We start from the raw sequence: 72,089 nt of genomic DNA on the forward strand, positions 1-72,089 counted from the left end.
GCGGACAAGATGGCGGACAAGATGGCGGACAAGATGGCGGACACAAGATGGCGGACAAGATGGCGGACGAGATGGCGGACAAGATTGCGGCCAAGATGGCGGCCGAGATGGCGGACAAAATGGCGGACAAGATGGTGGACAAGATGGCGGACAAGATGGCGGACGAGATGGCGGACAAGATTGCGGACAAGATGGCGGACAAGATGGTGGACAAGATGGCGGACAAGATTGCGGCCAAGATGGCGGCCGAGATGGCGGACAAGATGGCGGCCAAGATGGCGGCCAAGATGGCGGACAAAATGGTGGACAAGATGGTGGACAAGATGGCGGACACAAGATGGCGGACATGATGGCGGACAAGATGGCGGCCAAGATGGCGGACAAGATGGCGGACAAGATGGCGGACAAGATGGCGGACAAGATGGCGGACAAGATGGCGGACACAAGATGGCGGCCAAGATGGCGGACAAGATGGCGGCCAAGATGGCGGACAAGATGGCGGACTCAAGATGGCGGACAAGATGGCGGCCAAGATGGCGGACAAGATGGCGGACAAGATGGCGGACAAGATGGCGGACAAGATGGCGGACAAGATGGCGGACAAGATGGCGGACAAGATGGCGGACAAGATGGCGGCCAAGATGGCGGACAAGATGGCGTACAAGATGGCGGCCAAGATGGCGTACAAGATGGCGGCCAAGATGGCGGCCAAGATGGCGGACAAGATGGCGGACAAGATGGCGAACAAGATGGCGGACAAGATGGCGGACACAAGATGGCGGCCAAGATGGCGGACAAGATGGCGGACAAGATGGCGGACAAGATGGCGAACAAGATGGCGGACAAGATGGCGGACGAGATGGTGGACAAGATGGCGGACAAGATGGCGGACAAGATGGCGGACAAGATGGCGGACAAGATGGCGACCAAGATGGTGGACAAGATGGCGGACAAGATGGCGGCCAAGATGGCGGCCGAGATGGCGGACAAGATGGCGGACATGATGGCGGACATGATGGCGGACAAGATGGCGGCCAAGATGGCGGACAAGATGGCGGACAAGATGGCGGACAAGATGGCGGACAAGATGGTGGACAAGATGGCGGACAAGATGGCGGCCAAGATGGCGGACAAGATGGCGTACAAGATGGCGGCCAAGATGGCGGACAAGATGGCGGACAAGATGGCGGACAAGATGGCGGACAAGATGGCGGACAAGATGGCGGACAAGATGGCGGACAAGATGGCGGACAAGATGGCGGACAAGATGGCGGACACAAGATGGCGGACAAGATGGCGGACACAAGATGGCGGACAAGATGGCGGCCAAGATGGCGGACAAGATGGCGGACAAGATGGCGGGCACAAGATGGCGGACAAGATGGCGGACAAGATGGCGGACAAGATGGCGGACAAGATGGCGGACAAGATGGCGGACAAGATGGCGGACAAGATGGCGACCAAGATGGCGGACAAGATGGCGGACAAGATGGCGGACACAAGATGGCGGACAAGATGGCGGACACAAGATGGCGGACAAGATGGCGGACGAGATGGCGGACAAGATGGCGGACAAGATGGCGGACAAGATGGCGGACAAGATGGCGGACAAGATGGCGGACAAGATGGCGGACAAGATGGCGGACATGATGGCGGCCAAGATGGCGGACAAGATGGCGGACAAGATGGCGGCCAAGATGGCGGACAAGATGGCGGCCAAGATGGCGGACAAGATGGCGGACAAGATGGCGGCCAAGATGGCGGACAAGATGGCGGACAAGATGGCGGACAAGATGGCGGACAAGATGGCGGACAAGATGGCGGACAAGATGGCGGACAAAATGGTGGACAAGATGGCGGACATGATGGCGGACACAAGATGGCGGACAAGATGGCGGACAAGATGGCGGCAAAGATGGCGGACAAGATGGCGGCCAAGATGGCGGACAAGATGGCGGGCAAGATGGTGGACAAGATGGCGGACACAAGATGGCGGACAAGATGGCGGACAAAATGGCGGACAAGATGGCGTACAAGATGGCGGACAAGATGGCGGACAAGATGGTGGACAAGATGGCGGACAAGATGGCGGCCAAGATGGCGGACAAGATGGCGGACCAGATGGCGGCCAAGATGGCGGACAAGATGGCGGACAAGATGGCGGACAAGATGGCGGACAAGATGGCGGACACAAGATGGCGGACAAGATGGCGGACACAAGATGGCGGACAAGATGGCGGACGAGATGGCGGACAAGATTGCGGCCAAGATGGCGGCCGAGATGGCGGACAAGATGGCGGACATGATGGCGGACATGATGGCGGACAAGATGGCGGCCAAGATGGCGGACAAGATGGCGGACAAGATGGCGGACAAGATGGCGGCCAAGATGGCGGACAAGATGGCGGACAAGATGGCGGACAAGATGGCGGACAAGATGGCGGCCAAGATGGCGGACAAGATGGCGTACAAGATGGCGGCCAAGATGGCGTACAAGATGGCGGCCAAGATGGCGGCCAAGATGGCGGACAAGATGGCGGACAAGATGGCGAACAAGATGGCGGACAAGATGGCGGACACAAGATGGCGGACAAGATGGCGTACAAGATGGCGGACAAGATGGCGGACAAGATGGCGGACAAGATGGCGGACAAGATGGCGAACAAGATGGCGGACAAGATGGCGGACGAGATGGCGGACAAGATTGCGGCCAAGATGGCGGCCAAGATGGCGGACAAGATGACGGACATGATGGCGGATACAAGATGGCGGACAAGATGGTGGACAAGATGGCGGACACGATGGCGGCAAACATGGCGGACAAGATGGCGGCCAAGATGGCGGCCAAGATGGCGGCCACGATGGCGGACAAAATGGTGGACAAGATGGTGGACAAGATGGCGGACACAAGATGGCGGACAAGATGGCGGACAAAATGGCGGCCAAGATGGCGGACAAGATGGCGGACAAGATGGCGGACAAGATGGTGGACAAGATGGCGGACAAGATGGCGGACAAGATGGCGGACAAGATGGCGTACAAGATGGCGGCCAAGATGGCGGACAAGATGGCGGACAAGATGGCGGACAAGATGGCGGACAAGATGGCGGACAAGATGGCGGACAAGATGGCGTACAAGATGGCGGCCAAGATGGCGGACAAGATGGCGGACAAAATGGTGTACAAGATGGTGGACAAGATGGCGGACACAAGATGGCGGACAAGATGGCGGACAAAATGGCGGACATGATGGCGGCCAAGATGGCGGACAAGATGGCGGACAAGATGGCGGCCAAGATGGCGGACAAGATGGCGGCCAAGATGGCGGACAAGATGGCGGACAAGATTGCGGACATGATGGCGGACAAGATGGCGGCCAAGATGGCGGACATGATGGCGGACACAAGATGGCGGACAAGATGGCGGACACAAGATGGCGGACAAGATGGCGGACAAGATGGCGGCAAAGATGGCGGACAAGATGGCGGCCAAGATGGCGGCCAAGATGGCGGACAAAATGGTGTACAAGATGGTGGACAAGATGGCGGACACAAGATGGCGGACAAGATGGCGGACAAAATGGCGGACAAGATGGCGGACAAGATGGCGGACAAGATGGTGGACAAGATGGCGGACAAGATGGCGGACAAGATGGCGGCCAAGATGGCGGACAAGATGGCGGACAAGATGGCGGCCAAGATGGCGGACAAGATGGCGGCCAAGATGGCGGACAAGATGGCGGACAAGATGGCGGCCAAGATGGCGGACAAGATGGCGGCCAAGATGGCGGACAAGATGGCGGACAAGATGGCGGGCACAAGATGGCGGACAAGATGGCGGACGAGATGGCGGACAAGATTGCGGCCAAGATGGCGGCCGAGATGGCGGACAAGATGGCGGACATGATGGCGGACATGATGGCGGACATGATGGCGGACAAGATGGCGGCCAAGATGGCGGACAAGATGGCGGACACGATGGCGGCAAACATGGCGGACAAGATGGCGGACAAGATGGCGGCAAAGATGGCGGACAAGATGGCGGCCAAGATGGCGGCCAAGATGGCGGACAAAATGGTGGACAAGATGGTGGACAAGATGGCGGACACAAGATGGCGGACAAGATGGCGGACAAGATGGCGGACAAGATGGCGGACACAAGATGGCGGACAAGATGGCGGACGAGATGGCGGCCAAGATGGCGGACAAGATGGCGGACAAGATGGCGGACTCAAGATGGCGGACAAGATGGCGGCCAAGATGGCGGACAAGATGGCAGACTCAAGATGGCGGACAAGATGGCGGACAAGATGGCGGACAAGATGGCGGACAAGATGGCGGACTCAAGATGGCGGACAAGATGGCGTACAAGATGGCGGCCAAGATGGCGGACAAGATGGCGGACAAGATGGCGGACAAGATGGCGGACAAGATGGCGGACAAGATGGCGGACAAGATGGCGGCCAAGATGGCGGACAAGATGGCGGACAAGATGGCGGACAAGATGGCGGACACAAGATGGCGGCCAAGATGGCGGACGAGATGGCGGACAAGATTGCGGAGAGGATGGCGGCCGAGATGGCGGACAAGATGGCGGACAAGATGGCGGACAAGATGGCGGACAAGATGGCGGACAAGATGGCGGACGAGATGGCGGACAAGATTGCGGCCAAGATGGCGGCCGAGATGGCGGACAAGATGGCGGACAAGATGGCGGACAAGATGGCGGACTCAAGATGGCGGACAAGATGGCGGACAAGATGGCGTACAAGATGGCGGCCAAGATGGCGGACAAGATGGCGGACAAGATGGCGGACACAAGATGGCGGACAAGATGGCGGACGAGATGGCGGACAAGATGGCGGACACAAGATGGCGGACAAGATGGCGGACAAGATGGCGTACAAGATGGCGGCCAAGATGGCGGACAAGATGGCGGACAAGATGGCGGACACAAGATGGCGGACAAGATGGCGGACGAGATGGCGGACAAGATGGCGGACAAGATGGCGGACACAAGATGGCGGGCAAGATGGCGGACAAGATGGCGGACAAGATGGCGGACAAGATGGCGGACTCAAGATGGCGGACAAGATGGCGGCCAAGATGGCGGACAAGATGGCGGACGAGATGGCGGACAAGATTGCGGCCAAGATGGCGGCCGAGATGGCGGACAAGATGGCGGACAAGATGGCGGACAAGATGGCGTACAAGATGGCGGCCAAGATGGCGGACAAGATGGCGGACACAAGATGGCGGACAAGATGGCGGACGAGATGGCGGACAAGATGGCGGACAAGATGGCGGCCAAGATGGCGGACAAGATGGCGGACAAGATGGCGGACAAGATGGCGGCCAAGATGGCGGACAAGATGGCAGACTCAAGATGGCGGACAAGATGGCGGACAAGATGGCGGACAAGATGGCGGACAAGATGGCGGACAAGATGGCGGACACAAGATGGCGGCCAAGATGGCGGACAAGATGGCGGACAAGATGGCGGACAAGATGGCGGACAAGATGGCGGACTCAAGATGGCGGACAAGATGGCGGACAAGATGGCGGACAAGATGGCGGACACAAGATGGCGGACAAGATGGCGGACGAGATGGCGGACAAGATGGCGGACAAGATGGCGGCCAAGATGGCGGACAAGATGGCGGACAAGATGGCGGACAAGATGGCGGACACAAGATGGCGGCCAAGATGGCGGCCAAGATGGCGGCCAAGATGGCGGACAAGATGGCGGACAAGATGGCGGACAAGATGGCGGACACAAGATGGCGGCCAAGATGGCGGACAAGATGGCGGACAAGATGGCGGACAAGATGGCGGACTCAAAATGGCGGACAAGATGGCGGCCAAGATGGCGGACAAGATGGGAGACTCAAGATGGCGGCCAAGATGGCGGACAAGATGGCGGCCAAGATGGCGGACAAGATGGCGGACAAGATGGCGGACAAGATGGCGGACAAGATGGCGGACACAAGATGGCGGCCAAGATGGCGGACAAGATGGCGGACAAGATGGCGGACTCAAGATGGCGGCCAAGATGGCGGACAAGATGGCGGACGAGATGGCGGACAAGATTGCGGCCAAGATGGCGGCCGAGATGGCGGACAAGATGGCGGACAAGATGGCGGACTCAAGATGGCGGACAAGATGGCGGAAGAGATGGCGTACAAGATGGCGGCCAAGATGGCGGACAAGATGGCGGACAAGATGGCGGACACAAGATGGCGGCCAAGATGGCGGACAAGATGGCGGACAAAATGGCGGACAAGATGGCGGACAAGATGGCGGACAAGATGGCGGACTCAAGATGGCGGACAAGATGGCGGCCAAGATGGCGGACAAGATGGCGGACGAGATGGCGGACAAGATTGCGGCCAAGATGGCGGCCGAGATGGCGGACAAGATGGCGGACAAGATGGCGGACTCAAGATGGCGGACAAGATGGCGGACAAGATGGCGTACAAGATGGCGGCCAAGATGGCGGACAAGATGGCGGACAAGATGGCGGACACAAGATGGCGGACAAGATGGCGGACGAGATGGCGGACAAGATGGCGGACAAGATGGCGGCCAAGATGGCGGACAAGATGGCGGACAAGATGGCGGACAAGATGGCGGACACAAGATGGCGGCCAAGATGGCGGCCAAGATGGCGGCCAAGATGGCGGACAAGATGGCGGACAAGATGGCGGACAAGATGGCGGATACAAGATGGCGGCCAAGATGGCGTACAAGATGGCGGACAAGATGGCGGACGAGATGGCGGACTCAAGATGGCGGACAAGATGGCGGCCAAGATGGCGGACACAAGATGGCGGCCAAGATGGCGGACAAGATGGCGGACAAGATGGCGGACTCAAGATGGCGGCCAAGATGGCGGACAAGATGGCGGACAAGATGGCGGACAAGATGGCGGACAAGATGGCGGACAAGATGGCGGACACAAGATGGCGGCCAAGATGGCGGACAAGATGGCGGACAAGATGGCGGACAAGATGGCGGACTCAAAATGGCGGACAAGATGGCGGCCAAGATGGCGGACAAGATGGCAGACTCAAGATGGCGGCCAAGATGGCGGACAAGATGGCGGCCAAGATGGCGGACAAGATGGCGGACAAGATGGCGGACAAGATGGCGGACAAGATGGCGGACACAAGATGGCGGCCAAGATGGCGGACAAGATGGCGGACAAGATGGCGGACTCAAGATGGCGGCCAAGATGGCGGACAAGATGGCGGACGAGATGGCGGACAAGATTGCGGCCAAGATGGCGGCCGAGATGGCGGACAAGATGGCGGACAAGATGGCGGACTCAAGATGGCGGACAAGATGGCGGACAAGATGGCGTACAAGATGGCGGCCAAGATGGCGGACAAGATGGCGGACAAGATGGCGGACACAAGATGGCGGCCAAGATGGCGGACAAGATGGCGGACAAAATGGCGGACAAGATGGCGGACAAGATGGCGGACAAGATGGCGGACTCAAGATGGCGGACAAGATGGCGGCCAAGATGGCGGACAAGATGGCGGACGAGATGGCGGACAAGATTGCGGCCAAGATGGCGGCCGAGATGGCGGACAAGATGGCGGACAAGATGGCGGACTCAAGATGGCGGACAAGATGGCGGACAAGATGGCGTACAAGATGGCGGCCAAGATGGCGGACAAGATGGCGGACAAGATGGCGGACACAAGATGGCGGACAAGATGGCGGACGAGATGGCGGACAAGATGGCGGACAAGATGGCGGCCAAGATGGCGGACAAGATGGCGGACAAGATGGCGGACAAGATGGCGGACACAAGATGGCGGCCAAGATGGCGGCCAAGATGGCGGCCAAGATGGCGGACAAGATGGCGGACAAGATGGCGGACAAGATGGCGGACACAAGATGGCGGCCAAGATGGCGGACAAGATGGCGGACAAGATGGCGGACAAGATGGCGGACTCAAGATGGCGGACAAGATGGCGGCCAAGATGGCGGACAAGATGGCAGACTCAAGATGGCGGACAAGATGGCGGACAAGATGGCGGACAAGATGGCGGACAAGATGGCGGACAAGATGGCGGACTCAAGATGGCGGACAAGATGGCGTACAAGATGGCGGCCAAGATGGCGGACAAGATGGCGGACAAGATGGCGGACAAGATGGCGGACAAGATGGCGGACTCAAGATGGCGGACAAGATGGCGGCCAAGATGGCGGACAAGATGGCGGACAAGATGGCGGACAAGATGGCGGACACAAGATGGCGGCCAAGATGGCGGACGAGATGGCGGACAAGATTGCGGAGAGGATGGCGGCCGAGATGGCGGACAAGATGGCGGACAAGATGGCGGACAAGATGGCGGACACAAGATGGCGGACAAGATGGCGGACAAGATGGCGGACAAGATTGCGGCCAAGATGGCGGCCGAGATGGCGGACAAGATGGCGGACAAGATGGCGGACACAAGATGGCGGACAAGATGGCGGACAAGATGGCGGACAAGATGGCGGACAAGATGGCGGACAAGATGGCGGACAAGATGGCGGCCAAGATGGCGGACAAGATGGCGGACAAGATGGCGGACAAGATGGCGGACACAAGATGGCGGCCAAGATGGCGGCCAAGATGGCGGCCAAGATGGCGGACAAGATGGCGGACAAGATGGCGGACAAGATGGCGGACACAAGATGGCGGCCAAGATGGCGGACAAGATGGCGGACAAGATGGCGGACAAGATGGCGGACTCAAAATGGCGGACAAGATGGCGGCCAAGATGGCGGACAAGATGGGAGACTCAAGATGGCGGCCAAGATGGCGGACAAGATGGCGGCCAAGATGGCGGACAAGATGGCGGACAAGATGGCGGACAAGATGGCGGACAAGATGGCGGACACAAGATGGCGGCCAAGATGGCGGACAAGATGGCGGACAAGATGGCGGACTCAAGATGGCGGCCAAGATGGCGGACAAGATGGCGGACGAGATGGCGGACAAGATTGCGGCCAAGATGGCGGCCGAGATGGCGGACAAGATGGCGGACTCAAGATGGCGGACAAGATGGCGGACAAGATGGCGTACAAGATGGCGGCCAAGATGGCGGACAAGATGGCGGACAAGATGGCGGACACAAGATGGCGGCCAAGATGGCGGACAAGATGGCGGACAAAATGGCGGACAAGATGGCGGACAAGATGGCGGACAAGATGGCGGACTCAAGATGGCGGACAAGATGGCGGCCAAGATGGCGGACAAGATGGCGGACGAGATGGCGGACAAGATTGCGGCCAAGATGGCGGCCGAGATGGCGGACAAGATGGCGGCCAAGATGGCGGACAAGATGGCGGACAAGATGGCGGACACAAGATGGCGGACAAGATGGCGGACGAGATGGCGGACAAGATGGCGGACAAGATGGCGGACACAAGATGGCGGCCAAGATGGCGGACAAGATGGCGGACAAGATGGCGGACAAGATGGCGGACTCAAGATGGCGGACAAGATGGCGGCCAAGATGGCGGACAAGATGGCGGACGAGATGGCGGACAAGATTGCGGCCAAGATGGCGGCCGAGATGGCGGACAAGATGGCGGACAAGATGGCGGACTCAAGATGGCGGACAAGATGGCGGACAAGATGGCGTACAAGATGGCGGACAAGATGGCGGACAAGATGGCGGACACAAGATGGCGGACAAGATGGCGGACGAGATGGCGGACAAGATGGCGGACAAGATGGCGGCCAAGATGGCGGACAAGATGGCGGACAAGATGGCGGACAAGATGGCGGACACAAGATGGCGGCCAAGATGGCGGCCAAGATGGCGGCCAAGATGGCGGACAAGATGGCGGACAAGATGGCGGACAAGATGGCGGACACAAGATGGCGGCCAAGATGGCGGACAAGATGGCGGACAAGATGGCGGACAAGATGGCGGACTCAAGATGGCGGACAAGATGGCGGCCAAGATGGCGGACAAGATGGCAGACTCAAGATGGCGGACAAGATGGCGGACAAGATGGCGGACAAGATGGCGGACAAGATGGCGGACAAGATGGCGGACTCAAGATGGCGTACAAGATGGCGGCCAAGATGGCGGACAAGATGGCGGACAAGATGGCGGACAAGATGGCGGACAAGATGGCGGACAAGATGGCGGACAAGATGGCGGACAAGATGGCGGCCAAGATGGCGGACAAGATGGCGGACAAGATGGCGGACAAGATGGCGGACACAAGATGGCGGACAAGATGGCGGACAAGATGGCGGACACAAGATGGCGGCCAAGATGGCGGACAAGATGGTGGACAAGATGGCGGACAAGATGGCGGACGAGATGGCGGACAAGATGGCGGACACAAGATGGCGGCCGAGATGGCGGACGAGATGGCGGACAAGATGGCGGACAAGATGGCGGCCAAGATGGCGGACAAGATGGCGGACAAGATGGCGGACAAGATGGCGGACACAAGATGGCGGCCAAGATGGCGGCCAAGATGGCGGCCAAGATGGCGGACAAGATGGCGGACACAAGATGGCGGCCAAGATGGCGGACAAGATGGCGGACAAGATGGCGGACAAGATGGCGCACTCAAGATGGCGGACAAGATGGCGGACAAGATGGCAGACTCAAGATGGCGGACAAGATGGCGGACAAGATGGCGGACACAAGATGGCGGCCAAGATGGCGGACAAGATGGCGGACAAGATGGCGGACAAGATGGCGGACAAGATGGCGGACACAAGATGGCGGCCAAGATGGCGGACAAGATGGTGGACAAGATGGCGGCCAAGATGGCGGACAAGATGGCGGACAAGATGGCGGCCAAGATGGCGGACGAGATGGCGGACAAGATGGCGGACAAGATGGCGGCCAAGATGGCGGACAAGATGGCGGACAAGATGGCGGACAAGATGGCGGCCAAGATGGCGGACAAGATGGCAGACTCAAGATGGCGGACAAGATGGCGGACAAGATGGCGGACAAGATGGCGGACAAGATGGCGGACAAGATGGCGGACACAAGATGGCGGCCAAGATGGCGGACAAGATGGCGGACAAGATGGCGGACAAGATGGCGGACAAGATGGCGGACTCAAGATGGCGGACAAGATGGCGGACAAGATGGCGGACAAGATGGCGGACAAGATGGCGGACACAAGATGGCGGACAAGATGGCGGACGAGATGGCGGACTAGATGGCGGACAAGATGGCGGCCAAGATGGCGGACAAGATGGCGGACAAGATGGCGGACAAGATGGCGGACACAAGATGGCGGCCAAGATGGCGGCCAAGATGGCGGCCAAGATGGCGGACAAGATGGCGGACAAGATGGCGGACACAAGATGGCGGCCAAGATGGCGGACAAGATGGCGGACAAGATGGCGGACAAGATGGCGGACTCAAAATGGCGGACAAGATGGCGGCCAAGATGGCGGACAAGATGGCAGACTCAAGATGGCGGCCAAGATGGCGGACAAGATGGCGGCCAAGATGGCGGACAAGATGGCGGACAAGATGGCGGACAAGATGGCGGACAAGATGGTGGACAAGATGGCGGACAAGATGGCGGACAAGATGGCGGACTCAAGATGGCGGCCAAGATGGCGGACAAGATGGCGGACGAGATGGCGGACAAGATTGCGGCCAAGATGGCGGCCAAGATGGCGGCCGAGATGGCGGACAAGATGGCGGACAAGATGGCGGACTCAAGATGGCGGACAAGATGGCGGACAAGATGGCGTACAAGATGGCGGCCAAGATGGCGGCCAAGATGGCGGACAAGATGTTGGACACAAGATGGCGGCCAAGATGGCGGACAAGATGGCGGACAAAATGGCGGACAAGATGGCGGACGAGATGGCGGACAAGATTGCGGCCAAGATGGCGGCCGAGATGGCGGACAAGATGGCGGACAAGATGGCGGACTCAAGATGGCGGACAAGATGGCGGACAAGATGGCGTACAAGATGGCGGCCAAGATGGCGGACAAGATGGCGGACAAGATGGCGGACACAAGATGGCGGACAAGATGGCGGACGAGATGGCGGACAAGATGGCGGACAAGATGGCGGCCAAGATGGCGGACAAGATGGCGGACAAGATGGCGGACAAGATGGCGGACACAAGATGGCGGCCAAGATGGCGGCCAAGATGGCGGCCAAGATGGCGGACAAGATGGCGGACAAGATGGCGGACACAAGATGGCGGCCAAGATGGCGGACAAGATGGCGGACAAGATGGCGGACAAGATGGCGGACTCAAGATGGCGGACAAGATGGCGGCCAAGATGGCGGACAAGATGGCAGACTCAAGATGGCGGACAAGATGGCGGACAAGATGGCGGCCAAGATGGCGGACAAGATGGCGGACAAGATGGCGGACTCAAGATGGCGGACAAGATGGCGTACAAGATGGCGGCCAAGATGGCGGACAAGATGGCGGACAAGATGGCGGACAAGATGGCGGACAAGATGGCGGACTCAAGATGGCGGACAAGATGGCGGCCAAGATGGCGGACAAGATGGCGGACAAGATGGCGGACAAGATGGCGGACACAAGATGGCGGCCAAGATGGCGGACGAGATGGCGGACAAGATTGCGGAGAGGATGGCGGCCGAGATGGCGGACAAGATGGCGGACAAGATGGCGGACAAGATGGCGGACACAAGATGGCGGACAAGATGGCGGACGAGATGGCGGACAAGATTGCGGCCAAGATGGCGGCCGAGATGGCGGACAAGATGGCGGACAAGATGGCGGACTCAAGATGGCGGACTCAAGATGGCGGACAAGATGGCGGACAAGATGGCGTACAAGATGGCGGACAAGATGGCGGACAAGATGGCGGACAAGATGGCGGACACAAGATGGCGGACAAGATGGCGGACGAGATGGCGGACAAGATGGCGGACAAGATGGCGGACAAGATGGCGGCCAAGATGGCGGACAAGATGGCGGACAAGATGGCGGACACAAGATGGCGGACAAGATGGCGGACGAGATGGCGGACAAGATGGCGGACAAGATGGCGGACACAAGATGGCGGCCAAGATGGCGGACAAGATGGCGGACAAGATGGCGGACAAGATGGCGGACTCAAGATGGCGGACAAGATGGCGGCCAAGATGGCGGACAAGATGGCGGACGAGATGGCGGACAAGATTGCGGCCAAGATGGCGGCCGAGATGGCGGACAAGATGGCGGACAAGATGGCGGACTCAAGATGGCGGACAAGATGGCGGACAAGATGGCGTACAAGATGGCGGACAAGATGGCGGACAAGATGGCGGACACAAGATGGCGGACAAGATGGCGGACGAGATGGCGGACAAGATGGCGGACAAGATGGCGGCCAAGATGGCGGACAAGATGGCGGACAAGATGGCGGACAAGATGGCGGACACAAGATGGCGGACAAGATGGCGGACAAGATGGCGGACACAAGATGGCGGCCAAGATGGCGGACAAGATGGCGGACAAGATGGCGGACAAGATGGCGGACTCAAGATGGCGGACAAGATGGCGGCCAAGATGGCGGACAAGATGGCAGACTCAAGATGGCGGACAAGATGGCGGACAAGATGGCGGCCAAGATGGCGGACAAGATGGCGGACAAGATGGCGGACTCAAGATGGCGGACAAGATGGCGTACAAGATGGCGGCCAAGATGGCGGACAAGATGGCGGACAAGATGGCGGACAAGATGGCGGACAAGATGGCGGACTCAAGATGGCGGACAAGACGACGGCCAAGATGGCGGACAAGATGGCGGACAAGATGGCGGACACAAGATGGCGGCCAAGATGGCGGACGAGATGGCGGACAAGATTGCGGAGAGGATGGCGGCCGAGATGGCGGACAAGATGGCGGACAAGATGGCGGACAAGATGGCGGACACAAGATGGCGGACAAGATGGCGGACGAGATGGCGGACAAGATTGCGGCCAAGATGGCGGCCGAGATGGCGGACAAGATGGCGGACAAGATGGCGGACAAGATGGCGGACACAAGATGGCGGCCAAGATGGCGGACAAGATGGTGGACAAGATGGCGGACAAGATGGCGGACTCAAAAAGGCGGACAAGATGGCGGCCAAGATGGCGGACAAGATGGCAGACTCAAGATGGCGGACAAGATGGCGGACAAGATGGCGGCCAAGATGGCGGACAAGATGGCGGACAAGATGGCGGACAAGATGGCGGACAAGATGGCGTACAAGATGGCGGAGAAGATGGCGGACAAGATGGCGGACAAGATGGCGGAAACAAGATGGCGGACAAGATGGCGGACGAGATGGCGGACAAGATGGCGGACAAGATGGCGGCCAAGATGGCGGACAAGATGGCGGACAAGATGGCGGACAAGATGGCGGACACAAGATGGCGGACAAGATGGCGGACGAGATGGCGGACAAGATTGCGGCCAAGATGGCGGCCGAGATGGCGGACAAGATGGCGGACAAGATGGCGGACAAGATGGCGGACACAAGATGGCGGCCAAGATGGCGGACTCAAGATGGCGGACAAGATGGCGGCCAAGATGGCGGACAAGATGGCAGACACAAGATGGCGGCCAAGATGGCGGACAAGATGGCGGACTCAAGATGGCGTACAAGATGGCGGCCAAGATGGCGGACAAGATGGCAGACTCAAGATGGCGGACAAGATGGCGGACAAGATGGCGGACAAGATGGCGGACAAGATGGCGGACTCAAGATGGCGGACAAGATGGCGTACAAGATGGCGGCCAAGATGGCGGACAAGATGGCGGACAAGATGGCGGACAAGATGGCGGACAAGATGGCGGACAAGATGGCGGACTCAAGATGGCGGACAAGATGGCGGCCAAGATGGCGGCCAAGATGGCGGACAAGATGGCGGACAAGATGGCGGACACAAGATGGCGGACAAGATGGCGGACGAGATGGCGGACAAGATTGCGGCCAAGATGGCGGCCGAGATGGCGGACAAGATGGCGGACAAGATGGCGGCCAAGATGGCGGACAAGATGGCGGACAAGATGGCGGACAAGATGGCGGACAAGATGGCGGACTCAAGATGGCGGACAAGATGGCGGACAAGATGGCGGACAAGATGGCGGACACAAGATGGCGGACAAGATGGCGGACAAGATGGCGGACAAGATGGCGGACAAGATGGCGTACAAGATGGCGGCCAAGATGGCGGACAAGATGGCGGACAAGATGGCGGACACAAGATGGCGGACAAGATGGCGGACGAGATGGCGGACAAGGTTGCGGCCAAGATGGCGGCCGAGATGGCGGACAAGATGGCGGACAAGATGGCGGACAAGATGGCGGACAAGATGGCGGCCAAGATGGCGGCCAAGATGGCGGCCAAGATGGCGGACAAGATGGCGGACAAGATGGCGGACAAGATGGCGGACGAGATGGCGGACAAGATTGCGGCCAAGACGGCGGACAAGATGGCGGACAAGATGGCGGACACAAGATGGCGGACAAGATGGCGGACGAGATGGCGGACAAGATGGCGGACACAAGATGGCGGCCAAGATGGCGGACAAGATGGCGTACAAGATGGCGGTCAAGATGGCGGACTCAAGATGGCGGACAAGATGGCGGCCAAGATGGCGGACAAGATGGCAGACTCAAGATGGCGGACAAGATGGCGGACAAGATGGCGGACAAGATGGCGGACTCAAGATGGCGGACAAGATGGCGGACAAGATGGCGTACAAGATGGCGGCCAAGATGGCGGACAAGATGGCGGACAAGATGGCGGACACAAGATGGCGGACAAGATGGCGGACGAGATGGCGGACAAGATGACGGACACAAGATGGCGGCCAAGATGGCGGACAAGATGGCGTACAAGATGGCGGCCAAGATGGCGGACAAGATGGCGGACAAGATGGCGGACACAAGATGGCGGACAAGATGGCGAACGAGATGGCGGACAAGATGGCGGACACAAGATGGCGGCCAAGATGGCGGACAAGATGGCGGACAAGATGGCGGACAAGATGGCGGACAAGATGGCGGACAAGATGGCGGACAAGATGGCGGACTCAAGATGGCGGACAAGATGGCGGCCAAGATGGCGGACAAGATGGCAGACTCAAGATGGCGGACAAGATGGCGGACAAGATGGCGGACAAGATGGCGGACAAGATGGCGGACAAGATGGCGGACGAGATGGCGGACAAGGTTGCGGCCAAGATGGCGGCCGAGATGGCGGACAAGATGGCGGACAAGATGGCGGACACAAGATGGCGGCCAAGATGGCGGACAAGATGGCGGACAAGATTGCGGCCAAGATGGCGGCCGAGATGGCGGACAAGATGGCGGACAAGATGGCGGACAAGATGGCGGACACAAGATGGCGGACAAGATGGCGGACGAGATGGCGGACAAGATTGCGGCCAAGATGGCGGCCGAGATGGCGGACAAGATGGCGGACAAGATGGCGGACAAGATGGCGGACACAAGATGGCGGACAAGATGGCGGACGAGATGGCGGACAAGATTGCGGCCAAGATGGCGGCCGAGATGGCGGACAAGATGGCGGACAAGATGGCGGACAAGATGGCGGACAAGATGGCGGACAAGATGGCGGACAAGATGGCGGACAAGATGGCGGACGAGATGGCGGACAAGATGGCGGACTCAAGATGGCGGACAAGATGGCGGCCAAGATGGCAAACAAGATGGCGGACAAGATGGCGGACAAGATGGTGGACAAGATGGCGGACAAGATGGTGGACAAGATGGCGGACAAGATGGCGGACAAGATGGCGGACAAGATGGCGTACAAGATGGCGGACAAGATGGCGGACAAGATGGCGGACAAGATGGCGGACACAAGATGGCGGACAAGATGGCGGACGAGATGGCGGACAAGATTGCGGCCAAGATGGCGGACAAGATGGCGGACTCAAGATGGCGGACAAGATGGCGGACAAGATGGCGGACTCAAGATGGCGGACAAGATGGCGGACAAGATGGCGTACAAGATGGCGGCCAAGATGGCGGCCAAGATGGCGGACAAGATGGCGTACAAGATGGCGGCCAAGATGGCGGACAAGATGGCGGACAAGATGGCGGACACAAGATGGCGGACAAGATGGCGGACGAGATGGCGGACAAGATGGCGGACAAGATGGCGGACAAGATGGCGGACAAGATGGCGGACACAAGATGGCGGACAAGATGGCGGACGAGATGGCGGACAAGATTGCGGCCAAGATGGCGGCCGAGATGGCGGACAAGATGGCGGACAAGATGGCGGACACAAGATGGCGGCCAAGATGGCGGACAAGATGGCGGACAAGATGGCGGACAAGATGGCGGACTCAAGATGGCGGACAAGATGGCGGCCAAGATGGCGGACAAGATGGCAGACTCAAGATGGCGGACAAGATGGCGGACAAGATGGCGGACTCAAGATGGCGGACAAGATGGCGGACTCAAGATGGCGGCCAAGATGGTGGACACAAGCTGGCGGACAAGATGGCGGACAAGATGGCGGCCAAGATGGCGGACAAAATGGCGGACAAAATGGTGGACGAAATGGCGGCCAAGATGGCGGACAAGATGGCGGATAAGATGGCGGTCAAGATGGCGGACAAGATGGCGAACCCAAGATGGCGGACAAGATGGCGGACACAAGATGGCGTACAAGATGGCGGACAAGATGGTGGACAAAATGGCGGACAAGATGGCGGCCAAGATGGCGGACAAGATGGCGGACAAGATGGCGGACAAGATGGCGGACAAGATGGCGGACAAGATGGTGGACACAAGCTGGCGGACAAGATGGCGGACAAGATGGCGGACAAGATGGCGGACAAGATGGCGGACAAGATGGCGTACAAGATGGCGGACAAGATGGTGGACAAAATGGCGGACAAGATGGCGGCCAAGATGGCGGACAAGATGGCGGACAAGATGGCGGACAAGATGGCGGACATGATGGCGGACAAGATGGTGGACACAAGCTGGCGGACAAGATGGCGGACAAGATGGCGGACAAGATGGCGGACAAGATGGCGGACAAGATGGCGGACAAGATGGCGGACAAGATGGCGGACATGATGGCGGACAAGATGGTGGACACAAGCTGGCGGACAAGATGGCGGACGAGATGGCGGACAAGATGGCGGACAAGATGGCGGACAAGATGGCGGACAAGATGGCGGACCCAAGATGGCGGACAAGATGGCGGACAAGATGGCGTACAAGATGGCGGTCAAGATGGCGGACAAGATGGCGGACGAGATGGCGGACAAGATTGCGGCCAAGATGGCGGCCGAGATGGCGGACAAGATGGCGGACAAGATGGCGGACAAGATGGCGGACACAAGATGGCGGCCAAGATGGCGGACAAGATGGCGGACAAGATGGCGGACAAGATGGCGGACAAGATGGCGGACGAGATGGCGGACAAGATGGCGGACAAGATGGCGGACAAGATGGCGGACAAGATGGCGGACACAAGATGGCGGACGAGATGGCGGACAAGATTGCGGCCAAGATGGCGGCCGAGATGGCGGACAAGATGGCGGACAAGATGGCGGACACAAGATGGCGGCCAAGATGGCGGCCAAGATGGCGGCCAAGATGGCGGCCAAGATGGCGGACAAGATGGCGGACAAGATGGCGGACTCAAGATGGCGGACAAGATGGCGGACAAGATGGCGGACAAGATGGCGGACAAGATGGCGGACAAGATGGCGGACAAGATGGTGGACAAGATGGCGGACAAGATGGCGGCCAAGATGGCGGACAAGATGGCGTACAAGATGGCGGCCAAGATGGCGGACAAGATGGCGGACAAGATGGCGGACAAGATGGCGGACACAAGATGGCGGACAAGGTGGCGGACGAGATGGCGGACAAGATTGCGGCCAAGATGGCGGCCAAAATGGCGGACAAGATGGCGGACAAGATGGCGGACAAGATGGCGGACACAAGATGGCGGCCAAGATGGCGGACAAGATGGCGGACAAGATGGCGGACAAGATGGCGGACTCAAGATGGCGGACAAGATGGCGGCCAAGATGGCGGACAAGATGGCGGACAAGATGGCGGACAAGATGGCGGACACAAGATGGCGGACAAGATGGCGGACGAGATGGCGTACAAGATTGCGGCCAAGATGGCGGCCGAGATGGCGGACAAGATGGCGGACAAGATGGCGGACAAGATGGCGGACACAAAATGGCGGCCAAGATGGCGGCCAAGATGGCGGCCAAGATGGCGGACAAGATGGCGGACAAGATGGCGGACAAGATGGCGGACACAAGATGGCGGCCAAGATGGCGGCCAAGATGGCGTACAAGATGGCGGCCAAGATGGCGGACTCAAGATGGCGGACAAGATGGCGGCCAAGATGGCGGACAAGATGGCAGACTCAAGATGGCGGACAAGATGGCGGACAAGATGGCGGACAAGTTGGCGGACTCAAGATGGCGGACAAGATGGCGGACAAGATGGCGTACAAGATGGCGGCCAAGATGGCGGACAAGATGGCGGACAAGATGGCGGACACAAGATGGCGGACAAGATGGCGGACGAGATGGCGGACAAGATGGCGGACACAAGATGGCGGCCAAGATGGCGGACAAGATGGCGTACAAGATGGCGGCCAAGATGGCGGACAAGATGGCGGACAAGATGGCGGACACAAGATGGCGGACAAGATGGCGGACGAGATGGCGGACAAGATGGCGGACACAAGATGGCGGCCAAGATGGCGGACAAGATGGCGGACAAGATGGCGGACAAGATGGCGGACAAGATGGCGGACTCAAGATGGCGGACAAGATGGCGGCCAAGATGGCGGACAAGATGGCAGACTCAAGATGGCGGACAAGATGGCGGACAAGATGGCGGACAAGATGGCGGACAAGATGGCGGACAAGAAGGCGGACAAGATGGCGGACAAGATGGCGGACTCAAGATGGCGGACAAGATGGCGGACAAGATGGCGTACAAGATGGCGGCCAAGATGGCGGACAAGATTGCGGCCAAGATGGCGGCCGAGATGGCGGACAAGATGGCGGACAAGATGGCGGACAAGATGGCGGACACAAGATGGCGGCCAATATGGCGGACAAGATGGCGGACAAGATGGCGGATAAGATGGCGGACAAGATGGCGGACAAGATGGCGGACAAGATGGCGGACAAGATGGCGGACTCAAGATGGCGGACAAGATGGCGGCCAAGATGGCGGACAAGATGGCAGACTCAAGATGGCGGACAAGATGGCGGACAAGATGGCGGACAAGATGGCGGACAAGATGGCGGACAAGATGGCGGACACAAGATGGCGGCCAAGATGGCGGACAAGATGGCGGACAAGATTGCGGCCAAGATGGCGGACAAGATGGCGGACTAGATGGCGGACAAGATGGCGGACACAAGATGGCGGACAAGATGGCGGACGAGATGGCGGACAAGATGGCGGCCAAGATGGCGGACGAGATGGCGGACAAGATGGCGGACAAGATGGCGGACTCAAGATGGCGGACAAGATGGCGGACAAGATGGCGTACAAAATGGCGGCCAAGATGGCGGACAAGATGGCGGACAAGATGGCGGACACAAGATGGCGGACAAGATGGCGGACGAGATGGCGGACAAGATTGCGGCCAAGATGGCGGACAAGATGGCAGACTCAAGATGGCGGACAAGATGGCGGACAAGATGGCGGACACAAGATGGCGGACAAGATGGCGGCCAAGATGGTGGCCGAGATGGCGGACAAGATGGCGGACAAGATGGCGGACACAAGATGGCGGCCAAGATGGCGGACAAGATGGCGGACAAGATTGCGGCCAAGATGGCGGACAAGATGGCGGACTAGATGACGGACAAGATGGCGGACACAAGATGGCGGACAAGATGGCGGACAAGATGGCGGACAAGATGGCGGACAAGATGGCGGACAAGATGGCGGACACAAGATGGCGGCCAAGATGGCGGACAAGATGGCGGACAAGATTGCGGCCAAGATGGCGGACAAGATGGCGGACTAGATGGCGGACAAGATGGCGGACACAAGATGGCGGACAAGATGGCGGACGAGATGGCGGACAAGATGGCGGCCAAGATGGCGGACAAGATGGCGGACAAGATGGCGGACGAGATGGCGGACAAGATGGCGGACAAGATGGCGGACAAGATGGCGGACAAGATGGCGGACACAAGATGGCGGACAAGATGGCGGACGAGATGGCGGACAAGATTGCGGCCAAGATGGTGGCCGAGATGGCGGACAAGATGGCGGACAAGATGGCGGACACAAGATGGCGGCCAAGATGGCGGACAAAATGGTGGACAAGATGGCGGACAAGATGGCGGACTCAAGATGGCGGACAAGATGGCGGCCAAGATGGCGGACAAGATGGCAGACTCAAGATGGCGGACAAGATGGCGGACAAGATGGCGGACTCAAGATGGCGGGCAAGATGGCGGACTCAAGATGGCGGCCAAGATGGTGGACACAAGCTGGCGGACAAGATGGCGGACAAGATGGCGGCCAAGATGGCGGACAAAATGGCGGACAAAATGGTGGACGAAATGGCGGCCAAGATGGCGGACAAGATGGCGGATAAGATGGCGGTCAAGATGGCGGACAGGATGGCGGACCCAAGATGGCGGACAAGATGGCGGACACAAGATGGCGTACAAGATGGCGGACAAGATGGTGGACAAAATGGCGGACAAGATGGCGGCCAAGATGGCGGACAAGATGGCGGACAAGATGGCGGACAAGATGGCGGACATGATGGCGGACAAGATGGTGGACAAGATGGCGGACAAGATGGCGGACTCAAGATGGCGGACAAGATGGCGGCCAAGATGGCGGCCGAGATGGCGGACAAAATGGCGGACAAAATGGTGGACGAAATGGCGGCCAAGATTGCGGACAAGATGGCGGACAAGATGGCGGACCCAAGATGGCGGACAAGATGGCGGACAAGATGGCGTACAAGATGGCGGCCAAGATGGCGGACAAGATGGCGGACGAGATGGCGGACAAGATTGCGGACAAGATGGCGGCCAAGATGGCGGACAAGATGGCGGACAAGATGGCGGACAAGATGGCGGACAAGATGGCGGACGAGATGGCGGACAAGATGGCGGACAAGATGGCGGACAAGATGGCGGACGAGATGGCGGACAAGATGGCGGACAAGATGGCGGACAAGATGGCGGACAAGATGGCGGACACAAGATGGCGGACGAGATGGCGGACAAGATTGCGGCCAAGATGGCGGCCGAGATGGCGGACAAGATGGCGAACAAGATGGCGGACAAGATGGCGGACACAAGATGGCATCCAAGATGGCGGCCAAGATGGCGGCCAAGATGGCGGACAAGATGGCGGACAAGATGGCGGACAAGATGGCGGACACAAGATGGCGGCCAAGATGGCGGACAAGATGGCGGACAAGATGGCGGACAAGATGGCGGACAAGATGGCGGACAAGATGGTGGACAAGATGGCGGACAAGATGGCGGCCAAGATGGCGGACAAGATGGCGTACAAGATGGCGGCCAAGATGGCGGACAAGATGGCGGACAAGATGGCGGACAAGATGGCGGACAAGATGGCGGACAAGATGGCGGACACAAGATGGCGGACAAGATGGCGGACGAGATGGCGGACAAGATTGCGGCCAAGATGGCGGCCGAGATGGCGGACAAGATGGCGGACAAGATGGCGGACAAGATGGCGGACACAAGATGGCGGCCAAGATGGCGGACAAGATGGCGGACAAAATGGCGGACAAGATGGCGGACTCCAGATGGCGGCCAAGATGGCGGACAAGATGGCGGACAAGATGGCGGACAAGATGGCGGACACAAGATGGCGGACAAGATGGCGGACGAGATGGCGGACAAGATTGCGGCCAAGATGGCGGCCGAGATGGCGGACAAGATGGCGGACAAGATGGCGGACAAGATGGCGGACAAGATGGCGGACAAGATGGCGGCCAAGATGGCGGACAAGATGGCGGACAAGATGGCGGACAAGATGGCGGACACAAGATGGCGGCCAAGATGGCGGACAAGATGGCGGACAAGATGGCGGACAAGATGGCGGACAAGATGGCGGCCAAGATGGCGGACAAGATGGCAGACTCAAGATGGCGGACAAGATGGCGGACAAGATGGCGGACAAGATGGCGGACAAGATGGCGGACAAGATGGCGGACTCAAGATGGCGGACAAGATGGCGGACAAGATGGCGTACAAGATGGCGGCCAAGATGGCGGACAAGATGGCGGACAAGATGGCGGACACAAGATGGCGGACAAGATGGCGGACGAGATGGCGGACAAGATGGCGGACAAGATGGCGGACAAGATGGCGGACAAGATGGCGGCCAAGATGGCGGACAAGATGGCGGCCAAGATGGCGGCCAAGATGGCGGACAAGATGGCGGACAAGATGGCGGACAAGATGGCGGACACAAGATGGCGGACAAGATGGCGGACAAGATGGCGGACAAGATGGCGGACTCAAGATGGCGGACAAGATGGCGGCCAAGATGGCGGACAAGATGGCAGACTCAAGATGGCGGACAAGATGGCGGACAAGATGGCGGACAAGATGGCGGCCAAGATGGCGGACAAGATGGCGGACAAGATGGCGGACAAGATGGCGGCCAAGATGGCGGACAAGATGGCGGACACAAGATGACGGACAAGATGGCGGACACAAGATGGCGGACAAGATGGCGGACACAAGATGGCGGACAAGATGGCGGCCAAGATGGTGGACACAAGATGGCGTACAAGATGGCGGCCAAGATGGCGGCCAAGATGGCGGCCAAGATGGCGGACAAGATGGCGGACAAGATGGCGGACATGATGGCGGACAAGATGGTGGACACAAGCTGGCGGACAAGATGGCGGACAAGATGGCGGCCAAGATGGCGGCCGAGATGGCGGACAAGATGGCGTACAAGATGGCGGACTCAAGATGGCGGACAAGATGGCGGACAAGATGGCGGACAAGATGGCGGACAAGATGGCGGCCAAGATGGCGGCCAAGATGGCGGACAAGATGGCGGACAAGATGGCGGACAAGATGGCGGACACAAGATGGCGGACAAGATGGCGGACGAGATGGTGGACAAGATTGCGGCCAAGATGGCGGACAAGATGGCGGACAAGATGGCGGACAAGATGGCGGACAAGATGGCGGCCAAGATGGCGGACAAGATGGCGGACAAGATGGCGGACAAGATGGCGGACAAGATGGCGGACAAGATGGCGGACACAAGATGGCGGACAAGAAAGCGGACGAGATGGCGGACAAGATTGCGGCCAAGATGGCGGACAAGATGGCGGCCAAGATGGCGGACAAGATGGCGGACAAGATGGCGGCCGAGATGGCGGACAAGATGGCGGACAGGATGGCGGACAGGATGGCGGGGCCATCTTGTGTCCGCCATCTTGTCCGCCATCTTGTCCGCCATCTTGTCAGCCATCTTGAGTCCGCCATCTTGTCCGCCATCTTGTCCGCCATCTTGAGTCCGCCATCTTGTCCGCCATCTTGGCCGCCATCTTGTCCGCCATCTTGGCCGCCATCTTGTCCGCCATCTTGTCCGCCATCTTGTCCGCCATCTCGTCCGCCATCTTGTCCGCCATCTTGTGTCCGCCATCTTGTCCGCCATCTTGTCCGCCATCTTGTCCGCCATCTTGTCCGCCATCTTGTCCGCCATCTTGGCCGCCATCTTGTCCGCCATCTTGTCCGCCATCTTGTCCGCCATCTTGTCCGCCATCTTGAGTCTGCCATCTTGTCCGCCATCTTGGCCGCCATCTTGTCCGCCATCTTGAGTCCGCCATCTTGTCCGCCATCTTGGCCGCCATCTTGTCCGCCATCTTGGCCGCCATCTTGTGTCCGCCATCTTGTCCGCTATCTTGTCCGCCATTTTGTCCGCCATCTTGTCCGCCATCTTGTCCGCCATCTTGTCCGCCATCTTGGCCGCAATCTTGTCCGCCATCTCGTCCGCCATCTTGTCCGCCATCTTGTCCGCCATCTTGTGTCCGCCATCTTGTCCGCCATCTTGTCCGCCATCTTGTCCGCCATCTTGTCCGCCATCTTGTCCGCCATCTTGTCCGCCATCTTGGCCGCCATCTTGTCCGCCATCTTGTCCGCCATCTTGTCCGCCATCTTGTCCGCCATCTTGTGTCCGCCATCTTGTGTCCGCCATCTTGTCCGCCATCTTGTGTCCGCCATCTTGTCCGCCATCTTGGCCGCCATCTTGTCCGCCATCTTGTCCGCCATCTTGTCCGCCATCTTGGCCGCCATCTTGTCCGCCATCTTGTCCGCCATCTTGTCCGCCATCTTGTCCGCCATCTTGTCCGCCAGCTTGTGTCCACCATCTTGGCCGCCATCTTGTCCGCCATCTTGTGTCCGCCATCTTGTCCGCCATCTTGTCCGCCATCTTGTCCGCCATCTTCTCCGCCATCTTGTCCGCCATCTTGTTCGCCATCGTGTCCGCCATCTTGTCCGCCATCTTGTCCGCCATCTTGGCCGCCATCTTGTCCACCATCTTGTGTCCGCCATCTTGTGTCCGCCATCTTGTCCGCCATCTTGTGTCCGCCATCTTGTCCGCCATCTTGGCCGCCATCTTGGCCGCCATCTTGTCCGCCATCTTGTCCGCCATCTTGTCCGCCATCTTGTCCGCCATCTTGTGTCCGCCATCTTGTGTCCGCCATCTTGTCCGCCATCTTGTGTCCGCCATCTTGTCCGCCATCTTGTCCGCCATCTTGGCCGCCATCTTGTCCGCCATCTTGTCCGCCATCTTGGCCGCCATCTTGGCCGCCATCTTGGCCGCCATCTTGTACGCCATCTTGTGTCCACCATCTTGGCCGCCATCTTGTCCGCCATCTTGTGTCCGCCATCTTGTCCGCCATCTTGTGTCCGCCATCTTGTCCGTCATCTTGTGTCCGCCATCTTGTCCGCCATCTTGGCCGCCATCTTGTCCGCCATCTTGTCCGCCATCTTGTCCGCCATCTTGTCCGCCATCTTGTCCGCCATCTTGTACGCCATCTTGTGTCCACCATCTTGGCCGCCATCTTGTCCGCCATCTTGTGTCCGCCATCTTGTCCGCCATCTTGTGTCCGCCATCTTGTCCGTCATCTTGTGTCCGCCATCTTGTCCGCCATCTTGTCCGCCATCTTGTTCGCCATCTTGTCCGCCATCTTGTCCGCCATCTTGGCCGCCATCTTGTCCACCATCTTGTGTCCGCCATCTTGTGTCCGCCGTCTTGTCCGCCATCTTGTGTCCGCCATCTTGGCCGCCATCTTGGCCGCCATCTTTTCCGCCATCTTGTCCGCCATCTTGTCCGCCATCTTGTGTCCGCCATCTTGTCCGCCATGTTGGCCGCCATCTTGGCCGCCATCTTGTCCGCCATCTTGTCCGCCATCTTGTCCGCCATCTTGTCCGCCATCTTGTCCGCCATCTTGTCCGCCAACTTGTCCGCCATCTTGTCCACCATCTTGTCCGCCATCTTGGCCACCATCTTGTCCGCCATCTTGTCCGCCATCTTGGTCGCTATCTTTTAGGGGAGGGGGGGGAGGGGAATGGAAGATGTTACCTCTTGAACAACATGCTCTCCTGGTATCGGAAATCTGAAAACAGCTGGTTTGTATGAAAAGTTGGTGTATAAACATTGCATACCTTACGGCGGAAAACTGGTTGCAAAGGTAGTGTATAAACATTGCATACCTTACGGCGGAAAATTGGTTGCAAAGTTAGTGTATTAACATTGCATACCTTACGGCGCAGTACCAGGAGCTACCTCTTCCATGGATGCTCTCCTGGTATTATACATTCAAAAACTGGTTGTTTTCCAAGAAATTTTTCACGACCAACGGGAAAGTTAGTGTTTAAACATTGCATACCTTTCGGTGGTTTTCGAAAAAACCAGCAAAATTGCTGTACAAGGTGCTACCTCTTCCGTGGATGCTCTCCTGGTACTATACATTTGAAAACTGGTAGTTTTCGAAGCAATTTATTTGAACCAACGGGAAAGTTAGTGTTTAAACATTGCATACCTTTCGGCAGTTTACGAGCAAAATTGCTTTATTTCTGTTGGTAATCAATGACAGCAAAAATTGAGCTATTTCATACACGCGATGAAAAAACAAACCGTTTTTTGTATATAAACTTATTATCGCATTTCATCGAATAGCATTGTGAAATGTCTCAATGATAAAGATCGCTATATGTCTATTTGCACGGTACCATAAATTTGTTTAGTGAACGCATTTTCTGAAATACCGCCATGAATTGTATTTAAACTGTACAACGGTATGATTGTTAAGTAAAGATTGTTTAGTCTAAGATTTCCATAACACCAGGAAATCGCTTAAACATTCCGTTACAAACTGGTAGTAATGTTACGTATTTCATCTGCTCCCTAAACAGTTCCAGGAAATGGAGACGCCCGGTGTTCCATGCCGGTTTGATGAAATGTTTTGCCGACGGTACGTGTTTTCGCTGCAGTACATTATATCATCAAATTTGGCATCAAATTTGAAGAAACTTGTAAAACATTCTCTGTTCGATGTTTGAGCTGTCTGCCGTTTGGGAATACTTTTCACTGCCTTTCAGCCCTTCCGGCGATGTGTGCGCGAGTGCGTATTGGGCTATGAAATTAATTATGCTGTCATCTTTGACTGACAAACCCGGAAGGCCAGATAGTCGAATACCGGACATTTTTTTCATTGCTGTTGTTTTAACATTTTTCCCGAGAGTCCTTCTTCTTGCGCATAAACAGTACAGCAGAGCTGTTGCCTCCTTTTTTGTATGGTTTGATGAGCACGTGTAAGGGATGACAAGGGCAATAAAGCCTGGCATATCTTTAAAGAAGCTTCTCATTCTACGTAGTCTTCTAAACATTTGTCGAAATGGATGCCTTAAACATTTGGGTGTTTGTTTAATAATTTATGTATTACAAATAACAGGACTCTGTAGAATAATGTTAGCATTCAATTTCACAAAATGAAAACCGTCCGTAAACTTTACTCTTTAAGCTAATCCATACGTAAGCCACTTACGTGGGAGGAAATGATACCCCTGTTCTGGTTGGCATCATGATTGATTTGCTGGCCATCGTTAATTGGCCGCGAGATATTTGTGAAGGATATCAATCCGGTCATCAGTCAAACGGGACGTGGGCGCAAGGTTTAGTTGTTGGCTTTTTGGATACATTCGATTCCGGCCTGCTTTGGGCAGTCGGATTTATCGGTCAGGATACAGATTTGTTTACGTTTAGAAATGATTTCATTTAAAATCCATTGTACGTTTCAAGGAATGCTTTACTTCGTTCGATCATTGGAATTTTAAGGAAAAAAAAATATCTAAATTTATTGACGGTGCGTTGCCGTTATGGGCAATCCACAACTGTTTACCATGTACAAATTTACTGCCTTTCTGCGAACCGACCTACCCATGTTTCCTACCTTTTCCACAAAGCTCCCTTATAAAGAGCCAAATCTAGACACCAATCATGGTTACATTTCATGTTAGGAGAGCATTCAGCTGACGGCTGAACACCACATGTTGCCGATTTACCTCCACATTCGATTGGAGTGCAACGGCATTTGCAACCGGGCTCTTTCCACAGTTTCCCCCCTCTTCCAACAGAGCACCCACAAAGCTGACCGACGATTCCTCTGGGAGACACAGGTCAGTCAGGTATGTTGGACTGCAAAAACCGAATCCAAAATTCATTCACATTCGCAAAGGTCAGAACACTGTACCCACGGGCGGTTCTATCTCTGGTCCCGCAAGGGGCATATTGCAATGTTACGTTGCCCTTCTCTCGATGAGCCGGGAAAGCCGTCGTGCGGGGTCATTTCCGTTACTCGAGCACTGGCCGGGCAAGGCTTGCTGGAAGCATTTTGATTTAATTAAATTCTCTCCCTGTTGCGCTTCGGTGCGTTTGGTCAGCAGCAGGAATTTAATTTCACAAAATGCCTTCGAATGCGGGGACAAAAGTGGCAAAGGCAAATGCGCGGAAGGGACAGTACAGTCAACTCTCCGAGTACGGTTGATTTCCTGTACATGATGTCCTGTGCAGGTGAATCAGTGCTTTCTCTCTGCTTGGCATACTGCAACCCGGGGGATATGCCGGGGGTTTTCTGCTTTCTTTCTTCGTAGTTAAATGATGAAATTATTTCCACCACCAAGCTGATCCACAGCACGGTGAAAAGAGGACGAAAAGAGACACCGACCGTCCCCATTAGCTCTTAAGAAGTGCAAAGATGGATTGTGATGTCTGAATTCGGTTCCATCACCCCAAACAGTTCACTGTCTTTTGTCTTTTTTATAAAACGTATACATACACAATCAAGCTGGTCGCTTTCAGATTGCTACTGGTTTTACCGCCGTGCGCCAGAATTTCTCACCATGCCGGTTTGCTGGCAAGCTACTGATATTTCTGTATTTTTAATTAGCTATCTTAATTAAGGTAAATAGATAGTTTTTCTTGCACCTCTGCTACCATCACCGGTACAGCTGGTTGCATTGCAGAATCTTCTCCCTCCATCTGCACCGAGCCGGATGTGCATGGAAGCGGAAATCGAAAAAAGATAGCATTGCAACCACACTATCTTCCGGGCGTGACTAGCTTCCGTAACCGGCGTCAACATCCTGCACTGCAAGTAATTTCCCAGGTTTTCGCTTTGATCTGTAGCGGACTAGCTTCGGAATTCAGTGTGTAAGCGGAGCGAAACAATCTGCTTGCGTAAAGAACCTGGACCAAGACGTTGCAACGCACCAGCACTGGAACAGCTAGGCGAACTAACGCGATTGTGCAGACCGCAATACTGATGCTACAGCAGCGTTGGCAGAAATTCGATAAGGAAATGGAAAAATGTAAATGTATTAGGTGGGCAGAAAGATGTCCTTGCTAGTATCGTTATTAGGGGCGAATGATGAAAGCTTATTAATTTATAATGATAGTTTTAGATTGGTGAAGTGGCGAACAGGGAACGGTCAGGAATGGTCAGTAAAGGGAAATGAAAACATTGTATCATTTGCTGTTGGTTGACTGATTGGTGTTATACGATCACGGACGGAGGAGATTAAATTTGATGCGAACAACCCGCACGCCATCTGCGGTGTTTAATTCTGGTTAAGGGTTTATTTGTACACAGTATCAATCTGATCATTCGTGATTTTGTTCACAATAAAAAATGTCTCTTTGTTTTAAACATCACCCTAAGCTTAATAATTCGGCATTAAACTACGGATTCCAAAAATTGTTCCACGAGTTAATCACTTAGTTTATTCTGATTTCCGGGTTTCACTTATTCACCAATTGCAATTACCTAGAATCTACATGGAATCTACTACTCTGGCCTGGAAGTTCTTTAGACCATTCACGGTGCAGTGCTATCGTGTGTAATTCTGAGTTTTCTGGTGAATGTATTCATGCCATCACCTTATGGCAAAATGGAAAATTACACCATAAATGAAAGTAGAGACTGTTTCTCAGATGAGTAACATTTCCGAGAAGGACTATCTGCTCGAAATTAGCAATTACTACTTTCCTGCAAAAAATTAACAATTCCTACGAAATCACCAATCCTCTTCCACATCAATTTACTACTACTAGTCAATACAGATAAATAAAAGCTTTTTCTTCGATGGACTCTGTAAAATAAATACTTTAAAATAAATGCAAAAACAAACACTCACACACATTCGACATAGGAATTTTTCACACACACACACACACATCGGATAGTGAATATTGTTTTCGACAGATGATTGAGCGTTGAACGCTATCGATTCAGTTCAATATAACGCGATGTGATTAGCGAGTTCGTTCAACTGAAAGCTTTTATTGTCTTTTTTTTTTGTTATTCAAGAAGAACGACCGTATTGCGAATTGAATTATTATCGAGCATACAACACGACTCACTATGGAATTATGAAGCGATGTTCTGTTACGATGCATTGAGCCCCTGGAGGGAAATTGTAAAAAAAATGCAGCATGTAAAATGTTGTTAAATAAACCTAAGCATAAAAAAATCACTCGAATGGATGACGTATCCAGCACATTCCATCGCAAACATGCCATAGTAATGTTTGCGATTGTACCATTACTTTTTGTTATCTAATGCGATATTTTGCGTTGTTCCGTTTTATCGTGTACAATCCCGCTTCGCATTCATTCAAATAAAATAATCGGCGTGCGAAATTCCTACATTTTTATACATATTAAATTGAATAAATAGCGAATAATTCAACTGAATATTAAAACAACCAGAGAATCAAACAGAAGCTGGCCAGTAATATAAGAAGATGCATTCATCACATTTACGAAGCCATATTGCTTTCCGTTTATGGAACATATGTTTCATTTTTAAGTAACTTTTTTTCCTTCCTTCTCCGACGTTTTTTACCCGCATTTGATAAATGTTGTCAATTTAGTACAAAAAAAGAAACGCACACACAAATAAACGCAATATGCATCAGCTTACTTCTGCACTGGAGGAAACAGCAACTCTATTAATGTGCGTGCAGCATTTTTTGTACAATATTTTAATCAACCAATATGCTTTGATGATATGGAACGAGACAAGAAAAAAAAAGTTTGATTGTGATGCTACGTTATTGAATTTATATCCATAATCGGTCCATGGTCTTAACCTCCCATTCCTTGCTGTAAAATTGCGGTTGCACGATGCGATGGCAGGGCTACAACATCAAAAATGAAGCAAAAAAAAAAGTTGGGAAACAACTACTCACACACACAAACAACACACGAGACCAGTTGATTAATTTACGGCGAAGCAATATCCATGAGTGTATCCGCTTTTGTGTGCGGATCTTCAAATATGGAGCTGCAGGTGATAATCAGATAATGGAACAGCCCGGCTGCAACCGAGCTAGCGATAACAGAAATGGGTATTGTCGATGCAAAAGATGCATACCGATGATGCACCGGAAATATTGGTGCAGCATGAACGGAGGACTTAGTGATGGGGTGATGGGTTGATGTAATTGGAAGCATACTAACATGTAGCGGTGTGCGAGCTGATCCCGTAGCCGATGGGATGTGATGACGACAGGTGGATGAATTACTTTCATCAAAAGCGTCCGCTTGTGCTGCACCGTTGGCTGGACGTGTGGGTTATTGTTGCTAGCAGAGCCCTGCGGGTTTGTATGTGTCACTGTGGCTTAGTATTTTAGTACCACTTTGCTGGGATGAAATGAAAGTGCAGTGCTTAAAGCAGGGACGAGCATGTGATGTGTGTAAAGAACTTGACTAAATAAGTTTATGCAAATCGTTTTGCAATAAAAACGATCAGTAAAAGTCAACACGTGAAGAAGGGTGAGTTTAAAAAAAAAGCAGCGAACATTATTCTCGTTGCGTCGTTCATCTTGCTCTGCTCGCTTATTTATTTCTGCTCGTTGGATAGTTTCCAAACAACTATGTATGCTTTTAAGTTACGAAAAACATAACCAAGGATTCTTGACAGTATCCTCCGGTGATTCCGGTGTACTACATTTGATCGAAAATGAGCTCTTTGTTACATATTTCATTGAAAACACTGCTGAAATTTTTCGCTTTATCTGTGTATATTGTAACAAACATGGATTCCACGTATTTCATATCTTTCGTGACCATCGGCTACCATCGGCTGTGTGCAGGAGAATTAAACACGCTCTGCTCTCTCAATTCAACTCAAAATGAATTGTACGATTTGAAGCGTACTATGGGATTGAATTCATTAGAAGTGTATTAATGAGGACAACTTCCCAGTATATTTTGATATTGTAGTAGACTACGGTGAGCATGAAGGTTATTTTTATACGTAATTAGTATATTTATCATTCTTTTCCTAAGAGGGAACAGGTTTTACAAGTTGTTCATGTAACATGCCGTTTACTTTACTAATTTCCATACCCCGGAATAAGCTGCACGTGCAGTAGAAGTAAGTTTAATACAACATTTGAAGCTGTCATGTTTAATAGTAACAGCTGCTGAATCTGCTAATAATGGTTTTCGAAAAACCATTGTGAAATTAATGATGTTAATATATTTTACAAACATACTTATGATACTGGCATAATTTACAATTATTCTCTAAAAATTCAACTTTCCTAACTTTTTTTTGTTGCTTCAAGATAAGCAAGTTGATCATGGATGATGGATTGTTTGTACTACCTATTTCACGTATGGTGAAGCATCCAACCTGGTACACGGAATATACTTTTGTCTAGACAAAAAAATACGACAGTCGAACTCGGTATCTCCGATATCTAGAAAGCAGGAGCAAGTGCAACAGAAGCTGATAAATATGAAAACCGAGAGCAAATCTAATTTTAATCCAAGCACACAACGTCTTAGCAGAGGATTGGACGAAAGGATTAAACAAATTGGCTTAACAGTTAATTAACAACAGGAGTATTTACAGTAATAGGAGTAAAAATAGGACACGAGAAGGTCTGAAATTCTCTGTTTCTTTCTATACGTAATTAGTGGATGATCTTTCATTTGTTACACACTTTACACTTAGGGTATGTTTGGCACAACGAACACACATTAAAGCAGTATGAGTTAAACGATTGAAGCAAAAACCGGGGAGACTAAAGTAAGTTTTACGCAGCGATTCGGAAATGTTCCATCATAGAACGAAGTTGAAGAGACTTCCATGGGAACGATGGAAATGAAAAGAACCACCAACTAGTAATTGTTGTTGGTGCATTCTACCAGAAGCTGTAACGCATGCCAAACACACCAATCTATCATCAAGTGTATGAAGCGACCACTGCTCCAGTTCTGCGCTGTTCTAGTGGTTTACTTTCGTTTGGCAAGAACGCGCATTTAACGAATCCTTTAAGGCAATTTCGTTTGTTTTTTTTTTTTTGGTGTTGTTCTAACCAATTTAATATGCAACATACTCGCTGTCGAACGCAAAATATGCTTAATGTTTTCACCGGAGCGTGTTGCGTTGAGCTGGCAACGGGTTCTAGAACAAGAGCAAACGGAAAGCACACCGAAACCAATATCAGTAAACGATCCCGGAGCATCTAATCTAAAGTCCTCGTCGAGTCACCCGAGACGGTGCCCGAAAGATGAGAAACAAATTAAAAAGTCGGTTTTGCGATGGATCGTTTTAAATGGAGCTCCACCCGTGTCACGTTTCGGTGTGCTTTCGCCGTACCGTACCGCCGGGTCCCAAAAAATGGCATGGTACCACGAACGGCAGAACAGCACAGAAGCACGCAGGCACGGGGCTAATGCTCTTCTTGGTGCGTTGTGTTGTTCTTTGCTGCAAACATAATCAGCAAATGATTATGATTACTCGGTTCATCTCCACGCTCATAGCAGATTTGGGGTTGGGCAGTTTTTGCGACACCCAATGCTGGTTCATTTTACTTCGATTTACCTTGAACGTTTTTGGGAGTGGCCAGTAAATTGGGTGGGCATGTTTTTTTTTGCTGTGTTTTTTTTTTTGTCGTGACACTGTGTGAGAAGAAGCACACGGTGATGAAACGATAAGAGATAAGAGAGTGTGTAAGTGTTTTACCTTTTTAGAACGTGATACTAGGTAATAACCAGTCAGTAGGTTATTAGTAGACAAGCAGCATCCATTCTCTCCTTACCATTCTACCATCTTAGCTCAAAGGGGAAAATTTTGATCGATGATGCGGTATGGTGAGAAGAGAATTAAGGATTAATTCTGTCACATATACACCAACACAAACTCACACAGAGGATCCGTAAATGTTAGTGATATCAGGAAGGATAAGGTAGACATCGGTAAGCCATCTTCCAGTGCGACATCGAAGATTGATGAGCTGAAGGTGGATAAGGCCTAGATAAATTAAGGATACAGACAGGGGCCAGCTGGTACAAAGCACTGCAGAGCAAGAGGCAATGTAATGCCAGTAACACCGGCATCGAACACCCCAAACAATACGGAATTGATTAGGAAAAACGCGTTTATAATTCAATTACGATTCGGTAATTGTTATGAAATTATGTCCCAAATCTGTTCCTTCTTATGCTCCGCGTTGGGGTAGTTAAAGCTACCTGGCCAGATTATTATACGGCAAGGACTTAGACTGACATTTTTTGAAGCACACCATTGTAAGCAATGGGGGCACACGGTGTAGCGATTACAGAGGCTGCTCCCTCCTGGGTAATGGCACCTGGGTACAGTTTCTTAAACATTAAATCAAATTAAACATTTTGAAAAGGCAAGAAAAATTATGAAGCTCCACCGTTGCTCGGCATTGGAACGGGGAGTGAGCGTTTGACAATAACTGTAAAAATCGCATGCAGCGAGAAAATCCACCCGCCCAACGTTTCGACCGGTCAGTGCCAGAGATTGCGAAGGACGCGAGGGAAGCGAACCGTGAAGAATGTTATCCGTAGCATTTCAACACCTTGGCTTATACAAAGCGTAAAAGTTCATGCCGGAATAATGATGATTTAGAATGTGTCATTCTTCGGTTGGGCTTCTCACCTCCACCGAAAACCCATCCCCGTTCTTTCCCAGTCGGCCTAGCTGACATGGGCGCTGGTGGTGAGAATTAACTCACCGCACATCCCTTTTTGGCGACAGCTGCGTCATCGGGATCGTACGCATGGGGCGACGGAAATCGAAAGTTTAGTACCGGGGACGATGAAATTGGTCAAATTTAGTGATCGTTTGCTGGTGGGGCAGTAGATTCCTTTTTTTTTTGGGACCCTACTTAAACGACCGTTCCTCCAGGATTTATCGATTACGGTAGGTAAGCGATTCAACAATGGTGAAGGTTTATGGTGCGTAGATCCATCGAAAAAAATGCTTTCATATAATTTTTCGTTCCGGATTTTAGAACTCTTGCGTGTCCTATTCTTTTGCCCAATATAAAAAAAAACAATTGGCGGAACTTCCTCCATAAACATAAATGAAGGTGAAAAACAACCCCAACAATCACGCGTTTATCTCACGAGGTGAGCGGTACGCCTCACTAGCTGCATCGGAGCAGACGCAAACTCAAAACGGAAAACCAACCAACAATGCCAACGCTAATGAGTATCGAGCACGGTAGACAGGTATAAATTAACCGTACCGCATGCAGGATGTGACCTGGAAAAGCTGATAACCATAGACAAACACACGCCCGACACACGGAACGCGCATCTGGGACGCAACAGCTCGCTGGTGGTCCAGTTTCCGAGGCCCTGGCGGGTGATTCTGGCAGGCCTTGCAAACCGAAGGTCATACAAAGAACCACACACCTCACCCAACCGGTGGGTTGCATTTCGCGCATTTCCATGCCCCGTTCGTGAGCGTGTATGCTGTCCAATTCACGTGACGTAGCTAGCCTACCGCGGCTGGTACTCGTTCCTACCCTTCGCTTCCGATGTCAACCCGCTTATGCAAGCAGACGTGTGCATGAGGATCTCGTTATTGGTTCATGGTCGTTGGCCGCGTCCCCGAGTGGCATCTTGTTCGGGTTCGGGTCCAGCCAGACGAGCCAGAAAACCCCGAACACAGCGCGACCACACTGCTCAACAGGCGAAATGGCGCGAACGTCTTGCCTGGTGTTGCGGGTGGCCCACAGGGTCGGGATGGACACAACGCGAGGGACCCGGTTCCGTTCGGTCCACCTGAATGAAACCGAACTCCGAACCCCGAAGAACACGCGTGTGTACGCGAGCATCTTCAGATGCTATCCGAAACTTCCGAAGCCGATCACGGTGCGTTGTCTCTCGCTTTGCTCGTTCAAGAAAACCACCTCTGAGAGAGCCCATCGTCCTCGATTGCTGCTGGAAATTGGTTCACCATTTTCCCCGGGAGACTTACATTGCGAAGCGGCCCGATGGAAAACCCGATGTCTCCTGGCGCTGGTGACGCTACTCTCCGATTGCTTGTTGCTCGTTCATTCTCTTGCCCTGTTCGCTCAGCGGCAACCAGTTGCGTCCGGGTTCATTTCGGTGTTCCAAACCGCTGTGTTCATCCCGTTGTGCAACACGTGAGCACCTGTGGTGGAAATGAGCGTGATGTGTGCCACTGTGACAACAGGTGCTCTCCGCGTGGCAGGATGCTTCGCATACGCAACAACAAAAAAAAAACACACACACACAGACCATCATCTCCATCCTCCGTTTGCAACACCCTGTTGCGCACCGGACGGTTTCGTGTGGCGTGTGCCCGTGCGTGCCTTGTGGCGGGTGTATTTGTGCAGCCATTGCGCAATGGCGTGCGTTCCCGGGCAGACCGTGCCGAGGTCTCCTGTTGCGCTTCGGATGAGAGCCTACGGGTGAACCTTCGCCACCTTGGTAGCGAATTTCCCTGGGTGGTGGTGGTGGTGGTGGCGGGTGCAACCTTTTCCCATACAATCTCTCTCGCAACACGCTGCAGTGCAGTGCAAGTGTGGGTGGGTACGGTGGACGGGTAGGGTATAAAAGTGAAATATGAGGCGCGCTCGAGCTCAGTCGCGTACGAAGGACTGCCCACGGTGGATCGGCCACGGACGGAGAAAGAAAACTCCACCCAGCTCCACGCTCCTACGCCCCACTCAGACACGGGTACGCACGGCGGAACTGTGTGAACGTGCAGTGCAAGCGCGGACAGGTTACGGTTAGAAACTACGTTACACACCATCCATCCGACGGGAGCTGCACCTTGGGTGTGCAATTATTACGACACCTAAATCTCTGTTAAATGTTTGGTACCGTGCGTGTGTGTGTGTATGTGTGTGTTTGTGTGTGAGAATTATGAACTGTGGTAATGACCATCACAGGCTAACAGACAGCAACGTGCAATCGACACGAGCCTGTGTTGAAAATTTGACTTGCAAAACGGTGTACAGTGAAGTGAGTGACTACAGCAAAACGAAATAAAACAAACAAAAAATGCTCCCCTAAAGCTGCCCCAACTGCCGATAACGCATGAAGGTGGAAAACTATAATTAATATCCTTATCAGTGGCTTTACGACTTCGATAGCAGCGAAACAATCATTAAAGATCCGATTCGCGTGGCCATCTCTTGCGCTTGATGTGCGTGCGCGTGTGTGTCTGTGTGTATGTGTGTAAAAATTAGTAAACGTGTGTGCGTATGTGTGTGACTTGGGCTAGGGAAGAAGGCAATAATGTTCCACCGATGTGCGAGCGGGTGACTGCCGAGCGCAACTAGTGGTCAAACGTCTGTTACACTCTTCCATGTAGTGCTTGCGATCAGTAAGCTTAAGATGCAAGTGCGCCCCGTAGTAGCGCAAGCGGTTATGAACAAAGTTTGTATACGGATGCTGTGCCGTAGTGCTAACCGATCCCCCAACTAAAGCCCAACAAACTGGATGTACCAAGCGGAGGTAGTAAGGAGATAGTGTAAGATAATTACTAAGCTATACCGGTGCAGTTCGCAATCTACGCCTAAGTGTAACGGTCGCCGCGGCAAGGACAAGGAACGCAACGAACTCATTCGCCATCATGTATGTAACCCGTCATCTACTCATCTCATCTACCCTGGAGCTTGTTTCCGAAAACCGAACATTGATGTCTCTTCCCCCCTTCTTTTTTAACCCATATTTAAATACATTCCTTAAATTTTTAAGTACTCCATGGTTTCTAGGTGGCAGTATTCGCTTCATTTTCGTACCATAGTTCATATATACCGTTGTAGTGAGTTCAGAAAAGGTTGCTTTAAATTTCGCTCTGACTGACGTTGTTGCAGAAAGGATAAAACAAATAGAAAAGGATTCCATACTAATCATTTCTATAGCCGTGTGTTTGCTGATTCTTGCACATGCCTGCATCTGCTGGTGACAGCTGCTCAAGGTACGGTCGAAATAATGGCCCGGGAAAATGACTCATAAAGGATGAGCTACATTCATACCCATCTCACCGCAGCCATGGTTCATGGATTGGGCAAGAGTTTTTAATAACCCTTCACCAATTTGTGGCGGAGTAAGCATCAAACAACATCAAAGTATTTTGGGGTTTTGCGGAACGATGGTTCGATTACCAACCGTGGATAATTGCGGTTACCGACAACGATGCGGTGAAGCATCGTGAAGCAGTTTTCCATCCTCTGACCCTGCTGAGCACTGATACGGTGACGGCCATGGATGGTCCGTTCGAGCCAATGGCCTTGAACGTTGAGGTTCCCGTGCAGTTGAAAGCTTTCAGTCCTGGGATGACCTGTAGGACATTCAGACCTGGGAACATTCAAGGCTGTTTCGCGTATCGAACGTACAGATGTTTTTTGTTAAGAGTGAAATTATAAATGGTTGCGCGTCTTTATGACTCTGCTTACGGTTTGCAAAACATTTATTGCATGGTTACTAAGAAGAGTGAATGATACCGTTTAGAGAAGCGTAAAATTGGGCACAAATCGAAGGTCGTAATTAAAATTAAAATTACTTCTAGGGAATCGGATCGGATTAATTACATATTCCAGCAATTCGAAATAATAATAAGCCCGAATGCTAGAATTGTTGCGGTGCAGTTTATTTGGTTCCTAATGGGGGGAGTTTCAAATTTCATAGAATGTAGCTAAACTGAAAGCCAGCGACTTTGATGTTCGAAATAGGACACCTTCTATTTAGTGGGAAGTGTACACCAATTTGCACCAATTTGCCTGTAACGTTTACGAAGCGGCACATCGAATACTACCATCCAATTCGAGCCTCGAGTGGCTATGCTGCTTGCAAATGGGCAAATGATCAAACCGTAACGCTACCCCAGGTTGCCACTGGTTACCGTGAGCTTTTGGTGTGTCAAAACCGTAACCCAACAGCAGGCTACTTCAATACTTCGCATCCATTTTAGAGCCAACAAAATTGGGCTCGCAAATGCTCATCGGTGCGATGCGGCTAACAAACGCACCGAAGGAACCGACTACATGATTGTCGTAAAGTTTCGATAGCGTTGTTACGAAGCCAAAACACAACCACCGCCTAGCCAATGACCTAATTAGCTGACTCACGGGGTCAGCGGTTTGCGAGTGTCCAGGTGTTGCTCCATTGTGCTTTGTTTGTGCTTGGTATGAACCAGCACGCGCAACTGGTAAAGCTATCACCCACCGTACTTGCGTGCAGCTCTTAAATCTTTTATGCATTTTTGCCACCCCGTTTTAAAAGTGCTGCTGAAACCGAACACCCTTTTTTGACCGGAAAGCGGGGTTTAAAAGCGTCCAACTTTATGCCTGCACCCCTGCACAAAGTCGAGAAATTACATCATAAAACAGTGAGTCAATGCTCACGGACGCGCACGTCCTTAAAGCTATGCGAAGCGTATTGCCCGTTGCTACCCCGTTTCGTCTGCAGTTTTCCAACGCTTTTCATAAGTCTAACACTTTATAAGAGCTGGAAAAAAGTTGAAAAACAAGCACGCGTACTATGGAGCACGCCGAGGAAGAAAGCGAAGAAGGAAACTGCCAGCGCTAAACGAGTTCCAGGCAGCTTGGTTCGCAGAAAGTTCCGACGCGTAATCCCGTAATCTCGGAAATCGCACAAATGATACCGAAAAAGGTTGCTGGCCGGATTTGGTCGAGGATTCTTGCGGAGAAAACAACACCAGGCAGCCGTTTGTGTGTGTGCGCGTTTGTTTGACACTAGCTTTTCGGCCGTTTTAGATGAAATATGTTTCTGGACGGGCCAAAGTCCAAAGCAAAGAGCGCATTCAGCGTCAAACGAGCGTGTCGAGGTCTGGCGAGGATAAGATTAGGGCGTATAAATCCAGAGCGAAAACAGAGCGAGAATCAATTGAAATGGTTTTCAATGGATGGTATGGTGGACAGATGATGATGATGATGATGATGTTTGAAGCAAATGAGCTCTGCGCGTACAGTTAGCCGGTAAGTGTGAGGAAAGACAGAAGCGAGACGGATAGAGAGCGATAACGATGGAAAATGATAAGGCAAATCTGGGAGAAACGAAAAAAAAAACAACGGAGAACCAGCGCAGTAGCACCTGAAAAGCGAAAAGTTCAAAAGACAAACTTTCTCTTCCTTCGTGGTTTGCGTGAAAAGACGCTAGAAATAAGCTGTAATGTTCACTTTTTTGTCCATTAACAAACCATATTTCTGCGATACGCAGGCTCCGATAGGATGGGAGCCGGGATGGGGACGCACGGTTGCCCATTTCCATTGCTGATGATTAATGTTAATTGTGAAAAGTGCTTTGATAGCGTGGCTTTGGGAAATTTCATCCTACGATAGTCGAACCGGTCACGTGTTTAAGGATGAAGGCGTCTTAATCCCATTCTTCTCTGTGCCGTTTAATCCCTAATGAATTCGCGTCAGCTTTTCGTGGACGGCTCCCTACCGTCTGTCAAGGTATACCGGGGCGCTACGGATTCTAAACCCCTACAGAACTTGTTGAACCAGCGGAGTAAAAGAGAAGGAAAGGAATATAAAAGATGAACATGCGAGTGTAAGGAGAAGGTACAGGTTTATTGTACGGTTCGCGGCAATAGCTACTTGGATTCTAGCACTACAAGGGTTATTGGAGATGGAGATAATAATTCACAGTTAAAGCGTGCCACGCAGCAACCGACTTATTATAATCTGAAGAAATCTCCATCACAAGTGAGTGAGAAAGCACCAACGATGTGATCGGAATTAATGTACGGAGTTTCACCGGCATTTCATTGAAGGTGTAGTGGTGCTGTGTCGCAATGTCGATGTGCTTCAATTCCATCAAAAACTAATCCAATTCATTCCTCAATGGCTAATTTTAAACATTACAATATTAACAACCTTTCAATCAAATTAATTAAAAGTTCACGCTGTTTTTATGCCTAAAAATATAGTGTTGGAAATAAATGCGCATCGCTGTATTGCTGCTGCCACTTGTTGTCAGCGAGACCCTAGCCAAGGGTATCAAACTAAAGCTCAGGAAGACAAGAGTTACTCGTGTTCTCATGGCTCTTAGATTAACTTGCCTTTCATGGCTCTTTAAAGGCGTGTTCTTCCCAGCTTGGTTCCGTTGATAAAAGATATTCTGCTTCAAAAATTCTAGCTCAGTTTGTCCTCTTTCAGCATTAAGAGTGATGTGTATTTTCTGTGGTTTAACTCATCGGTTTGAATAGATCTTTATTGGTTCCCAACGAAAAGAAAGAATACACTGAAAAGCAACCTACTCAAACCTAAACCTTTGAAGAATCAAGCCATTATTTTTAATCTTTCAAAGATTTTGTAAATACAAACTACTATACTCTTATACTATTCAGACATAAGAGATAAAGGTAAATATATTTAAAGAAAACCAGAATTGGTAGACGTAGTCCAAACCTACTACGCTAATACTGTTCATACAAGTGCTTGGTAAAGTAATACTATGAAAAGATTTGTTTAATTTAGATTAGGATTTGTTTGTGATTAGCAATCAGAGTATTGACAAAAATGTTGAAAATGGCAAAGTGCAACCATAATTGGATTAAAATTGATGAAGTCCAGTTAAATTCAACTCGAAATGAATAATACCGTAAGTTCGCCATTCAAACTGAAAACAATCTAAACACATTACTGCCATTTCCGTATCATAAACACAACAACTCCATCAACTTCTCGATGGAAACGCAACTTCTCCATGCTTCCATAGATACTGCTCCAGCAAAACTTTGCTTATAAAGCGATGAATATTGTTTAAGTTGAAAGCAACAGATTGTTGTTGATGGCAGGCGGATGACTGCACGTGCAGGAGAAGTAATCCACTTTGAAGCGAATAGTTGTAGCAGCCAATTCTTATTCGCTGCTCTTTTCTCCGAGTGGCAAAAGCTTCCGTATCGTTATTTCGCTCAAAATAAGCTTTCCGTTTACCGCGTGCCGGTAGCACGAAACTAGGATGAATAAATTTGAATGCTACAAATTCAATCACTATCATCGAATCGACGAAAACGGCGGAAGAAGCACGGTTCGTTTCCACCGGAAAGACTTTCATTCGCTTGCTCGCTCCCACAAACCGTACCGAAAGACCCGCCTTGGACAGGAAACATGGATTCATCCACTTTCCGTGACAAGACGGAAAAAGGGAGCGCAACCTTCCGAGGGCCGCTCGTGCCTGGAAAGAATTATTTGGCACAAATTTTCGGTGTGTGCTGTGCTGCGCATTGGCACGACTGGTCGGACGTGAAGGCTAGCGGGAAAACAGGAGGAATCCCGGGCGGTGGCCATAAAATATGCAAATTGAATTAATATGTTTTATGAATGCTGTTTTGATTTAGCTGACGATGTCTGGGTTGGTACGTGCCTTGGGAGAGGGTAGTGGCAGCCGGCTGCGCGGAATGCGGATGGGATGGAGAGAGATTGAGGCGGGTGTTAGGGGCTTCTATTGCCGATGGGTAAAGACACTTTTCATGGACACACGCACCAATGCACACACGACCACAGCTGCCAGTTTTTATTGCCATTTGGAAATGCGTCTAGTCACCGGATTCCACGCTGGAACTGGAATCTGTCACGAGTACGAGTGTGAGAGACTGAACAGGTTTTGCAAAAGGAGCCTTCATGGTTGACTTCTCTACGAGGACGGTGATTGGGAATGGTTTTTTAAAAAGACTTTTTTATGGGAAAACAATGCTCGAAAAATGGCTGACAATAGCAGAGGGTAGCATGATAGGCAGGAAACGCAACGATAATGTTTTCGTACATTAACTTCAGCTTTGTGACACTTGTGCTGTCGACTTTTCATCGACGAAATGAATAAATATGCCTGTTTTTGCATCCATTCTTCCAAGCCTTCCATCAACGTCTAACGCTTTACTCTAAAACCATGCACTCAATTTGAATATACTAGTAAATAAGTTTTACTACCAGTAATACCACTACAACGTTAATACAGTCGCCCACAATTTACGAGCCCACTTACGCCTAGAGCAGTCTACGCATTCGATCCATCTTGACAGTGAGATGTGTCCCAAAAAGCCGACTTCTTGATTTATGCAAAGTCAAATCATTGCCAGTGGCATCAACAGCAGTTCAGCTGGATCGTGAAATATGCATCCTTTTGTGCTATGCTTACGGATTCCTTGCAGATAGATTATGGAAATTTGGGTAGTTTAAGCCTCCACTTCATGCTACCATCGGTAGCCGGCGACTGATGAAACAATGAACGGTTAATATGGCGCTATTCGTGACAATTGTGTATGAATTCTGTGTAATGCATGTTTGGTGGAAATGAGTTGAGTCTTTAATGAAGTGGAAGACTATAAAAGCTTCAAAAACATTGGCGTTTCGTAACATGTTTATGTTTTGCTCAAAGTTTATGGACAATTAATCTAAATTAATTTCTTACATATTAAGATTGCTTTTGATTTCTTGTGTATTATGAAATTTATGAATAAAAAATGTGTTTTTTATATATTAGTTTGTTTATCTTGTATTATTTATTTATTTTATTTATTAATTATGATTATGACGGCTCTTGTCCGTATCATCAATTGTTTTATATTAGTTGGTACAATGGAACAGTTTTTTTTATATAAAATTCACTTTGTTTTCATAATTAGATTATTCAGTTAAAAAGGTCGAAATATTTACACCATTAATCAATCTTTATTTATGGTACATTCTTATTCTACCTTTGCTTGAATTTGACTCAAAGATTCAAAAATTCTTCAGTGTCTTTCCAAATACTTGCCCTTGTAATGCTTACCCTGCTCTGCAGGACTAATGATAAATTACTTCAATAAATACAGTAATCACCAAGGTTTCTTAATATGTTTATGTACTTGACAGTAAATAGCAGTTATCACACATTTTCTTAGAAGCGTATTAAGAAAAAAATACAAAACAAAGAATAACTTCATGACGAGGATTTATAGAACAATTTCCACCATCAGACCAGGATAAGAAAACCATAGCGCAAAACGGTATTCAATAGTAGTTGAAATTAATTTTTGACGAGTTTTTAAAGCATTCTGTTGCTCACATATTCATTATTCACAGGAAAGTGAATGCTGGAAAACAACTTGCTAGCTAATATACCTTACTATTTAAAAAAAATAAAACGGAAATCATAAAACCATCACACTTCATTTTTCTTAATTGTGCAATAAGTTTACATATGTTAAAGTGTAAATAATAACGTATATGATATATGAGCTACATCGTATGAGAGATTCTAACACAATCCTGGTAGGCCGTTTCGGAGCGCTGTATTTTCCTCCGAATCATCCACACGCGTAACATCCTTGCTGTTTGACATTTAGGCCCATTGCGTACACCAAATGCGTATAACCGAATGAGAGATCACTCGTTTGATGTTTCAAAATCAGATTTCTTTTCACGCCAAATGCACGGCGCCTACTTCATCTGCCAGGCATCATCGTGCTTTCTGCTACACCGCGGGCCAACATCGGGCCTGTTCTTGCCTTTCCTAGGGTTCGGTCGCTCATGGGCTAAATCAAAGAAGGCGAGAATAAAGAACGACTGGAAATTTCTTCTAGTATTTGAAAGGAATTTTGTTTCCTTACTTGCGTTCCCTTCATTTCTAGATGGCGAAGATGAAACAAAACGCCGACAGTGAATGCTGGCTCGCTGGGACAAACATTGGGTGTTGGTGTGGGGGGTTCTGTATGGTCCAGAAATATATAATGCCAAGAAAGATGGAAATGTCTTTAATGCTAAACAATTTGCCCGTTTCGGTTGCTTCCACCACGTCGAACATGCGTACTTTTCTGCTGTTGACCAGGAAAAAAAATCAGCATAACGTAACGTGGAGAAAGTGCCGTAAAAATTTGCTAATTTCAAGAACGCAACGCTGTCCAACCCTTTAAATGGGATGGTATGCTTCAAAGTAAGAAAAACACCGTGTTTTGAATTTGGAATCACCTGGATTGTGAAGCGCCTTTATTTTCTTTTGCTTTTTGGTCTGTTTACAAGGAAGCATACCGGGGATGCTGGGCCGGATGCAAAATGGAGACAGAACCCAGTCCACCTACCTACGGATGGTGCGAAATCGAACTGGTTTGTCGTCGTCCCGTAAGCGCACACGGGCGCACAGACTAAAAATAAATCAAAGCATCGTTTTGCTCTGCTTTCATCGTGCTTCCTTCCGCAGTTGCGGGCACACGGGTGGCTTCGGTTGCCTTATCCAGGACAAACGCGTCCATGCCATATCCGCGTCGAGCCAGCGCACGATGGAATGTGTGCGGAGACAAAATGGACGGGGCAGGGAACTTTTCCTCCGATGTCCTTCGCAGCCTCCATCGGACCGGAGGATATGGCGTGACGGGGTTTTTTTTACCTCCTGGCAGTCCTCCACTTCTTACCCCCGTTTCGCCCCTCCACATCCAATGTTGCCATGTTTCGCTGCTGCTGCTCTTATATTGCGAAACATTCCTCGGGTTTGGATTTTTGTATGGGCGTGTGTGTGAGTGTGCTGCTCACTGTTATGCTGTTGCTGCTGGCTGTCATCGATGTTGCTAAAATTAGCTACATAAATCATCATCCCACTGGAGCGACACTAACTGGCGAGAGAGTAGCCCCGAGAGCACGTTAGAATGGAGCGAAACGAAGCGCGATAGGTATTAGAAGCATTAGGAATGTGGTTGTAGTGAAATAAGGAAAATCTGCCCATAAGTCATACAGACGTGCATGGGTTACATGGGTGAAGGCTGGCGTGGACGGCTTGGGCGATATACAAACACCACATAAGCGTGGCTTGAAATCGATCGGTTTTCCATACAAAAATATGGCGACAAAAAATGGCTAAATGTGCTTTGCTTTACGATCCTGTCCTCAGCATGTTTTATAGCTGTTTTTGAAAGTTTCTTCCTATGAAACAGGATGATGTTGTGTACAATCACGGTTTTATGCTGTGCGAGAAGTAATGAAAGGGTAATCGAATGGTTTCGAAAACAATAGGAGCTATTTTGAAGAGATTCGTTTTTAATTATAGAAACATAAAATAAAATTTTGTAAAATGATTTCAATGAAATTAATGTGTTTGAAAAAAGTAATACATTTATCGTATTAATCTTTCGAGATCAATAATATACACTTAGAATCGCGAGGAAAAAGGTCATTTTCGTGAAAACTTTAAATAATTCGATAACGTTATGTAATTCGTTATGCATTTTCTTCGGAAATTCGATGAAGATTCACCAAAACCTATTAAAGTTCGAAGCTCAATTATTGTTATTGAAAGAAAATACTGTAAAACAAAATGTTTGGCTTGTTGGTTATTAAAATCTTTCCTTCCTTGTCATACCAGGATTTTTTAGCTATTTTTAATTACGATGACTTTACAAACAATTTTCTTTGCCCTCCATTCCTTTCCTTCCCATGTTACCATGTTCCCATGTTCCTTCCAAATGTTAATGTGATGAAGTTAAAGCGTACCAGTCCAAATAACTGTTAATTATTAATGATAAAACATCATTTTTTACTAATTAATTTTAACATGAAAGTGAATTTTGAGCTATCGTTTAAATAATCGTAAATATTTTTTTAAAACTTGTTTTTAGATATAATAAAGATCTTTAAGTTCAAGGATTACAATGAGCTTTTCTAGTGAACTGATCATAGTAGTTCAATTGTTAGATAGTTTTACGATGTGGTGTAATTACTCTAAATTAGTATTTTGTACTTTTACACTTGCAATTAACTTAACTGGGTAAAAGTAGGTTAAATCAAATTTAGGAATAATTAATCGATAAGCAAAACTACCTACAAGCAAAACGTTCATCCCGTCAAGTGAGAGTCCCGAAGCGTACTGTAGCCTTTTGCATAAAGTCTGTGGCAGAAACCGATATCCCGATATCCTGCCAAACTTTCCGCCTTTCAATCAAACCGTGAAACAAAGTTTTCGCGAAACGTATCCGGCGTATCCGGGTGTTTTCATGGTCTATTGAAGCGTGTGAAATAGTACACGAGCTCATGGTACGGGTAAAGCTCATAATTGCCAGCACGCACATCCAACCCGATCGCTACCACCGGTAACTTCACCTTCCGCTTCATTATGCATCTTTTGCCCATGATGCAAATGCAACTACAGTGCAGGCAACAGGTCGCAAAACGGTTCACTGCACGACGTTGGATGTGGGACTGGTGGAACTGGCGGTCGACATAGTGTTTGCGGGCATGAGGTAAAAACTTCTTACACGGTGCACACGACGCTTAAAGTGCTCGCTTGAACGCTGCCAAGCATAAATGATGCGGTTGCGGAGTTGGGGAGTTACGTACTGCACCATTCACGCGGGTACGGTTGATCATGGATTACGGATCGGAACGGTTTGTACCGCGCTATTTGCGTATCGTCTGGTCGGATGAAGCGTGCAGGACGCTTGCCCTGAATCGAAGCATTGCAGTGGTTGTGTGCTCCAAAACGGGCGGACTGTGTTGCATCACGAGTCAGGCGATACTTTAGATAGCAAGCATTATTTTGTTTTGTATTGAAACCTAAAAAAAGAGCGGTTCGTTACGGTGTGTTTAAAAGTAACCCCACGGAAATAGAAACAGTTAATAATAGAAGATTGTTGTTATGGATTTAAATCGTCGTGGTTCTTTGTCAATTAGAGTTCACCGATTATAGGAGATGTATTCATAAATATGCATAGCATAATTGAAAAACATCAAACGATTGTTCTAATTTAGGTTTCTATTTCTTCAGTGGAGTAAGTAATTGGAAAGGTTTATCGGTTCCATGGAGAGCTGTTTTCCATTTGCTACTAACATTTACCAACCTTAATAGCAACGGAAAAACAAAAAAAACCCGAAAAGGATCCAAAGATGTGGTCAACCCAGCTAGCTCATAAATCGCTTTCGTTCACTAATGGGGAAGAGATTTAATTTCTTGCAGGCAGCCACCACCACCACCATCATCATCATCATCATCATCCCGAGCTATCCTTTCCCCACCCAACAGGACGCAGCAAACGAAAGCCCCATAAATTGATGAGGGATTTTCGCCGGCACTTTTGCCATTGGTTTTGGGTGGCGCACCCCGGGAATAAGTGGACGTTAAGGCTACAACATTCAAGTGGTCGGCTACCGGTGCCAATCTTCAAGATGGCACTGATGGAGGTTTGGGAAATTTGATATTTCGTCCGTGGATACCTTTTAGCGTTTATTGGGCAAGTTCGGGTTGCCTATTTACTGGCATCCTGGGTAAAGCAAGGCCATGCTTAGCAAAAAAGAAAAGGGGGTGCTCGATATTTCGTCTAGGATTGATGTACAGGGTTCACGATTTCGGAACCCAAAAACCGGTAAAGAAGTAGTATAGTTTTTTTTTGCCTATCTTATGTTTCATTCGAAGCAGGTAAACGGTGCGCACAGCACATAAATCGTGACCGATGATTTTTGTGAAGGTTGCTTTCATGGGATCTGTAGAAGAGACAGCAAAAACAGGAACGAGCGGAAAGTCTATAAAGACTTTGCATAAGAATCAAGAACGCATTGCAATTAATTAGCGAATTGTTCGAACCAAAGTGCCGTTTGCCTTCTTTTTGCAAAGTAAAACGTAAAGGTATTCAACTGTTTTTTTTTTCAAACATCAATAGCATAAAAGCAATTTAAAGGGCACACAATGAGCTTCTTTCGGTGTTATATAGAATCTTTCGGGAAGATAAAATATAGAACAAATCAAGTTAAGTTACAAAAATGTACAGCACCAGTATTCAAGTGCTGCTTCATGCTTCAAAATTGCTGACAACGTTGCAGAAATTATTTAATGGAGTTCACTCTTATCCAAACACAATTCATCGACATGAAATGTAGCTGAAAAATCAGTTGGTTAACATTTAAAAGTGAACTGAACATTCAGCATATACCATGGATTGATACAGCACGTTCTAGACAATTTGTTAGGTATGAAATATTCCAGTGAAATACTTGGAACGAGAACGAGCTAATTGTGAAACATAATGATTTTTTAATCCTAAAATGGTACGAGACTCATTGCCCTGCTACCGTATCCGATAGGTCGAAAACCCTTTAACCCTTGTTCTGTTTCCGAAACTGAAATATCCACTTCGAAGATTGTGCCAAAAAGGCCAAAAAGGAAAGTTTAAAGCAGATTTTACAAATACCAATTTTTCTGCTGAACCCATGACCTATTTGGTCATGGAAGTTTCTTTCATGGAAGAAGCGACTTTCTATCCTTAAATGCATCACTTAGCCCTTCTCCATAAAGAACGGCTTAGGATGTGATTTGTTACTGGTCCTGTCAAACGAGGAATAGATGTTGCTATATGAAGCAAATGTTTTTTTTTGTTAAATAGCAAACAAAATAAATACAGAAATCTCCTGCACGATTTCAACATTAACAGCGCTCTAGTCACCATTCCCATCGCAGCATTGTTTCCACCTGCGGGCAAAAAGTTCCAAAGTGAAGGGATATAAATTTTTATCGGAAATAAATGATACTGCCGTGCATGACGCAATTCGTGATAACGTTGTACATTTTCGTTGTTGTTTGTTTGCCTCACGTACTCGCTCGCAGGCGAAGAAACGCTAGGATGCTAATGATAAACTCCGAAAATGATCATCATGATGACAACAGTGCTCTTTCTTCCGCACAGTTCTTCATTCTTCTTATTGCGAAGTTGTAGCAGCCTTGCACACCAACTCCGTACCACATCCAACCATAATCGAGTGCGTTGGATTAATTGGAAAAGTTTTTAAATTCATTCGCTGTGCCCAAGATGGTTTCGATTTTGATGTAATTTTAAATATTCCATTATGCTCGCAATGCAGCAATGGAGCACGGTACGACAACAAAAAAGTTAACAAATCCTCAATTAGACTGTAGCGAAAATATTACAATAATAACACGCGCGTATAAACACACGCACTCACCTGAAGGCGCGCGTCATGCTGACACGGCGATGAACGTACTGTGAGTGTGTGTACTGTTTATGTTGTCCTTTCCTCGGCTTGTTGCTTGCCTGCATCACACGTGTACCTTCCACGCTCATGACGGATTCTAAGCATACCGCGAGCTACAAAGTTTTCCCTCGCCTTTACGGCAGCTACCGGCAGGCAACCGGAGGCCGGCTGCAACACGGCGAAAGAATGTAAAATCCTCGACAAAAAGGCGACATTTTTCTTGGCCACGTTTTCTTTCCATTCCCGGGTACCCTTTTCTTGCCAAGGCGCACGTAATCCGAACGGTTGAACTTTTGTGTCTTTTGCGTCCTCGCAAACGTCCCCCGGTGACGTACCCGTAGTATCTTGTGAGTGAGTTTTCGTCGTAGATGAGGGATGGATGTAAAAATAAGATATTTGCAACGAATTCGAAGAACTTGTGTTTCCAAATTAAATTCCTTGTGCCGGAAAAATGCGTCCTCCCTACCGTGAACCACCCACCAACGCGGGGGGAAAACCCCGGGCTACCTTCGAATGACCGGTGTTGGTAATGGGAGGAAATGCGTCCCATTTTCGTAAGATGAGTAACGGCGAAGAAAATTTAACTAGCAAAACCTTTCCCTCGCTTTCGATCTGTCGCCTTGTTGTTTTGTCCCCCCGTAGAGAAGATGCCGGGAAAACCGTCCTCCCTTAAAACGATGTTGAAGCGCAACAATTGACCCGAAATGGAGAGATCAAAACATAAAATAAAATATCAAACTGAAGTCCGTCCACCGTGTCAAATATTCGAAACCGAACGTACTTTCGACTCCTCCTTTGGGTTTCGTTGTAGTTGCCTTGGTTACCTTCGATTATCTCCTGTTGTTATTGTTGTTCGGCAGGTGACTTGAAAGAAATATCTTTTCCCTTCCCATGGCCATGTCCCGTTTCGTATGGTCTTCTTTGGTTGTCTCTGTTATTTTTATGGAAAGGAGAGAGAGAGAGAGAGAGAACAGCTTTATTCGTGTCTCGTTTTCTAGGGTCAGTAATATAAAAGGTAAGCGATAAAATACTTTTTTCCGAATACGCAAATTTTGTTTGTTGTTTGTTTCCCAGCAAAAAGAAGCTGGTTCAGATAGTGGTTCGTTCGTTCGTTACGGGAACTGTAGTAAACTGGAAGCGACACAAAACAATCATAGTCATACGACGAAAAGGTTCAACTTTTCTTATGATAAAAACTTCAAACGGACAGAGCAGTAAAATGTGGTGTCATCGTAAGAAAAATCATGCTGTTACGGGCACAGTTGGATCAAGTTGAATATTTTTTTTTCCTTTTACACTTCCACCAAACAGCATCAAGGTTGTGGGCAAACCACGCACCGCAAATAGGACGAAAGCAAAAAAAAAAAAACATTCAAAAACTCTACCCCGCAACAGGCGGTAAGATCGTCGACGGTCCGAGCTGTTTTCGCCCGCTGGGTTTTGGATAAGTAATAAAATAAATTTAATAACACCAGCACGGTCCATTGCCAGAACCTTGTCACCGCGTCAAATCTAATATTGATTAACTTTACCCACTAAATTCCACGTCTCGTTTTGGGGGTTGTAGAAACCGCACAACGGCCAACATTTTGCTCGAGTTTTTGCATTGTGCTGCAGCGAATATTCAATTATAATTAATAAAACCACCCGGGCGGGATAGAACCCGGGCCGAACCCGGAGCCTGGTTTCGCCCAAGGGTCGCCTTTGCGGCGGGTCCCTTTTCTTTTGTTTGCCCTTGGACGGCGGAAAGAGGGTTTTGTTTTATTTTTTCTTATGATTGTCACTTAAACCTATGGCTTTGTCCCTTCCCGTTTGTTCATACAGTGCAATGTTATTTTCCTCAACAATTCCTTTTGCTTTACAGGTTTGTTTGAACAATGAGGGCAAAAATGGTGGAGGGCACTTAGTTGCCTGTTGGAGATGCGAATGTTGTACTCAAGCGTCCGAATGCTTTCGGAATTTATAAAATCTAACTGTGCCTTTTCGTTTGGCATCATGGCATCATGGGGTTTCCATCATGCAGAACCATACATAATTCATCTTGAATTGATTAACGACTCTCATCAAGTGAAGGCGAAAGTCTTTGGAAAATGAACTTGTGTACTTTTATTTTGTTTTTCGTTTAAGAGAAAATCCTGTGCCATCTTGAAATCAGTTCAACTACAAACCTTCATTTAACATGCGCCAATGGAAACGAAAATGCCGGATTTGAGACGTACGAACGGTTGGCTTCTGTTTGATTAGGTTCCAATACACGAGACACAACTCGGGGACAGCTTTTCATTGAAAGTTTTTTGCCATTGTCCAAAAAACTGGAAAGGAGTCCAGGGGTAAGCACTGGAGGAGAAGGATAATAAATGGGAATCCAAAGGGAGGGAAACGATTGTACATCCGTTTGAATCCAAAACTGGGAATCGCTCCATGTAGCTTAGGGTTGGCATTGTTTAAAGTTTACCCCCACTGTACACTGAAAAGCCTGACAGTAACACAATCACAGTACCCTTCGGTAGAAGTTGGATTTATGCAGCAGAGTTCACGCGTTGAATGGGAAGAAAATGTGATACAGTCGAGCGGGAGAGTCATTGGGTAGGGTAGGGATTGGTAGGCGGGCGTATATGTTACACCACCTCTGGGAAACAAGTCACTAGCCCGGGGCCTACACGGCAGAATGGTTTCAATCAAGCCTCAAACAAATGGCGTTTGCCTTTTTGCCATTCACGAAATTCGCCCATATGCGGCAGAAAGATGGCGCCGATGAAACTGAGCAAAAGAAAAGCCAAAGCAATTCCATTCGCTTACACCGTTAATGCAGTACAGTGAGTAGGGAATGTGTTAACATATACAACTAAAAGCGAGGCAGTATTGGTCACACACATACACACACAGTAACAGCGAAAACTGGTCCGTACAGACAATGAATGGATCGCTTACAGCTTCGTAACATGGGATGTACGAATCAACCGAGCTTGTCAAGTGACCGGGAAAATTGGAAATTGAATTTCCCGGGGAAAAGTTTCGCGCTGTCTGACATTTCCATTGTTCGAATGATGACATTTGAGGGATGAAGGTTGATGTTTAGCGTGTATGGGTGTGGGCTAGTTGGTATGTGTGTGAGTGGCATTCGCTACGGCACGTCCCAAAAGTCGACCGGAACGGAGAGCGGAAAACCTTCATTTAAGCTCGTTCTGCCACTGGTTTGGTGATGAATTTAATTTGGTGCACTTCAGATATGTTGTAACAACAACAGGCAAACAAAAAAAAACAACCAATATTTTCGTCTCGACCCGGAAACCCTTCGCGTCCATCTCCAACTTTATCTCATCCGGTTGGGACGATCGGATTTATTCCATCGCCTTGAGACACTTGTTGCGCATGGAGTTGATTGTTCCGGAAGCTTTAAAACAGCAAGACACTAGTGGGGAGCAGAATGTCACCGAGTGAGAGGAAGTGTCAGAGGAACGTTAAATACGGTTTATGCAACTGAAGCGGCCGAAACCATTTATCAATGGTTTATTATTCGCAAACCTTCAATCATCATCCATTGTTGGTGCAAAATTGAGTCTGGCTGACGCATTACATCATTACTTTACCTTACATTCTAATCTCGCGGGGCTTTCTAAACTGTCTAGGTCAGAGCAAAAAGTAACTTTGAGCAATGCGTAAAACATAACACCCACCCAAATGCGCGAAAATTTGATGTGAGAGACCGATGGAAAAAGAAACATCCGCATCTTCCCTGGGACACCAGCTGGCGTCACCTAACTTTGCTAAGTGATTGCTGTCGTATCAACGCATGTACCGGGTCGTACATCATCATTATTACAATCGGTGGGTGTATTTTGCGGCAAAAAGATACAAACGAACATTACACAAAACACCATTTGCACACTGCTAAACGTTGTTCCAACAATGGCCAAGGCAAATAACTAACGATTGTAAGGTACACAAAATGGTCGGTAGAATCGAACGAAGCGTAACACTTGAAGCACTTTTCACCATTTGTTGAACGTTTTGGACGTTTTAGTTTGAACAATAAAGCAAAAACAAACAAAAAAAACAAAAACAATCACAAACAAACAACGAATAGCAACATCAGCCGGGGAAAAAGTGTAATGGAAAAGTAAACACGGTGCGCACTCATTTTCGTACGATGCAGCGCAAGCACGAGAAAAACCAGAATCAAATCACCAATCACAGCATTGAGGAACAGTTTGACAGCTTTCATACATTTTTGCTATCGTTCACCTGAAATGGTAACGGCGTTTTGTTGTTGAAGCGTAGACTTCGGTGCGCTTTTCCGCTCTGCCCATTGTTTGTTCGTAATAAATTGAAAATCTTCGCCAGCCACAAGCTGCTGACACGACCAGAACGCACAACAATCCGCTTTGCAGGCGCCGTGGTGGCGCATTCAATCTTTTGCCCATCGACGAAAGCATACTGCTGTCGACCGTTTGCCAATGGTTGGAGCCATTTTTCACGTCGCTAACCGTGCTGCTGTGGGTTGTGTGTTCCGGTGCTTGGTATGGTGTAGCGTGTAAGAAAATCGAACATCTCACTACTCATTCTTCGATCGCCGACTTGGTTCTTCCTTTTTTCGAGAAGGTGAAATATGTGCAAACGATTTGATTCGATTGAAGGAAAAGCGAATCTCCGGCTGAAAGGTGCCTCCAAGGACGCAGCACAAACACAAGCGGTCTCTTCGGAATCGAAAAACAACGCGGTATCGATTGTTTGCCGATGGCAACAGGTGGGAATCGAAGAGCAAATAGTAAGCTTTTTGGTTGTCGTTTTTTTGTTTGAAAGCTTGAAAAAAGTTGAGTAAAGCAGTGGGAAGAGGCTTCGTAGCGTGTGGGGTATTTGTTGTTCGGGTGTGAGATTGTGAAGTGCTCGATACGTGTAGGTGATTATATTTCTCCAATTTTCAGTCCTTGTGCGCGCGTAGGTACACAGGCATAAAGCAATCGTAACGCCAGAACGGCAGAAAGGATTGATCGAATACGATGGTAACGATGGGTTTATATTCATATTGTTTACCATGGTAACACAATACTCTGCCAGCAAACAATATATACAGTTTTTGCTCCCCGCGGGAACAAGTTCTTCGCCAGAGCTTATACTTGGTTCTTCGAATCGTGAGTTCAACCGTGAAGAAACCTCAGCAGCACAGCAACGGCACAGCAACGGAGATCGTTTGTACCCGCACCTAACAGCGTACTAAATGGAGTAGATAACGACTTAATAAAAGCTTTAAAGTGAATACTGGTTTTGGCGCACACACAAAAGAAAGCAAAGGGACCATCGGACGGACCTCATTTGGCAGAAAAAAACACCCACTTTCAACTGTTGGGTTTCGTTTTGCATTAAAGCCATAAACCACCAGGCGCCTCCATGACTTTTTTCTATGGCTTTTGATTACCTGCCTACGATTGCGATTCCTATGAACCTATCCGCTCATTGTGTGTACGTGTTGTCATGGCAAAAGGATACTTTACTACCGCTTAAGCCATAGATCGAAACAAAAAATAGCACAAGTTCATGGGATAAAATTGAAGGCTCATCCGGCAGCTGGCGTACCGTTCGGAGATTGTGAAGTGCCATTAGCATACAATTAATCAGCGCAAGTGCAATGAAAGAGAGGCCGACCTAAAGTAACTCATCCAACGACAGCTGAAAATGAGGTTAGAAAGATGGAGAAAAAAAAGGCAGGAGAAGGAAAACAGTTTTCAGCGACAGCAAACACTGGCTTCGTTTGGTCTTGGTAATTTTTGTTACCTGTTCAGTAAGTCCATTATTGCTCCTTTTCGTGCATAAATTAATGATTTTGAAACGTTCGAAACCAGAAGGTGGTAAAAGGGAGGTTAATTAATTGCAGCTTACCTTCTGAAGTATGGAATGACTAGCTTTCTGTTTTTCTATGTTTATATTTGACTTTTAAATCGCAGTGAATGCACTTAGATAAGATTGTTTTAGGCCAATTATCAAAACGAATAAGTTTTGCTAACAAGCCAACAATAAAACATGTATGCAAAAAATAACGTTGGAAGAAATGTCGCGCTTCGTTTTATAACTTATTTGACTGCGTAATATACCTCGAAAACATAACAAAAATTGTATTATAATCCTACCCGAGGTACACAAACCTTCTATCCCCTTCCAGTTTCATGTAAATTATGTAACTATTATATCAAGTTTATTGTTATCTGCCAAGTATACTCTAGTAATTGTTGTGTCCCTATAAACTACCGGTAACTTTGAAATGAAACAACACAAGCTTAATAGTTGTTCCACTTTTTATACATACTGCATTGTGTACGACGTAATAAAGTAAAAATAAAGTCAGAAACGGCAGTTCAACATCTTTAGAGGCTGTTGTCCCGGAAGAAGTAATAGTATTTTATGAAAAGTAGCGTTGCGATGTGCAACCATCGAACGCCGTTTTACGCTGTCTTTTGTATTCCTAATGATGAAGAGGCAGAAAGGATATAAAAAATAATTTCCCTTAAAGGCGCACATTTGCTATAAATACAATGTCCCTATTCGCTCTTCTTTCTTGTCTATACACTTGGGCTGTAATCAAGGCAACCAGCGCCTACATAACAAAAACATCGTTAGCGTAGGTCTGATCCCGACAAGAAAAGTAGTGCAAACAAAATAGAACCTTAAATGCACCCATGTTCAACTTCAATTGATTGCCCGATGTTTTCACTGTAAAATACCAATATTGCTTCCTGCTGTTCGGGTTTGAAAATGGTTATTGGTTTTATTGGTACGTTACCGAGCAATGGAGGCCTGTCATCGGTACCGGTTATGTTGTGCTATTGGGGGAAAATTTGCAACCCGTGAAATGGAACCAGCTCCAATGCTGTTAGAAAATTGGATTGATTTGTCCTTTTCGATACCGAAACGGTCAGTTTATGATACTGCCACACCAAAAAAAAAAGAGCAACCGGTGGGTGAAGCAAAGCTTACAACAACATTTATGCACAGACGGCTACTATCAAATGTACGGCCCAAGTGTACTGTCAGTTCATGATCGAGTTGTAAGTTTGGAAGTGTTTGAGAGAGAATCTTTTCGAATAGTGAGTGCCATCGATTGGCAGGTTTAATAGCACTGCAAATGCTTTCTAACCCCTGACAGGCATACGATAGTTGGTTGATCCAAAGCCGACACAATTATTAGCTAATAGTGCTCGTGCCGTATATATTTTTCATTTCAAAAACTTTGCAAACACAACAACTTACTAAAAGTAGTAAAAAAGACGTACAGTCAGTTCGCCAATCAGCTTAAGAAACATTCCTTCACAGGTAAAAACTACAAAAACTTTCCTAATTTGCAACGAGCAGGGTAAAAAGAACAACTAAACAGCAAGTTAACCGGACAGTTTTCCGGTCCAATTTGCAACACACAACCGCATCTGTTCATTCCATGCACGTTCGTTCTGCAAATCTCATTCAAAGTCAGTACGATTTGTGGACAAAAGCTAAATTGAGGTACTTACAGGGAGGCCGCTCGTTGGGAGCAGTTTGTACTGGCGGTGTTTGGCTTGCAGCTCGTTACGCTGACGCTGTCGAAGATGAACCGAACCGGGTGCCAAAGGTGGTAGAGGAAAAGTTTCCGGAAATGGGTTAAGTTTGCACAGAACGTTGCTCGGAAATTTTCAATCGACCGATCTGGTTTTTCTTACCCTTTGCATGTGCTTCGCCCTGTTTGATTGATTTCGGTTGCTTCTGCTGCAGGACCACGGGTGGTTTGGACTCGGTTTCGGTTACGATTGGATATGAATCGATCGGAAGATGGTGCTGAAAGCGGTCATAACTAACTTTTGAAACTTTCGTACCCCACGGCCCGTTTGCTGCTCTTCCCCATCCGGTTCGAATCGGGTATCTTGTCCGTGGCCATCCGTGATTGCAGGCTGTCATCCCGGCCCGCTTGCAGTCGGAGTTTATAGGACAAAAAAAAACAAGCGCTCCATGCTAACGACGAACGTTATTCGGGTCGGGGATTTTGCACGTTCTGCTTCAACCGCCATTTCCCGAAGGATTATTCGATGGTAAATGCATGGCTGTTGAGGCGAAACCAGAAGAAAAAAAGAGAGGATTAGTGAATGAATTGAGCGCTATTTATCTCCTTCCCATCCCACCGCACGAGCGGCGACCACTGTAAGCCATCAGCGACGAATCAATCGCGGATGTACGCGAATGTAGCGCGTACGAACCATTGGAGCGCATTGAGACATCAATACCGGTGGGTGGCGAGAATTACCTTTTGCACATATCCACCGCCCACATCCGGCATCCTGCTAAACCCGGTGCGCCCAACCGTGCGGCCAAGCATTTGTCCCAAGTGTTGTATTGAAAACGGTGCCACGAGGCCATTTATCACCCGGGGCTTTGGTAGGAGCTGGGTAGGTTTCATAAATTTCCCTTCCCGAACCTTACCCAACACAGCACGAATCCGGCTGGTTTTGGACAGCCACGATGACGCCCTCGATCTAGACACTAGTTTGCCCGTACCATAATCGTTCGTGGTAGGATGGGGCGAACGGGCGCGGTGGGATGTGCGGCTAAGACAAATGACTTTGTCGGTGAAAAGTAATGGCCACCGAGGGTCTCCTTTTCTCACCCAATAACAATAAACATTCTAGTGGTACCGTGCTCTGTTCCGAATTTGGGAGTGTGTGTGTGTGTGTGTGTGTGTGTGTGTGTGTAGGAAGGAGGTAGGGGAGGTGAAGTTTCTTTCATCCTACCTTGAAGTGTAAGCGCCTGTTCAGTTGGTAAGGCTCATGTAAAATTCATACCGTTTCGAAAATAAACTTTACCCGTGCAAAACCTTTTGCCTTCCACCTGAACCTAAATAAGGCAAAAGCATGGCAACCAAGATGGAGGGGGTTCAAATGGGGAAAAACTTTTGTCTGTCGAGACGGATAGAAACGTGTGTGTATGTGTGTGTGCGTGTGCCTGTTATTGTTCGCCACTAGTGTCGGTTGTTTTGCGTGAAAAAGGTATACACTGCGGGAGAAAAGTCAAACTGACAAGTTTTTCCAGATGGTCGCTACGCCGTCGAGGACAGACGACGCTAGTGATCTGCCACGGCAGGTACGATCCATCTACTAATGTTCCAAGAAAAGGACGCGTGAGATTCGGCCATAAATGTTATTTTTTGTTGCTTACTTCTTTTTTTGTTTGCTGTATCTGTTGGATGCGCATGTGTGTTTGTTTACACGCATGGCAATACGCGCAAGAAGTTTTTACATGCGTGCTCCTTACACGCCCATCTCCATGGTGGTCCTCTAGGTGAATCGGAAGTTTTAGCGCTACCGTAACAAGGACATGACCATTCCCAAGTGTCTCTTCGCTACACCGGGAATCGATGGGAAATGGACGATAACAAACAGGGTTAAGATGGGACAGGTTGGGATTTTCCGAAGCTTTGCGATTCTTTGCCTCCCGAATGCGATGCGTAACAGTTCGATTGTTGTGTCTTGTTCGTTGTTTTGTGGCAACGAAGCTTTATTGCTAACGGATGGTTCTATATCTTCGATCGTCTGAGTTTGAAGAAGTGTTGCGTGTGTGCCAGGGTGAATGTTTCGGGGCGCAAGCATTAGAAAACACACACCAAAACATTTGCGCCAGTGGGCTTGTGGTAAGTTGTGGCTGCAAGTAAAAGGTATCAACATGGATGGATTGTTCCTCTGTTGCATAATGCTTTTATTTTAATCTTTTGAAGGAAACACAGTTATAAATCTTTCGCGTTCACGATTCGTTTTTCCAACCTTAGAATTTCCATATTAATTGCTGTAAGAGTTGAGCTTCTGATTAACAAATGGGAATATCCATTATTCAAAAGTGTACTCACACTCTTTAATCATCCAAAACCTCTAACAAACCTAACCATTTAGCACAGCTGCTACCAACAATTTATCTATCAGTGTCGTTACGGTACGGTTGAACCAGAAAACAATGGCCCGCTGGAGAAATCGCGCTTCCTCTAGTACCCGCATTGCACGTTTGACTGGTTGTTGACAATAAAAACAAAAATCTGTCACCATTCAAAACGGACAATTATTGGCACGGGCCAAAAATGCTCAATTGTTTACGACATCCATCTAAAATCAGGACGGGTGGAAAAGTGTCACCGAAAATGGTACGCGCGTCGTACCGGTGCGGACATCAATTTGTTCAAATCCATTCGGTTTGATCACACCACTTATGATGTACCATCCGACCAAAGGAACGGTGGTTGGCATGGTGTAAAAGGCATGCAAGGATAATTGCCCATTCGCACGAGTGAACACACATGCAATCGATGGCGAGGCGCAAAGTACGAGACATAAAGGGAATCGGTGACATATGTATTAGCGAGGCGGATGTTATTCTTGGTTTTCCGTTCCGTCCGTTTGCGCGTCCAGCGTGCCGGTTCAAGCAAGCTAACACGTCTATCGCATTTCGTCTTCTCGGTCTCAACCTTCCTTCCAACTCTCGTACAGGGCTACATTGTCATTAACGGGCAGCCATGATGTCCGCCATCGAGGCGCGCGCATAAAGCAGTCCCTGCGCTAATGAAGCATTTAATTTCCTTCCATTCATGATTAATTACAGTAATGCTTGGTGTCGGCAAAAAAAAGCATGTCCTCCGGTCCGTGTACAGTCCGTCCAGCTGTACCCTAACACAAAACGCTCAAGGGAACACTATAATCCGCGTTCGACATGGGACAAATCTGAACCGTACTGACAACGCCAAACAAGATCATATTGCTCCCCGGGTTATAGCATGGTGTGTATTTCCATTTGGCGTCAATTAGGTGTCGCTTATCTTGGGGCGAAGTAACAGCACCGAACCAGCACAACGTGTTACGGTTCATTAGGCGTGTGTTTTTGGTGGGGCGAAAAATGTATCCAAATGTGGCAGACTAAGGCTGTGGATAAGATCTTCTCATTCAGCTGTCACCGGTTGGGACTGGTGTGGGTTTCTTCTTTAGCAGACACAACACTACGCACTATAGAATAAAATTGTTAGTACATTGCTGTATCTTAATTTCAACACAACAGTTTTTCCGGCCGTTACAGAGTGGAAAGGAAACAAAAATTTAAAAAAAGTAACAGGTCGTTGCGAGTAAATTGAACTGGTACCATGTATCGATTGGCTAGTGTCGTAAAATAATCCAATTTTCTTTCCTATCGTTTGAGTTTCCTGTCCGAAAAGCGTACCAAATAGCACCGAAATATTTTTTCTGCCAAGCGAGCTTTATTTTTATTTGTAAGAAACAGAATATTCATTTAAGAATGATTGCAAATTATCAATATCAGACAGAGTAATTAAGGAAAAAACTCAAGTAAATCCGTGTTTAGTACATAGCAGCTTCATTAAATAATTTTTAATTTAATAATTAATCATTTATTAAGATCGTAAAGGAAAATATTTATTCTATTTTGGCTTAAAAACATTTAAAAAACACTTATTTGTATTAATTAATATTCAGCTGTAACTAAGCATTGTTATTACAGGCCCGGTTAGGCATGCTTATTGATATGTTTGGACTTCTTTAACCTTCCTGTTTTGTAACACTGGACCAGAAGTAGCTAGATATTTTACTACCAGATAAAGTTTAATACAGAACTGGAAACATCTGCAAAAAAGGCGGCACACAACGAGCATCTTTCTCAATCCTTGTGGATCCTTGTGGTGGATTCATTGTAAATTGAACATTTTCATATAAGTTTCACCAATCTTTCTGTAACAACCCATCAAACGACAACGTTATCCTCTCAACTACCTCGTGTCCTATACCTCGCTAGACCATGAAAACCACACCGCAAGTTGTGAAACCACAAACACCAGAAACAATCGATTATCGTCAAGCAAATCACTGATAAGTGAAATCAGTTGCAACCACACGGCCAAACAAATTGTCCAAAGGCACGACGGCATACGACTGCGGAAAGCGGACCACGATCGTGTTTCATGTTGTGCTTTATCGTGCCACAGTGCAGCTAGTTTCAGCTGTGTGTCAGTAAACGATGGCCGTTGCGAGTGAATCACAACCATTCAGTGCGATACGGACTTTTGTTTTAATGATTACGCTTTTCCCATCACCACTACACGGTATCGGCAAGGGTAGCAGGGAACCATGTGCTCAGCCGATAAGATAAGGCTGTCATTCGGGTTGCGAATGTACAAAGTAAAAGGGACAAAAAAAGGCTACACAAATTAGACCTAAACAAGGAACCATTTTTGTTATAGTAGTAGCTTTTTTTCGATTGTTCCAGGAGAGAAAAAAGGAAGCCCTCCCGAAGGGGGCTGTTGCAGAACCGCTTTTAATGTACGTACCAAGACACACGTACAAGAAGAATGCGTAAGCAGTAGTACACCGACCCGGAGGTTCTTTCGCCAGATAAGTTCCCATCGGAAAAAGGTCAAATATATTCCGGCTTGTCCATACATTCACCGTTTCACCAAATTTCGTTGGGTGCGTTGATTTTATATCTTCCCACCTTCCTGCTTTGGGGCTCAATTCGCACCCATCTGTTGAAATTCTCACCGAAACCGTACCGGCAGCAGCGATGAATGGTTGCCCGCTTAAAGCTGCTCATCCACACTGGCGATGGATGGATTGCGCCGTGTTTGTGCACGGAACCGAAACTAGAAAGTAATGTAGCGCACGGGGTGATGAACATTTCCGAGAGGATAAGGGTGCCAAGACAGGGTGCCGAAACTGTTCAGATAAATCGCTACCCGAGGTTACCCTGATGCGTTTATATTTTGGGGTTACGGGATTTTGGGTACGGTCGTGTCACATTTACAGCAGTTGTTGCGGATTTCCATCAAATGTTGTTTTGCACATAAAAACGGACGGAAAAATCCCACAGTGTTGATCAGGGAGATGGCACCGAATATGTGTTCGCCTCGTGAGTGAATGCCAGAGGGGAGGGGTGTGCTAATGTTTATTCATCGATGTGTCCAGCCAAAGTGACCCGAACATGACACTAATAATGACGGCTCCGTCCGTTTTGGGGAAAAATGTTGCTTTCCCTCCGGGGGCTGCGCATTTCGTTGGGTCAAATATCTTTCGTGACCGACGGAATGCTCAAACGGTTGTTTATGGAGTGTAATATAGACGGTCCACACACGCACGCAGAAAAGGTACAACTTCTTCCAATGTAGGTTTAGCCTCAACGGTGCTTCGGTGCTGGTAAACGATTTTCCACAATTCAATAGCATCTTTCAGATTTTATCTTTATATTATATATTTTATCACTAACCGTTTCAAATTAATGATGTGTGTTGCTGTACTACAAAATATTACTGTGTTTTGGAAAACTATTCAAAAATAACTCTTCAATAGGTACAATATTACTCGTTATCGTACTATTTGGAGAGTATGCTTTTTGTACGCTTTGTACGCTAAAATATTGCATTGAAACATGTTATTTTTTGTTCTATTTAGTTTGTTTTGACTAGCTAATTTTGCTTATTTTATTACATTTTTTTTTCAAATGTGCTGTCAAGTTCGAGTATTCATATTACATTTTTCAATGGGCATACCTCTTTCAGTGACGGTTTGTTTAAGGTTATATTAACATTTTTTTTATTTTACAATCGATCTGCAGAAATGCATAACTTTACCAAAACGATTACCATCTAATGTTTAAAACATGAGCAAGGATTATTACATGTTACTTTCACACCTTCAATGCATGCCATACCAGTTAGCCACAACAATCAATCAGTGTGTCATGTTCACATCGCAACAAAACCCATCGATCGTTCCCTGAACGCTAAGAATGATAAAGCACCAGCACGTACGAGTGATACCATTAAGAAAATGCATCGTCTCTCCATCAAACGATGGAAACCACTCGCATCAGCCTCACCACCATTAACTCCAGTACGTGGTAATGTGACATTACTGGCCAAATCCATAAATTTTGCCCGAGATAAGCAACAATTTCTGCCCAAGCGTTTGAACTCTTCTTTACGGTAGCAAAGCGATGTAGAGATGAAACTAAACTATTGTACAGACGAACGTTACAATAAAACAAACTGTTCCAAAAAGACAAATATTCTTCTTACGCAAGGCATACACACACACACCAGGCGGATCAAAACCGAGCCCGAATGGACAACTGGAATCGGTTTGATAAACTTTCCCACTGAACCTGCTTGGGTTGTGTGGAGCTTACTGGTGGCTTCTCGCACTTTCTTGATGGTCATCAATTTTCCTTCAAGTATATTTGCCCTTATCGAACCCCATCTACGCCTGGGTGTTAGGAAACGGACACAGGGACGAGATACGAGGATACGTCCAAACGTGGTGAACGTTGAAGATGGTGCACGTTCAAAAGGAAAATGCCCTTCCTCCCACCAACATAGACACACACAAGTCGTATAGTTGAGTTCACGATAAGCAGAAAAAATGCAGGTCGAGCAACGGCTCCAAGTTTGGGATGAGGTGCTTAAAGAACTCGTAAGAAACCGGTAGGCAAGTGGAAGGGAATTCCTGTACAAATATATTGTTTTCTTGTTGCTTGTGGGAAATTGTTGATATTTCCGTGGGTAAATTCCACTGGAGACTTGCGTCGTTTTCTGTACCATAATCATTCGGCCGTTGGATAGTGGATGAATGTTCCTCAAACAAGGTTGTTGCATTCTCATATTGCTGACGAACTCGGATAGCTGTTGTGATATTGAAATACCGCACCGTTTGAAATGGTAGGTAGGTTTTTGCTTGTTATGGTCATGTAGTTATTATCGTTACACTTCACTCAACGAGGAATACTATATTCGGGAATTGCTTTTCCCTTGGTCCACTTTGGCATGCCGGTTGGAGTTCGTTAAGCTCACAGTATATGAATAAAACTATTTAAAGATCATGGTAGCAGAAAAAGTCAGAAACACGGAGAGTGGCCCATGTTTGTCAAAAAATATGCAACTAATAGTCTGAGAATTCCTTCGGACACACCGTAAACTATTTCTATTGCTCACTGTATAACACGTTTGAGCTTCAGATAAGGGTTGTCCGCACTGAAAAGCAGTGTGGCATATGGCAAAGCTACTCTGTTTCTCATCGACACAACTTCTGAACAGCGGTATGATTTTAGTTTCCTTAAATATTTACCCATAGCATGCGTGTGCTATTTCCGTACAATATTTCCTGCCTTGCGTACGTACGTGAGGTGCATGTTTGATGCCGCTACCCACACTAATTGCTCGGGACTCGGCTCGGGACCGGATGGACTTGCTGATCTAGTAGCCATCTAGCACAGATGGAGCAGTGGTTCCGTCGACACCCTTTCATCTTCACGGTAATCCGTACACGTACGCACACACGCTGGTATTTGTACCTACACGTCAACCGCAGCGTTCGTCAAAACGATGTGGAAGAAGCTTTTCTGATGTGCGTGCCGGGCTACATTCGCAGGATTAGGATTCTTTTGCTTTGTTGCCGACTCGTATCGTGGGCAGATACAGGGTGTGTTTTTGTTGCTTCATGCCACCGATCCCTGAAGTGGAAACATTTTCCAAGGCGTACTTGATCTTCCTTTTTGCAAACTGTCGAACTACCGTTGGCGAGCTTATGCGGTGGGAGTGAGCTTGTATTCATAATTCTTTTTATGTTCTATGCTCTATGACGTCAAGTTCGGTGCTGGTTCAAGGACCGGCAAAAAAACGTTAATGTATGTCACGTACACAGATGCACACATCACCATGATCATCATCATCATCGTCGCGGCATGGTGCGAACGGTTTGCCACCATTGAGGGATGTTGGCGCTTCCAGCTGGAGTAAAGTCATCAATATTTATTGCCTCGTAAAACATGGGCGGATCAAGACAAAGGGAGAAACAAAACGCTAATAAAATCGTCATCTCCCTCCCCAAGATGGGTGCTTGGGAAGCTTATGTATGTGAAGGTAACTGACGGCAGGCACTGTTCGAATCGAGAGTTTTGTGACAGATTAAGTCAGGAAATCCAGCCTGTTGCTACTGTATCAAGGATAATGTTAATGTATTTGAAAATAGTTTCAGTATATCTGTTAATGGTAACAAGAACAAACTTTATTGTAATAAAATTTGTACAAACAAACATGTTAACATAATTCATTGTGGTTCCAACAAAGGAAGTTTTAGAAATAAATAATAAAAATTAAGAAATAAATATTAAATTCAGTATTGAATGTATTCATTCAACAATTTGTAAATTATTGAATAATTACAAAAGTAGTAATGACTCAGGGTTTTTTAAGAGTGCATACAACAGATCAAGTGCCCCTACTCTTTTCTATATACTTTATAAAGAATATACAATATTACAAATATATACACCCACCCAAGACAGAAGGAGAACGGCTCGCACAGCAACAAAATCTTTACATATACTCCTAAGTAAACATTTAGCTACTTGCACGCAACCGAGTAAAGCCTCTTATGTTGTACGTGACACAGAAGCGTACATCGTACCGCCGCACGGATTCACGCGGCTTAAGTGACCAGTAGTGGTTAAGAAGTAACCAATCCCGCTCGATGTTTTTGTCAAGCGAAACATACAGTGCGCTAAATAGCCCCATTCACCGTAGACGCCTTGACGTTTCCATGACGAATCACGACGCTCTGGGATTTCCTTTTGTTGCCCGGCTGCTGCCTAATGCTTCAACGTTCAGCGCTACAAACGGCCCGAGCGGCTGGTGCTGCGAGAAAATGCTTTTAAAAATACGCAAGAAAATTGATGGAGAAGTTTACGGCCTGCTGCATTGGTGCTATTAAGTAATGAAGCAAGCGGGTTTGTTCAATTACGATTTTACGACCGTGCTGTAAAGAGGCAAGATTTTACGCAATTCTTTTTGCGCAGTGAACGGTAAGCGTAACCAGTTGATGGTGAAAGTAGCCAGGATAAATGGTGTAATTGTTTGGGAGAGTACATAGTGGGAAGCGGCGAATGGAAACGATTTAATCGGAGATGGAAAACGGAAGGGATTCAGCTTATCGAAGATTATCGTTTAAGCTTCACTGGAGGGGTGATCAAACTTTTTGCTGGTAAGTTCTCCATTGATGAAAAATATCTTCGCTTCTAATAGTGGAGAATGCAAACACCAGAAGCAAGGTGACGTTTCTTTTTCATCGGCACAACGACCTCCACAGAACCAGGCCAGCCATTTCTGGCTTTCTTTGACTTTATTTACCCGTAGCTGGATAGTCAGTCCTGCGTACGGGAGATTAGTTCGGATGAGATTTTCGATCCATCCTGTCGTGTGGAGGCGCGGTGCCGCTTCTTAACACACTACCGGACCACCCCAAATATCACACATATTTTAATTCTAGAAGACCAGCCAGACCGTATTGCATAAAAATATTACAATTTATTTAATTATGTCTGCTTAGTATAATGAAAATATTGATATTTATTAAAATGAATCGTTGTTTTAATTGTATTTTGATTTTGAAATGTTTCATTAACACATTCAACGCTGTGTCGAAATCGTGCAAGGCAATGTCCAAAGTGCATAGCATCCGGATTCGAGTGATGTGAAACTGGACGTTTTAATTAATTTGTTGGAACAGGGTTGGAACATTTGGAAATCATAATAATAGAGCTTTTCTGCATATCATCCTAAAAAAATGAATGAAAAAAATGAAAAATTGGATTAAGCTTGCACTACATTTCATTTTTCTATGGAAACCCCATTTTGTCCGTTTGAACAAACGTGAAAGTTCTTCGTTAACTAATATCCTTCAATGTACTCCGAAGCACTCTTAACACACACGGATCTCTATTAATTCTGCTTTCAATCGCGTAATGCTGTAGCATTTATGCGAGAAATTAAATATCATTTCCCACAATTTCGACATGCTATATAAGACCCGCCCCTGTGGACTGTTGGTACAATGGAATCATTCTACCATATTTTTATGCTACCATGTTACCATTGAGTGCGCTTGTTTTACTTGGCAAAGTTTTAATTCGTAAATGGGGCAACAAAAAAAACCAACTAGAAATTACCAGCGCATCCGTGAGCAAAGTAAAGATTAATTTTAAAAGGAAATAAACCAACAATGATCACGAGAGATGTATTACTTTCCTTGGAATTAAAAATGTCCGGATGGTTTCAGATGTGTTTGGTTTTCGTTCCGCTTTTCACATATCAGAATAATTATTTTTTCCCATATCTCAGTTTACGTAGTAATAATGAGCATGTGGAGGAATTTAAAACCATACATTCCGAGTGCACTAGAATATTATTTTACCACGTCCATTTATTCCACACACGTTGTATTTTCGTGAAAACCATCGTTGGGTAGATGGTACTAGTTTTTCAACGCTGGCCATTGTAACATTTCCGATTATTTCTTGATCTGCTGTTTGAACTGCTGTTCGAACATGTCATACACATCCCTCCTGAACACCTTTTAATTTTAAAACAAAATTACTGTGCGAAAAAGTTCCATTTACCTGAAATGATTTTTCTTTATTTCTAGTTCCTTCTCTGCCTATTTCCTATCAACAAGTTCACCTTCCATCCCATTTGCTGATGTTCGCTGTTTATTTGCTTTATTTGTGCTAACGTCCGACACTTTTTCGTTCGCCGCTTGTTACGCCATTTAACCAATTAGCAGCGACACTTGTTGAACGGCTGCTGCTGTCGGCTGCAGCCATTTGCTCGGTCGGAAGGTCCCGGCCATAATTCTTGCGCTGTTTGGCCGTTGCTCGATAGCTATACAGTGCGAGCAACAGACCGGTCCGCTACCGGCCACCGTATCGTGGGATTGTGAATTATTTAGAGGTGTCCTGGACTAGCTGCAGCCGTTCCACCCGTTCCGGTGGAAAATCGCGTACGGAAAACATACGGTACGCGGTTGCACGGGTGGATGACGGTTCGGGGTAAACTGGTAAATGACCTGCCAAACAGCCATAAATCATTCCATTAGTGGCCGTACAGCGGTGGACCGAAGCCGCCGGGGCACGGAGAACCGTAGTTCGAAAGTTGTACTTATCATGTTTTATGGAGCTCATTCGCTCTGCTGGTGCTTTTAAGCGTTGGCGTTGATGGTACGCGAAAAAGAAGGTAACAAATACAACAGCAACAACAGCGAAACATGACAACCTCACTGAAATCACCACCTACCGCCCTTTTTGGGAAAATGAGCATCTTCATGTATGGGGATGAACTTTAACTGACCAAACGGAACCGAGTTATGCTAGGAGAAGCATTACGTGACGGACTTCAATATGCCATGAGTATAAATAAACACTTGCCAAAAGTTGACTATTCGTTGTACCATTACCATAATTAAATATTCTCATTTAAAACGATGTAAAGTAAACGCTCGCAAACGTAAACACTTAGGCAGAGAATTAAAATAAAACTACCGCGAAGGATGCTTCCACATGAACTGCAGGTGAAAGTAGCAAAGAAATACATTCAACTTTCCGTATTGTTTGAGATACCGAAGCACCAAAAGACCGATCTGAATGGTCCGTCAGTTTTCTCCAAGCTCGTGCGTCAGACATCAGATATTCAAGCATCAGGCACACGCGCGTCCAGTCCTCAAGTAACGTAAGGAAAATATTTTTCCAACTGTTGCTCCATCCACACACATACACACACATGGTACCACGCGTTATTCGCTCGGTTGCCACGGTTGGGGGATCTCATTCAACCGGGCACGGGATGAGAGCTCCCGAGAGATTGCTTTTCTTTGGCCCCAAGCACCCACGTGATCCTAGCGGTTTCTCTATACCCGGCAAAGTGTCTATCTTTCCAGTGCCGTATTATTTTTTAAGTTGCATGTTTGGATCGATTTTTGCGCCAAATTCTCCACCACCGTTTTCTATCATCGCTCGCCTTAAGATGATGTTTCCAGTTTAATGATTTGTGCTTCGGCTCTGATGCGACCTTTACCTTTTTTTTCGTGTCAAGGTTTAATTTCCTTCACGGAAACGGTACTGCGTCTTAGACGGATAGTACGGAATGGAGGCGGGAGAAATTCCTCCCACTCTGCACCAGCTATGACACCGTCGTAACAAGTGCTTTGTGATGATGTTTTGCAGCGCACCGGGCCCAGCGCGGGGGCTTAGTTTTGTGGGGATAGTATCGTGAATTGCAGCATTTTGCCATTTCTTTTTGCCATATATCTCGCTATCTCTATTTTGCGCGGATTGCATCCTCAGCAAATGGGGAGGATTATCTGAAGCAGAAAGCTCTATAGAACCTGACAGAAAGTATAGCAAAGCCAAACAGAAAAAAAACGCACAAAGTGGAGCAAACAAACTCACCAGAATGAACTATCCAAAGTGTGCAGCCGTTCGTTAAGTACATCTTTTCAGTAAAGCAGAAATAAAATAGCGAAAGTACCGTCGAAAGAATCTCCGGTTCAGTTTCGCTCGTGCGGGTAGATGGCAGTCATGCGGTTAGTGTTTTTGTTTGCAGTTGCAGAACCGAGTTATGCTTTCATTTTTGTTGTCCGCTGCCTTTCGGAAAGGCAAGCTTTCCGAACTTCAGCTAAGGTTGATGGATTAGCAGCTCTGGGCAATGGTTGTGCGGTGGTTACCATGGTTGCTACACTGCAGAAAGCAGCCTCTGTCGCAGAAGCTACATTTTTAATGGTTAACAATGGGGCTCCATGGAAGGTACTCTCGGTTTCGGTAAAAATGGGTTTGCAAATTCGAAGTACTGTTATTGTGTCATATTTTATTCATCCTTTGTGTTTACACTGTTGACAATATGAATTATTGAAAACCTGTGGCTTATTGGGAAATAAGACTTCATTATCCAGCTCTTCTAAGGCTGATCTCGAGAATACGTTATTAAAAATATGCTTGACATCACCACATTGTAGCCGAATTTTATTACGAATGAATAATTTTCGATCTTGACTGTACATAATCACTGTGGAATTTTCCGAACATTAACAGAATGGAAAAAGTTGGGACATTTGTAACGTACTATTGCAACAGTGCGTTGCTTGTCTGAAGCTTTGCAATCAAAATACTACATACAATTTTCAGTATTATCTATCAAATCATCAAAATTTACATCTTTTGTAATATTAGTACATTAGTATGAACAATCATTTTGAAGAAATTACCAAACAAAATCTTCAACATCCGTCTCATCTTTCGAATCCTAAAATATTGTATTGTTAATGTTTAACCATCTGCAATTTTAATACTTTTAAATGACTTTCAAAGGAGTAGTCAAAATATTTGTTCCCATGCATTACAACAATTCAAGAATATTCGCAGAATTTCGTATTACTTAATTTTATTGTGTGTTAACTAGGTGCAGAAA

This window comes from Anopheles moucheti, chromosome 2 (assembly GCF_943734755.1).
Source record: "Anopheles moucheti chromosome 2, idAnoMoucSN_F20_07, whole genome shotgun sequence".
Classification (NCBI taxonomy): domain Eukaryota; kingdom Metazoa; phylum Arthropoda; class Insecta; order Diptera; family Culicidae; genus Anopheles; species Anopheles moucheti.